We start from the raw sequence: 72,089 nt of genomic DNA, 5'->3' as shown, positions 1-72,089 counted from the left end.
AAAATTGGATATGAGGGTAGCTTAGAAACAAAAAGCTCCTTTGTTTGCCCTGTCTCCTTCCCTTTTTTCCTTCTATCTAACCTAGAAGAGAGAAGAGAGCCTAAGGCCTCTATTCTCTATGTCTGTCAGAGGTATGCAGCCAAAACCACTTCTTCCAGAGAAGAGGGAGTGGTGGTGTTTGGGGAAATTATATTATCGACCTAGAAGGGACCTTGGAGAATGTCTAGTCCAGCCTCATTTTACAGATGAAGAAAATTAGGGGCAGTGGGGTTGTAACTTGACCAAGGACCCCCACTTCCTATAGATAGCTTCTTCACCTCAGCTATCACAGCCCTATTCTCTCTTCCCAGATACCTCCAGACAAAATGTATGAAAAACACTTGATAGGCCATAGGCCTGTACCTACAGCCCTTCACATAGGCCCTTCCCCAAGCCAGCAGTAAGGGAAGGATGGGGGTGCAGAGTTTGGGCTATTGTGAGGGAATGATAACTCCTTTTCCACCTCCTCCTCATCCTCCTCCTCCTCTTCTTCCTCCTCATCTTCCTCTCACCTAACCTAGTTTCCATTCCATTTGTGGTCCTGGGAACAGACCTCCAGACTGAAGAAGGTGAGATGGCTGGTGCCCAAAGAACCCCACCCCCATTTGGCAGAACCAGCTCCTGCTCACCTCTTCTTTTTCACCCATGATTCAGGCGTCCAGTTCTGAGAGCAGGCCTCCTTTCCTCCCCTCATGTCAGTGCTCACCTTCAAGAGCCCATAGGCCTCTCTGAGCCACAAAAGGGGCAGGTCCAGCTCAAATGTCCCAGCAGAAAAAGGATGAAACTTACCATGACCCCCGGAGACACGTGATGTTTTCCAGAAAGCTTCTGTTCTAGCTTTCGCCCTTTTCTTCTAGTGTTTCATCACACACAAACACACATATGCATATATAAGCCCTACTGCTCCCCATAGGTTTAGCAAAAAATAACCAGGAGGAGACAGGCTGAGGCAGTGGGACTGGGGACCGGAATTTGTAAATCATCCAATCCCTGCCTTAATCTTTGCCTCCCTCTGGGAGAGTAGAGACAATCAGCTTTGTCTGGGTCTCAGTCTGATGTGATCTGTATTCTCTGCTGCAGTGTCTAGAAAGAGGTGGGGGATCTGGGTGTGTACAAGCCTCTGTGTGTCTGCATATAGGGACCAGATGAAAGAAGCCCTAGGAAACCTTTGGAAATCCTGTGTTAATGGCATGGGCAGTGGCCCATTAGGGATCCTCTGAATTCAGCAGAAATTCACTGGGATTTTGGAATGATCATGGAGAGACAAAGGAGAAAAGCAATTTAGAAAACTCTGCTTGCTAGGCCTATGGCCTCAAAAGAGTGTCCTTTTCCCCTAGCCCATCTTCTTTCTCTTTTAAAAAATATTTATCGTTCATTTAAAAATTTTTTTTGAGTTCCAAATTCTTTCCCTCCTACCCCTCCCTCACCCATTGTAAAGGCAAGAAAAGTGATATCAATTATACATGTGAAATCATGCAAAACCTATTTCCATATTAGCCATGTTGCAAAAAAAAAAAAAAACCAGCAAGAAAAATAAAGTGAAAAAAATTCCCATCTTCTTCCAAAAAGCTAAGGAAGGAAGAGATTGACCAGACTTAGGGTGGATCTCAGACTCCACCCATCAGGTCCTGTAGGGACTGCCTCAGAGGACAACTGATGCACGAGCCCGACTTGCTTTTCCCCTTCCATTTTTTCCATTCAAGCAGGAGGCAAGCAGCAGTGGCTTGAGTCCCTGAACACTTCAGTCTGGTATCGGGGGAACGGGCCTTCCCTCTGCACATCAGCAGGCAAGAAACGAAGGCTCTGTTTCTCATTCCCTCCACAGCCAGGGGCTCCACCTTAGGTAACCACAGCTGCATCCACGGGCTTTCTTTGCCTTGCAGCAGCTGCTCAGTCCTTGCCTAGAAATGACACTTGCCAGCGTCAACTGACATTCTTCTTCCCTTCTGTACTCGACACACCTACTAAAATTAGGTCCTGCTCCCAGCCCCCCATAATTTCACCCACTTAGCAGAACTTCCCCAACTCAGTGGGTGAATGCTGCTCATGTTTGTTCCTCTCCTCCCCTGCTTCACATTGCAAGGCACTTTTAAGGCTAGAAGAGACACCCTCTACGAAATTATAGAGGCTTGATTTAATCAGGACAGCTAGAAGAAACAGGATGCTATCTGAAGGACCCAAGGAACCCGGAAATGCTGGTATCTTGGTATAGTGGAAAGAGTATCCATTTTATTTGTTGTCAAAAGATGATTTTCAATCAGAATTCTACCACTTATTGTGACTTTGTGACAAATAATTTCACCTTTCTGGGACTCAATTTTTTCATCTGTAAAATGAGGAGTTTGGCTTAGATGAGCTGTAATGTCCTTTCCTGCACTGGATCCTATAATGCTTTGAGTCAACAAATCAACAAGCATTTATTCAGCACCTACTATGTGTCAAGTCGCTGAAGTCCTAAACAAATAATAACTCGATTGATCACCCCTATTGTATGGCTAGGGAAATGAAGGCCTAGATTATATACATGTCAGAGGTCCTGTTACCTGGGACTCAAACCTTCTTGAGTTTCACAAATTTCTCCACAGCCTCCAATCAGAACCTTCCTTCTCTCTTAAAGCCTTAAGAGAATCCAGGTGAGAATGAGTATGGAGAAAGGAAGCACATGAATTAGGAAAACTTAACAGCAAAGCAAATTTCCTTCCTTCCCTCCCTACAACCTCCTTCTTCATCCCTTGCTATCTATTTTCATTTTCTATTAGCTTTCTTTTGGGAAGACTCAATTTGCACTTATATAGAAAAATCTTCAGAATGGCTCCAATATAATGTTAAGGTGTTAATTACAAATTCATTCCTCTTTAAAAATTAACACCCTTCAGTTCATCTTGGTGGTAAGGGAGAGGCTGTAGGAATGCTCAGTATTTATAAGTTATTATTATTTAACATGGTTTACTGCAAGTCCTTACGGCAGAGGACAGAAGTGAGGTGTTTTGATGAAAATGAAAGATTTAGGAGCAGGTGACTGACTTGGAAGGCCCAGTGGTTGGTTATACACTTCCCAGAGATACAGGGATGTCATTAGAATCACAATAGTAGGACTAGTGTTATTGCTAAACTGCAGAATAATCAGAAATTGCTGAAGAAAACTCATGACAACAAAAAAGTGTTTCTTTAAAAAGTTATATTGGGGGTAACAAGTGTAAAAGAAGGGTTGGGGTGGATGGGATAATGATAACAGATGATGAAGGGGAAGCAGAGCTGCTGGACTTTTACTTTATCTTTCTCTGTAATGGAGAATGATCTTTACTAGAAAAGACGGAACAAAAATATTAACAGAGAGTTGATACCCAACATAACAAGAGAAATGAGCTTGCCCTTTAAGAATTCAAGTCAGCTAGCTCAGATGAACTAGGTACTGAAAGAATTGGCAGATGGGAGCTCCTGAGCTGCAAAGATTTCTGAGTGATCTTTAAAAGAACATGGAAAACAGAAGTGCTGCAGGATTTGGAAGGGCAAATATTATTCAGATTTTTTTAAGGGAAGACAGTGAAGTCTGCATATTGTGTGGCAGTGAGCTTAACTTCAGCTCTTAGCAAAATATTAGGACATTGTCAAAGAAATGCCCAGTGAGCATCCAGAAAAGGAAATGGTGGTCACGAGGAGCCATCAGGCTTCATGAAGACCAGGTTGTGCTTAGCTTGTCCTTTTTTGATAGAGTTACTAAGGTCAGGGGTATGCTATGGAAATCATTTACTTAAATTTTAGCCAAGTATTTCACAAAATCATGTATGTTCTTCGTGTGGAAAATATGGAGTGATATGGAGTGTATGACAGTAGAATTAGATGTATTCATAATAGGTTGAATGGCTGGACCCAAAGAATAGTTAACTGTTCCATGTCAACTTGTGGAATGCTCCAGGGATCTATCGGCGGTTGGCCCCAAGCTGTTTACAATTTTTACTGATTACTTGGCTAAGGCATAAGTGGCATGCATATCCAATTTGCAAATGACACTAAACTGATATTTCCAAATATCAAATTTCCAAATATCAAACTGATATATTTCCAAAGGGTTTGGATTTGGAAATATTTTTACAAGATAAGATTACTGAGGCAACCCTAATAAAATACAATTTAATATTTAATAGGGATAAATAGAAAATCTTCCTCTGGGTTCAAAAACTCAAGTTCACAAGTATAAGACCATGGAAGCAGTTGGAATAATCTAAAACTATATGAGGGTGTTTTAGAGGACCAAAAACTCAATGTGAGTGAAAGGTGTGATGTGGCAGTTAGAAAGCTGATGTGATGTCAGGCTGTATTAAGAGAGGCATAGCTTCCAGAATAAAGAGACAAGCATCCCATTATATTCTGCACAATCAGATCACATCTGGGTACTATACCATCATGTTGCTCTAAGTACGCCATTTTAGGACAAGCACCACTTTCTACGTGAAGTCTTTCTTGATCCCAACTGCTAATAATGCCTTCCCTCTGAAGGTACATTGGTACTACTATGTATTTATTCTCCTTTTATTTTTTTCTATACATACTTATATATGTACTTGTTAGAATGTGTTTCCTGTTCATTGAATTTATATCCCCAGTTTCTAGAAGAGTGCCTGATTCACAGTAGGGGCTTAATAAATGCTTGTCAATTGATCAACATTGATAAAATCCAAGAATATTCCAAACTGAAAATTGTACATAAAAAAATGTTAAAAATTATCTTTACATGTAATTGGAAAAAATAAAAATACTATTTAAAAGGAGGAAAAAGAATATTCCAAGAAGGGCAGCCCATTCAGTGAAGTAAGTCCATTGTCCATGTGAAAACTGAAGGAATGGAGACACTGAGCCTGGAAAAAAGTCATATCAAGGGGGGACACATTAACTGTCTTTGAATATTTGAAGGGCTGTCATGTGGAAAAATGAGGACTTCCTTGTCCTATTTGGCCCTAGAATTTAGAACTTGGAATAGTGGGTGGGACATTCAAAGAGACAAATTTAAGATTGATGTAAGAAAAGCTTCTTAACAATTAGACTGTCCAAATGGCTTTGGAAGGGGGTGGGTTCCCCTTCACTTGAGGTTTTCAGGCAAAAGCATAATGAGGATGTTAGAAAGAGTTTCTTTTTCAGGTATAGGCTGGACTACAGGACAACTGAAGTTCCTTCTGACTCTGAAATTCTATGATATGTGATGGTGTAATGTATAGATTTAGAACTGAAAGGGAAGTTAGAAGTAATTTGATCCAATCCTCCTGATTTTAAAGATAAAGTCAATTACTCAATGTCACTCAGGGAATCAGGCACAGAGCATGTTTCCTGAGGGTAGCACCTTACTTTAACAATACCTACCTCGTACAATATTACATATACAGCTGACTGCCTATTAAAATCATTCAAATGTTTCATATTTTCACAATGATTTAAACTTTTCATTTTCACACCTAATATATTATATTAGATCTCTATTATAAACATTCAAATGTTTTATATTTTCACAGTAATTTAAACTTCATTTTCACATCCAATATATAATTATCATAACTTCTTTAAAATAGATATCATCATCTACTTTGTCATGATTATAGAAAGACAGAGATAGAAGGGATCTTATGGATTACCCAGAAACCCGCTAGTTTAAAGATAAAGAAACTGAAGCTTGGAAAGACGAAATTACTTATTCAGGGTCACATTTTGCAGGAAAGAAAACTGAAACACCAAAAAGGTAAGTGACTTCCTGAGGGTCACTGTTAGTGAAAGAGAAAAAATCAGAAGGAACTAGAATTCCTGTCTCCTTATCAAGCCCTCTTTTACTGAATAAAATCCCAAATCTGTACTGATTTCCTCACTACTCACTGTGATGACCTAAACATAGAGAATTCTTGGTCCTGTCTTCAAGGGGATGATGATCTAAAATGGATGAAATAAATATAGATGATCTCAGTGCAGTTTAATCTTGTTTCTTTTCTTCTTTTTTAGTTCCCTTGGAGGCAAGAAGAAAGACCATTCCCTTGAAGCAATGATGGGACAGGGATCATTATTTTCTTTTAAAGATGGAGAAACCAAAGTGCAGAATGAGAAAGGTTCACAAGAGAAAAATATTCTGCACTGTGCCCAGCTTAAGTCATTTGTGGTGGTGGTGGTGGGTGAAACGGAAGTCTAAAGATTATTTTTAGGGCGGGAATAGGGTTGGTAGGACTGGGGCAGACAATGAGAGAGTTCCAAAAGTGCCTATTTAGAAACATCTATAGAAAAAGGGCCTTAAGAGAGCGTTCCATTCATTCAACAAACATCAAGCCCTTATTCTAAATGCTTGTTGACTGAATCTGTGCAAACCACTGGGCTAGGTGCTGAAGAAAATACAAAGAATAAATATAGAAAAGTACAGCCCCTGCCTTCACGGAGCTTATACTGTGGTGGGCATCTACCTGCTGGCCCCTCAAACTAATTCAACAGCAGCCCACCTTCTGGTTTCCAGTACCACCCCAAAATTGTCTGGCCCTACCCAAGGAGGAAACTGGGCAGAAAATACAAGGGGAAATCAGGAACAGGGAAGCATGTCCTCTTTGTTTTTTCTCCCACCAGACATTCTCACAGAGCACTTATTTAGGGCAAGCTCATGCTGTTGAATTAGCTGAGCATGTAGAATATCTGGATTACAGACAGATCTTTAATATTGACTGAGTTAAAGCCAGATGCATGGAAATCTTAAGTCCAAGGGGATGGTAGAAACAGAGATAGGCTATTACAGACCTTCTTTCTGTGTTTGGCTTGGGTTCAGATCATCATGTCTCTCTTCCAGAACAGTACCTACATTAAAACTACCCCACTATCTCCCTGCCAGGAAGGTGAATGGAGATACTAAGAATACACTCAGAGTAGATACATCAAAATAAGACTTACCTGTCTGGGAAATAAATGGAAGGAATCAGGTGATCATCTGCAAAAGACAAAGGGGAATAGAGGAGGGACAGCTGGAGAGGCCCAGAGAGAAAAGAGGCTACAATTCCATTTAGCAGGCTACATCTCTGAAACAGGTTGAAAGAAGAAGCAGGGTGATCCGGGTTGCTTTCTTCATGACAGGGGAGCCCAGATGCTGCTGCCTCTAGCTGGATGAATTGGGAAACAGCCAACCCCCTCTGAATATGGCACCTCTAGGCTAAAGTAGGTGTGACCCCTGCCCCCCCCCCCCCACTAACGGGGAGCCTCTGCTGCCATGACCAAGCCCTGATGCCTAAGCCGGTCTCTCCTTCCACCCTTAATTCAGCAGCAAGGGGCCCTCTCTGAGCAGAGAGAGGGTGAGGGGGCGGACACGCTCACACATACACACAGACAATAACTGCCATGGAAACTAACCAACAAAAAAGATTTAAGAAGCTGGACTCCACGGTCAGATGGGAAAGAGAGGAGTGAGGAGAGAAAGGGGCAATTACTTGTGAGACTGCCAGTCACGTAAAGGAGACATCTCTAACCAATAGCCCTATGTTTTGTTCTAGAGTATGTGTAAAAGGAAAATGAGTGGGTTTTTCCTTTCTGTCCTGGCAAACAGCCGCTGTTTGTTTCATGTCTCTTTTGCTTACCAACATACAAGCTCAGAGGGGTTAAGCAACTTGTAAAAAGCTCAGCACACTTATTCAGCAAAGTTATGTGCCTTTTGTAACCTTTTAAAGGGACAGGATTGGACTTATGATTTCACTGCTACAGTGAACTCCTGGGAGGAAACTCCCTTTACTAATGAAGACTAGCACTTTCTCTACAATTTATAATCAATGAGAGTGACCTAGAATGCTGAGAGTTTAAGTAATAATAATAATGGTTAGCATTTATATGGGTTTGCAAAGCATTTTACGCATTATCTTATTTGATTAAAAAAAACCCTTCAGAGGTAGGCGCTGTTATTATCCCCATTTTACAGATGAGGAAACTGAGACTGAGAAAGGTTAAATGACTCTTAATGCAGGGTCACATAGATATCATGCAAGTGCCTGAGGCAGGGTGTGAATTCCAGTGTTGCTAACTTCAATTTCATCCCTCTATCTACTGTACCATACCTAGTGATTTCCTTAGGATCACGCAGCCTATATGAACCAAAGGCTGGACTTGAACCCAGGTCTTCTCAGAGTTGAAACGACCTCTAACTGCGATCCTTGTTATACTGTATCAGGCTGCTGATTTTTTTTTTTAATTTTTAATTTTTTTTTATTTTTAGGCAATTGGAGTTAAGTGACTTGCCCAGCCACGGTCACACAGCTGGTAAGTGTCAAGTGTTTGGTCTGAGGTCATATTTGAATTCAGGTCCTTTTGACTTCAGGGCCGGTACTTTATCCACTGTGCCACCTACCTGCCCCTGTTAGGCTGCTGATTTTAAATATGTGTGTGCCCATGAGGAATTCCTTGGGTGAGCATCTACCCCTCCCCACATCCCAAACTCTCACCTCCTGTAGGCAAATCTGATACAGCAGAAAGAGCTATGGACATGCACTCAGGAGACCTACTAGCTAAGATAAAACCAGGCTGTACTTTGTGATCCCATATCTGTCACTGGGCACAGGCCAACATGCCCAGTACTGAAAAGAAACGGGATCGACTAAAACAGTGGAACTAATGTGTCTGGGTTGGTGTGAGCACATACTTCAGTTCAGCTGTTGGGGGATTTTATGGATGAAGGTAAAGGCGACTGAATGTATTTGCTACAAATAGATGCTGCTTTTCTTCCAGTTTAGTGAAACAGACAGCAACAGCTCACACCCTCTTGTGCTTTTTGTCACACATTACTCCAAGTCTGGTGCTCCTTTTGCCACACCATACACACTACCTAAGAGCTAGGAAGACTGAGAAACAAGGACAGAAAATTGCTAAGTGTGGGTGTTGGGAGTTAGAAAAAACATATCTTTTATAGATTAATGGCAACTTCTGGGGGTCCAGATGATGCCAACACCTAAGTGGTTGATTCACTTCTCTCTGTCTCCCTGTCTCTCTCTCTCTCTCTCCTCTGCTCTCCTCTTTCCCCTCTCTTGTCTCTCCTCTCTCTCTCATCCTCTCTCTCTCTCTCTCTCTCTCTCTCTCTCTCTCTCTCTCTCTCTCTCTCTCTCTCTCTCTCTCTCTCTCTCTCCTCCTCTGTAACCACGGTTCTTAATTTCTTCACCTGAAATAAGAAATTGGATTGTCCTTGAATTTAGTGTTTTGAGTCTGACAGAAAAAACATTTCATTGCCATTTCTATCCCTGTATTATGTCATTGTCTCTCAGATCCTCCCTGACAACTACAGGCTTGGCTTTCAGCTTCAGGAGCCAAGGGAGGCTGTCAGTTTCAATAGGCAACCTCTCGGTCCTGGGAGACCACTCTCCATCAGAGCAGCCCAACGATGAGCTGGTTGCAATATTAAGAATGCAAGGAGAGACAATGCTACAGCCCAACCAAAGCAGAGACGGGGGAGGGGAGAGAAGGGTGTGTAATTAAGAGGCAAGTGGAACTGATCCATGGAGAAAGATTAAAGGCCACAAACATAATAGCTTTCTAAATGATATGGGCAAAGTTGGAAATATGGCTGGAGTGACCAAAAATACTCAAACCAAAGGGTAAATTGGACCAAAAAGAAAAAAAAGAAAGAGAGAAAGAAAAAGGAGGGTATAAAGGGGGAGAGAGGCTGTGATTTGTAAGTCAAAGAGCCTTAAAATTAGTACAAATAAGCTGGACTACTGAAAAGACGTTAGCTCAAGCTGCTCCTAATTCATGTGTGATGAGAACAAATAGTCAAATTAACAAAATCAATAACAATGTAAGCAGAATTATCAGTGCTCTTGGCTTACATTTTATTTTATTTTTAAAATAACATTTTATTTCCCCCAATTACACGTTAAAACAATTTTTAACATTTTGTTTTAAAGTTTTGAGTTCCAAATTCTATCCTCTCTCTTCTTCCCTACCTCCCACTCCAACACAGTAAGCAATCTGATATTGGTTACACATGTTTGGCTCATATTTTAAGTTACACGATATAAAGGGACAATTTTTTTTTGTTGTTGTTTTACAAGCCTTGTTAAAGGTGTAAATGCTGAGATAAAGTCAGAACGAAGGAATGAAGTTTTAACCCTGCTATCCATTATTTACTGAAAAGAGGCATATCTGTATTTGGGGATAGGAAGGATGGGAATATGATGAAAAAGTTATTTTTTGAGAGAACTAAGATTGTCATTAAAGATAATGTCATAGTACAACATTAAAATTATACCCGCAATTCCTTAGAAACAGGCGGGTTCAATATTTAACCTAGAACCTTCTCAGATATAAGAGGTAACAATAAATATTTTGGCAGTGATATTTTCTGACAAGAATAAAGTTTTTTTTTTTCCATCTAATACCAACAGACTCAGGTCCAGGTTAAAAACCAAACAAAGAAAGATAGCTCAGAGTCAGCTGGGATCCTGGGAAGCAGACAAGCAGCAGAGCTGTGCTCATCTGCAGGGGTCGGGACTTATCAGTCAAGGGCATATTTCCAAGGCCCTTCACAATTTGGCAAAAAAAAAAAAAGGAGGGAGAGGCTGAAGCTAAAATACAAAAAAAGGTACTGGATGTGAGATCCTGCCTAATTTAAGCTCTCTTCACAAAGAAGGCCAGAGAGGGGATAGAGAGGTGGGAATCAAATAAGTAAATGTCAATCTTGCAGTTGAATAAGAGCCATTAGCCAGCTAGAGCATTCAATTAGAAGTCATCGAATTAGAGTTCTAAAGAAAAAATAAGGTCTGACATCATAGAGGAATAACACAAGTGGGAAAGGAGGAGCAGAGGCAGAGAGATCAATAAAGGATTATCATCAGATATGCAAATGAAAAGAGCAGACGCATTCAAAATCACAGGACAGCCAGCCTCGATGCCCTTAATACAAATTCCCACATGGTTCATTTGTACTCTCCAGAAGCCACTTTTTAGATAATCATCACGTGGCTGGCTCAGATTCTTCCCTCTCCCTGAATCAGGAGGCAAAAAGCAGGCAGCTTTCAGTCACTCTAGGATTAACTGTAACAGACAGAGAAGGGGATCAAATCCCTCAGCAAACAGTACATCTCAGGTTTCATTTTACTGCTTTCCAATACATATCTACTCAAACAGATGCTGAAAGACATCTGTCTACTTCTGCACACAAACAAACCAATGTTTGCTCCTGCAGACATTTTCATTTAGGACCTTTTTTTAAAAAAAAAATCAATGGTTAGCAATTTTTTGAAATTCCCTCTTTTCTTCTTTGGAGCAGGAAAGATTAGCGTTGCTTCCTTTTCTCCTTAGTCAAAAGATTCCATTCTATGGGTCTTACATGCCAACTTTGCCTATGGTGCCCATCTGATGTTGATCCTTTGACTTAAGTGGTTTCAGGGTGAGAAAAATTTGAAAATGTGAAGGAAATACATCTCTAATATAATGCAACCATTCATTCTGCACTCATTCATTCATTATTGTTCATCCCCTAAAGGTAAAGCATTATTCAAAATCCTTTCAGGAGTTTACAATCTAGTAAGGTTGACAAATGCCTACAATTCAAGACAATGCTACATATGTAAGACAAACTAAGTTTTATAGGTATGAAAAAGAAGAAGGATTATTTCTATCTTGGTCCATGAAAAATGGGTAAGGTTTTGTTAAGGGAAGAATTGGGGGGGGGTGGCATTACAGGTAGAGGGGATGATATGATCAAAGGTACAGAGGAAGGAAACTGAGATTCATTTTTTGGAGAACAGTGAGGTATCTAAATTGGATAGGAAACAGGACCTGTATTGGGGTAAGATGAGGCTAGACAACTGGCTAGGGTCCAATTATAATGCCTCTAAATGCCAGGTGTTTGAATTTTATCCCGAAGGAAGTGGGGAAGCTATTAAATGTTTCTGATTTAGGGAGTAAAATGAAATTTTAAAAAAATTAATCGGGCTGCATGGTTGGAGGAGGAATTCAGAGAACCCAAAGGTAAGCAAAAAATCTCAATGAGCAGACTTCACAAAAGTCCATGTGCCTTAGGACCATCTCTCAGGTCCTCATTCACTTCTAGGAGTCAGGAAACCAATTACGAAGCTATTATAAGAAAGTTAGGTATTAAGTAATAAAGACCTGAAGGGTAACAGCTATGAAAATATTAGGTGTTTTTGAAAACATTTGTCTTTTCCGTATATGCACAGCTAAACAAGTACAATCTGAATTAAGGTCAGTTGCAGAGAGAAATAAAACATAATTAAAAACCATAGAAAATACAAAACACATTTAATTATCTATTTCATCTTCTTTGCTCATTTATGTTTAATTTTTAAAAGACAGGCAGGAAGGAAAGAAACAAGCATTTTTAAAATTAATTTATTTTTAGTTTTCAACAATCACTTACATAAGCTTTTAAGTTTTAAATTTTCTCCCTCCCTCCCCAAGATGGCAAACTATCTAATATAGGCTCTACATATGCATTCCTATTAAACATATTTTCATATTAGTCATGTTGTAAAGAAGAATCAGAACCAATAGGAGGAACCACAAGAAAGAAGAAACAAAACAAAACAGAAGAAAACAAAGGGCAAATAGTATGCATTTTTATCTGAATTCAAACTCCATAGTTCTTTCTCTGGATATGGATAACATTTTCCTTCATGAGACTTTTGGAGATGTCTTAGACCCTTGCATTGCTGAGAAGGGCTAAGTATCAAAGTTAAGTCATTGCATAATGTGGCTGTTACAGTGTACAACATTCTCCTGGTTCTGCTCACTTCACTCAGCATCAGTCCATACAAATCTTTCCAGGTTTTTTCTAAAGTCTGCTTGCTCATCATTTTTTATAGCACAATAGTATTCCATTACATTCATATACCACTACTTGTTCAGCCATTCCCCAATTGATGGACATCCTTTCAATTTTGAAGTCTTTGCCACCACAGAAAGAGCAGCTATAAATATTTTTGTACATAAATATTTTGTACATTGAAACAAGAATTTATTAAGAACCTACCACGTGCCAGGTGGTCACATAATGAGAAAGCAGATCTAATTGAAAAATACACTGATGTTGGGAAAGACTGAAGGCAAAAGGAGAAGGGGACAGCAGAAGATGAGATGGATAGATAGTCTCATGGAAGCAATGAGCATGAGTTTGTACAGACTTGGGGAGATAGTGGAGGATAGAAGGGTCTGGAGTACTATGGTCCATGGGGTCACAAAGAGTTGAATACAACTGAACAACAACAACAACATGTGTGTTCTGAAGGGAAGATGGTGGAGTAAGCAGTAAATCGCTACAAGTCTCCCATATTCACCTCCAAACAACCATAAAATAGCACCCCAAAAACAAATCCTAGAACAGCAGAACCAGCAAAAGATGGGGTGAAATAATCTTTGAGACCAAGAAACTTGGAAGATTGACAGGAAAGGTCTGTCTCATTTGGGTAAAAGGGGAATATAGTCTAGGACAGAAAGCATCCCAGCAAGCCAGCAGCAAGTCCCACTTCGGCAAACCAGCAGTAAGTCCTGACACCCACTGTGGTGGAGCAGGCAAATGCTGACACCAGCACCCCCCACTTGCCTCAGCATAGTCAGGGGACCCAGCAGACTCCAACTCTGAGAACTACCAGATGCTTCAGTGTAGCCCTGGGCAAACAGGCAGTTGACAGCAGTCAGACCAGCATGTACTTTAGTGCAGCCCAGGGAAAATGCAGAAACACCCCACCAGCCAGGGCCTGCAGCCTAAGAAGCCTGGGACTGTGCCCCTTCCACCCTGGGAGCAGAGGTCAAATTTAAAAGAAAGGAAAAAGGCCAAAAAAGATGAGCAAAAAAGAACAAAAAAAGAATCTGTGCATAGAACGTTACCATGGTGACAGGAAAGACACAAACTCAGAAAAGGACAACAATGTCAAAACACCTACAGGTAAAACCCCAAAGAAAAATGGGAAGTGGTCTCAAGCCCAGAAAGAACTCATGAAAGAACTCAAAAAGGAGCTTAAAAATCATATAAGGGAGGTAGAAGAAAATTTGGGAAGAAAAATGAGAGTGATGCAAGAGAATTATGAAAAAAAAAAAGAATCAGCAGCTTGGAAAAAGAAAACAACTGCTTAAAAAGTAGAATTGGCCAAATGGAAAAGGAGATACAAAAATCCACTGAAGAAAATATCTCCCTTAAAACATACAAAAGCTAATTGAGGAAAACAACTCCTTAAAAGTTAGAATTGGGCAAATGGAAGCTAATGTCTCTATGAGACATCAAGAGTCAATCAAACAAATTCAAAAGAATGAAAAAATAGAAGAATATGTAAAATACTTCATGGGAAAAACAACTGACCTGGAAAATAGATCCAAGAGAGACAATATCAGAATCATTGAACTACCTGAAAGTCATAATCAAAAGGAGGACCTGGACAGCAACTTTTAGGAAATTATCAAGGAAAACTGCCTTGATATCCTGGAACTAGAGGGCAAAATAGACATTGAAAGAATCCACTGATCACCTCAGGAAAGAGATCCCAAAATAAAAACTCCAAGGAACATTATAGCCAAATTTCAGAACTATCAGGTCAAGAGAAAAATACTACAAGTGGCCAGAAAGAAACAATTCAAATGTTAGAGAGTCACAATCAAGATTACACAGGACTTAACAGCTACAACATTAAAAGATCAGAGGTCATGGAACATGATATTCTGGAAGGCAAAGGAGCTAGGACTACAACCAAGAATCACCTCCCAGTGAAATTAAGCATAATACAAGGGGACAAATTGTCATTCAATGAAATAGAAGGATTTCAAGCTTTTGTAAGGAGAAGACCAGAATTAAACCAAAAAAATTTGGTCTCAGTTGGAAAAACATCAGTTGCTCATGAGTAGGCTAAGCTAATATAATAAAAATGACAATTCTACCTAAGCTAATTTACTCATTCAGTGCCATAACAATCAAACTACCAAAAAATTATTTTATAGAGTTAGAAAAAATAATAACAAGATTCATTTGGTGTAACAAAAGGTCTAGAATATCAAGGGAACTAATGAAAAGAAATTTAGGGGAAAGTGGCCTAGCCATTCCAGATCTCAAATTGTGTTATAAAGCAGCAATCATCAAAACTGCTTGGTACTGGCTAAGAAATAGAGTGGTAGATCAGTGGAACAAGTTAAGTATGCAAGACACAGTAGTCAATAACTATAGTAATCTATTATTTGATAAACCCAAAGACCCCAGCTTCTGGGATAGGAACTCACTCTGACAAAAACTGCTGGGAAAACTGGAAAAGAGTATGGCAGAAACTAGGCATAGACCAAAATCTCACACCATATACCAAAATAAAGTCAAAATGGGTTCATGATTTAGATATAAAGACTGATACTGTAAGCAAACTGGGAGAGCAAGGAATAGTTTACCTATCTGATTTATGGAGAACAGAAGAATTCATGACCAAACAGGGAGATAGAGAACATTATGAAACGCAAAATGGATAACTTTGATTACATTAAATTGAAAAGCTTTTGCACAAAGTCAATGCAACCAAGATTAGAAGGAAAGTAGAAAATTGGGAAAGAATTTTTACAACCAGTCTCTCTGATAAGGGCCTCATTTCTAAAATATATAGAGAATTAAGACAAATGTATAAGAATACAAGTCATTCCTCAATTGATAAATGGTCAAAGGATATGAACAGGCAATTTTCAAATGAAATTAAAGCCATCCGTAGTCATAATGCTCTAAATCACTATTGATTAGAGAAATGCAAATCAAAACAACTTTTAGGTACCACATCACACCTATCAGATTGTCCAACATGACAAAACAGGAAAATGATACATGTTGGAGAAGATGTGGGAAATTTGGAACACTGTTGGTGGAGTTGTGAAATGATCCAACCATTTTGGAGAGCAATTTGGAACTATACCCAAAGGGCTATAAAAATGTGCATACCCTTTGACCCAGCAATATATCCCAAGGAGATCATACAAATGGGAAAAGGATTCACATCTACAAAAATATTCATAGCAGCTGTTTTTGTGGTGGCAAAGAATTGGAAATTGAGAGGATGCCCATCAACTGCAGAATGGCTGAACAAGCTGTGGTATATGAATGTAATGGAATACTATTGTGCTGTAAGAAATGATGAGCAGGCAGACTTCAGATAAATCTGGAAAGACTTGTATGGTCTGATGCTAATGAAGTGAGCAGAACCAGGAGAACGTTGTACACAGTAACAGCCACCTTATGGGATGACTGACTTTGATAGATTTAACCCTTCTCAGCAATACAAGGATCTAAGACATCTCCAGAAGCCTCACGATGGAAAATGCTATCCATATCCAAAGAAAGAACTATGGAATTTGAATGCAGATGGAAGCATAGTATTTGCTATTTTTTTTCTTCTCTTGTGTTTTGTTTCCTCTTTCTGGTGGTTCCTCCTATTGGTTCTAATTCTTACTAACAACATCACTAATATGAAAATATGTTTAATAGGAATATATATGTATAGATTGTGTGCTGTCTTGGGGAGGGAGGTGGGGAGGAAGGGGGAGAAAAATTAAGAACTTGAAAGCTTATGGAAGTGATTGTTGATAAATGAAAATTAATTAATTAAAATTAAAAAATTTGGTCTCTACTATCAAGACCCAAGAGAAGCATAAACAGGTAAAAAGGGAAAAGAAAACATAAGGCGTTCAATAGAGCTAAACTGTTTACATCCCTGCATGGGAAGATGATTGCAATTTTAAAAAATTGTATCACTAATAGTATAGCTAAAAGGAATATACATAGACAGAGGCTATGAGTATGACATCAATTTGAGGGAATGACATAAAAATAATTAAGGGAGTGAGAAAGAGGAGTACACTGGCTGAAGAAGGAAGGGAGAGGTAGAATGGGGTAAATTGTTTCCCATGAAGAGGTGTGAAAGACCTATCACAACAGAGAGGAAGATGGGAGGTTGGGCAATGGGCATTGCTTGAACATCACTCTTATCAGTATTGGCTCAAAGAGGGAATAATAAACACAATCATTTGGATACATAAATCTATTTTACCTGACAGGGAAGTAGGAAGGAGGAGATTAAATAAAGGGTGGGTGGGTGGGTGGGGACTGACCGAAGGGAGGGCAGATTGGGAGATGTGGTAGACAGAAGCAAAACACTGGTGAGGAGGGAAAGGGTGAAAGGAGAGATAGGACAAACAGGAGGAAAAATAGGATGGAGGGAAATACACAATTAGTAATCATAACTGTAAAGGTGAATGGGATGAACTCTTCTATAAAATGGAAGTGGATAGCAGAGTGTATCAAAATCCAGAATCCTACAGTATATTGTTTACAAGAAACACTTGAAGCAGAGAGACACACACAGAGTAAAGGTAAGGGGCTGGAGCAGAATCTACAGTTGAAGTAAAAAAAAAAAAAGCAGGGGAAGCAATACTGATCTCAAAGTAAAAGCAAAAATTGACCTAATTAAAAGAGATAAGGAAGGAAACTATATCTTGCTAAAATGAAGCAATATCAATACTAAACTTATATGCACCAAGTGGTATAGGATCCAAATTCTTAAAGGAGAAGTTAAGTGAGTTATAGGCATTATGAAATGTAAAATAGATAATTTTGATTATATTAAAATAAAAAGCTTTTATACAAACAAAACCAATGCAACCAAGATCAGAAGAAAAGCAGGAAGCTGGGAAACAATCTTTACAGCAAGTGTCTCTGATGAAGGCCTCATTTCTCAATTATATAGAGAACTGAGTCAGATTTATAAGAATGCAAGACATTCTCCAATTGATAGTCAAAGGATACAAACAGGCAGTTTTCAGATGAAGAAATCAAAACTATCTATAGCCACATGAAGAAGTGCCCTAAGTCAATTTTGATTAGAGAAATGCAAATTAAAACAACTCTGAAATACCACCTCATACCTATCAGATTGGTTAATATGACAAAAAAGGAAAATGATAAATGTCGGAGAGGATGTTGGAAAGTTGGGACACTAATGTACTGTTGGTGGAGCTGCGAACTGATCCAACCATTCTGGAGAGCAATTTGGTACTGTGCCCAAAGGGCAACCAAACTGTGCATACCCTTTGCTAGTTGCTAGTAGCAACACCACTACTAGCTCTGTATCCCAAAGAGATCATAAAAAAGGGGGAAAGGACCTACATGTGCAAAAATATTTATAGCAACCCTTTTTGGGGGAGCAAAATATTGGAAACTGAGGGGATGTCCATCAATTGGGGAATGGCCAAACAAGATGTGGCATATGAATGTAATGGAATACTATTGTGCAACAAGAAATGATAAACAGGCAGATTTCAGAAAAACCTGGAAAAACTTATAGGAACTGATGCAAAGTGAAGTAAGCAAAATCAGGAAAACATTGTACATATTATCAGCAACATTGTATGATAATCAACTATGAATGGCTCAGCTCTTTTCAGTGACACAATGATCCAAACAAGAAAAGTACAAAGGACTCATGAATGAAAATACTATCTACATCCAGATAAAGAATTGATGGACTCTGAATGCAGATCAAAGCGTTTTTTTTCCCACTTACTTTATTCTTTTTTCTGTTTTTTTTTCCTTTTGATATGTTTCTTCTTTCACAACTGTAACTAATATGGAAATATGTTTTACATGAAAGCATGTGTATAACCTATATCAAATTGCCTACTATTTTTAGAAGAGGAGAGGGGAGGGAAAGAGAAAAATTTAGAACTCAAAATCTTGTAAAAATGAACATTAAAAAAGCTGTAGGATATAAAATAAACCCACACAAATCACTGGCATTTCTATATATTACTAACAAAGCTCAGCAGCAAGAGATAGAAAGAGAAATTCCATTTAAAATTACTATAGAGGGGCAGCTAGGTGGCACAGTGAATTGAGCTCTGGCCTTAGAGTCAGGAGGACCTGAGTTCAAATCCAGCCTCAGACACTTAACACTTACTAGCTGTGTGACCCTCAGCAAGTCACTCAACCCTGATTGCCTCACCAAAAAGCAAATAAAAAAAAATTTACTATAGACACTATAAAATATTTTGGACGCTACCTGCCAAAACAAAACCAGGAACTATATGAACACAATTACAAAACACTTTCTACATAAAGTCAGATCTAAATAATTGGAAAAATATCAGTTGCTCATGCTTAGGCTGAGCTAATATAATAAAAATGACAATTCTACCTAAATTAATTTACTTATTCAGTGTCATACCAAATCAAACTACCAAAAAATATTTTATAGAGCTAGAAAAAAACAATGACAAAATTCATCTGGAAGAACAAAAAGTCCAGAATATCAAAGGAACTAATGAAAAGAAATGCAAGTGAAGGTGGCCTAGCTGTACCTGATCTTAAATCGTATTATAAAGCTACAATAATCATCAAAACTACTTGGTACTTGCTAAGAAATAGAGAGTTGGACAGTGGAATAGGTTAGGTACGCAAGACACGATAGTCATTGACTATACTAATCTACTATTTGATAAATCCAAAGATTCCAGCTTCTGGGATAAGAAATCACTATTTAGCAAAAATTGCTGGGAAAACTGGAAAAACGTATGGCAGAAACCATACTTACATCCTATACCAAGATGAAGTCAAAATGGATACATGATTTAGATATAAAGACTGACACTATAAGCAAACTAGAAGAGCAAGGAATAGTTTATCTTTCAGATCAATGGAGAAGGGAAGAATTTATGGCCAAACAAGAGATAGAGAATATTATGAAATACAAAATGGACAATTTTGATTACATTAAATTGAAAAGTTTTTGCAAAAATAAAGCCAATGCATCTAGGAGGGAAGCAGAAAACTGGGAAAGAATTTTTACAACCAGTGTCTCTGATAAAGGCCTCATTTCTAAAATATATAGAGAACTGAGTCAAAGTTATATATTCCCCAATTGATATATAATTGATATAATTCCCATATATATATATATGTGTGTGTGTGTGTGTGTGTATATATATACATATACGTATATATACATATACATATACATATATACATATATATACATATACATATATATTATATATATATATATACATATACGTATATATATATACATATACATATATACATATATATACATATACATATATATATATATATATATATATATATAATATATATATATATATATATATATATATATATATATATATATATTTCCCAATTGATAAATGGTCAAAGGATATGAACAGGCAGTTTTCAGAGGAAGAAACTAAAGCTCTCTATAGTCACGTGCAAAAATGTTCTACATCACTATTGATTAGAAAAATGCAAATCAAAACAACTCTGAGGTACCACATCACACCTATCAGATTAGCTAACATGAAAAAATAGGACAATAATAAATGTTGGAGAAGATGTGGGAAAATTGGAATACTAATACATTGTTGATAGAGTTGTGAACTGATCCAACCATTTTGGAGAGCAATTTGGAACTATGCCCAAAGGGCTATAAAACTGTACATACCTTTTGATCCAGCAATAGCACTTCTAGGGCTATATCCCAAACAGATCATAAAAATGGGAAAGGGACCCACATGTACAAAAATATTTATAGCAGCTCTTTTTGTAGTGGCAAAGAATTGGAAATTGAGAGGATACCCATCAACTGGGGAATGGCTGAACAAGTGGTAGTATATGAATGATGGAATACTATTGTGCTATAAGAAATGATGAGCAGGCAGACTTCAAAAAACTTGTAAAGACTTACATGAATTGTTGCAGAGTGAAATGAGTGGAGCCAGGAGAACATTGTACACAGTAACAGCCACTTTATGGGATGATCTGACTTTGATAGACTTGGCTCTTCATGGCAATGTAAGAATCCAGGACAACTCTAAAAGATTCATGACGGAAATTGCTATCCACACCCAGAAAAAGAAATATGGAGTCTGAACATAGATGGAAGCATACTATTTGCTCTCCCTTTCCTTTATTGTTTTGTTTTTTATTGCTTCATTCTCGTGGTTCCTGCCATTAGTTCTAATTGTTCTTTACATTATAACTAATGGGAAAATATGCTTAACACGAATGTAGAGCCTACATCTAAAACTCAAAATCTTATGGAAGTGAATGTTGAAAACTAAAAATAAACAAATTAAATTTAAAAAAGAAAAATAAATAAAACAAAAAAATGAATGCTAAAAATTGTCATGACATGTAATTGAGAAAAAATGAAATATTACTTAAAAAAACAACAACAGCATGTGCCAGGCAGTGTGCTAAGTACTTTATGAATATTATCTCATTTGATCCTCACAACAACCCTGGGAGGTAGGTACTACTATTATCCCCATTTTACCGATAAGGAAATTGAGGTAGGCAGAAGTTCAGTGAATGACCCAAGGTCACACAGCTGTAAGTGTCTGAAGTCAAATTTGAAATTGGATCTCTTCTGACTCGAGACCCAGGACTTTATCCACTGTGCCACCTAGCTGCCTTTAAAAAAATTAAGAATTATTAGACAAGTATAAAGGTTAACTGATTTAAATTTCATCTTCTTTCCTGACCCTTGGTAGAATCATAGATTTACAGATCAGAGGGACCTCAGAGGCCATGCAGGAGTCCATCCCTTCATTTTACAGATGAGACACTAAGGTCCAGGGAGGGGAAGTGATTTCCCCAAAGTCACACAGGTGGCTGTTCATTCCTCTACACTATGCTGCTGCCCCCAAAAACATGGCAAGGGGAAGGAAAAGAGGGCAGTTGGGAACCTGATTAATCAAGCATTGGCTGTATTACTGGCCCAGTTCACAAATTACTAAACAGAGTCAGAGCTCATAACTGGGTACTACTGGGATTCACTGACTCTTCTCCTCCATGGGTTTAATCATTTCAAATTCTCCAGCTTTCCTTTATTTGATCCTTCTTTATTCTCAGTGGAGTCACCAAGGCAACTGTCTTGAGCCTTCATGCAAAACCCAAATGTGCCCTGAAGAACTCAGAAGACTTGGCATTGTTCTTTACTTTACCCCGGCAGGTCAAGCCTTCCCTCAAGCTGCTGGGCCTTTGAGGTAAGGAAGAATAATTTTTCCCTTATAGCCTTGAAGGTGGCCAGGGCAAGGAATCTTACTTTTTAAAGCCTTGTCAAACAAAAAGGTTTATGGACTAACTGTTGGTTCCAGGCCAGTGATCTCAGGGTTACAAAGTTGTTTAACCAGTTGAGTTGGTGTGTGAACAAAATGGACTATTGCTTTAGTTTCTGGAATTTGATATCCAAGGAACCCACTCTCTGAACCAGTACTTGGTATGTAGTCTGAAAAGCAAAGATTGCTGTCTGGTATCCTTGTTCTCCTCTGGCTTGTATACTATATCCCAGGAGCTAGTTCCTGCACCCAATCTAAAAAAAAATAGACTAGAAGAATCAATTTACTTTCAGCAAATAGTAAAGTCAAAACTATAATTTAATAAGTATTTAATAAGTGCCTACTATATGTAAAATATCACACTCCAGTTGACCCAAAGATGAAATATGACACACCCTTTACTCTCAAGGAGCTTATAATGTACTATCAGGGTTATGACACCCATAAGTATATAAATTATATGATATACATAAGTATAATGAAAGATTGAATGTGATATGGGCAAAAGAGATCTAAACAAAGTATTCCAAGAAAATTTGAGGAGTGATCACATTAGGTCTGGAGGAAGGAAGAGTGAGAAACATCAAAAACAAGGACAAAGGGGGTTATTAGGAGTTACTGAGTCAACCAACTGAAATAGATTATTTCATTATGATGTTGAATTATTTTCAAACCTCACCATCTTAAAAGTAGTTATTTAATAGTTTCTTCTTAGCCTTTAGAGTAGCCATCATTTTGGGGAGGAGAACCTCAACATACATAATTACATTTATAGTGGCATCACATCTATCTGGAGGTTTCTTATGCAGAAATCTCAACTATCCAGAAAATAACAGTGAATTCAAAGGTTTGTTCTGTTTTGTTCTGTTTTTTTTAAGCAAAAAAACCAAAACATTGAGCAGAAAACTCCACAAAAAGCCCATGTACTTTAGCAGATCCTTTCAGGCCCTTACTCAGAAGTTTAACTGACATTTTAGACACAATGTTAACAAACTTGCTACCTAATTTGTCTGCCACCATTTTGGGTAGCAAAGCAAAAAAAGAGAGGTGGCTCTAAGAAGTGACAGCTAACCCATGGTAGTCTAGGGTCATTTAGTGTCAAGGGCAAACGATTCTGCACAATTCCAAAGCCCCTCTGGGCAATGTTGCAAAAGACAGTTACAACACATCATAACAACCAATGTCTATGATTGTGATCCTGAGTTACCAAGAAAAGAGTAAATTATGCTCAGTGTATTCTACATCCTGCAAAAGGGAAATGTTTTAAAATATAGTGAAAATTTTAAAAATACTATTTCTAAGATATTATAAAAATATTTCCAAAAGTGTTGGCACCAAGAGGGGGCTAAAAACAAGATATTTTTACTTTTGTAGAGCAAAGTTCATTCTCTGACTAGACTAAATGAAAGACGGACAATAGGCAAAACATATCAAACAAAAGATCCTACAGTTGTGGGATTCTGTATAACTAAAACAATGATTATATTCTTATAACATTCATATTACCCAGAAACATTTTGCTGAGGTTGCAAATCTATTGATTAAAAAATACCAGCTCATTCCCATGTTGGGAGAACATATCACAACAAAATAATTTTTATAATGGATTCATATGAGCAGGAGACATCTGTGCTGTCACTTAGAATTAATTGCAAATAAATAAATAAATAAGCTTACCTCAGCGCCTAAACTCTAGCATCTATATAACAGCTACTGCTGTGAGGAAGTTAAATCACTTTACATTGGGATTCCATTTACCTGTATATATGTATAATTATACGCCAAAGTCCAGGAAAAAATTCATGAAACTGTCTGAATTATGGACAAGGTTTTGTCCAAAGCGGAATAGCAAATGCTTTTGGAAGGTAATAATAACAACACATTTTTGTACTGCCATGAGGTTAATGAAGCACTATCCTCATAAGCTGTTAAATTGTGGTACAAATATTATTAGGCCCATTTTGCAAATGAGGGAACAGAGGAATAGAAAGGTTGTGACTTGCCCCAAGTTTCACAATTAATAAATGTCAGAATCAGATTTTGAACACAGGGCTTCTGACAAGTTCAGTGCATTTAGTATTATGCCATACTGGTTTCCAAACAGAAATCAAAACACAGTTTTACAAAGTGTGCCCAGTCTTAAGTACTCTTGACTAAGTCCCTAATAGCAAAGACACGTAAGTAATTGGGGGAATTAAAACTCACATAGAGGAAAGAGAATTTTCAGCTTTGATAATTCCCTAAACTTTCTGACTGATTTTGCCAGGAGAGTTTGCCAGTGTGGCATAGGGAATAGAATACCAGGCATGGAGTTAGAAGATCTGGGTTTGACTCCCATCTCAGACACTCATTAGGTGGTTGATCATAGGCAAAGTCTCTTCCCTCTCAGAGCCTCAGTTTTTTTCATCTGTAAAAATGAAAGAGTAATACTTACACTACCTACCTTGGGTTGCTGTGAGGAAAACATTTTGCAAAATTTAAAGTGCTTTATAAATGTGTGGTATTATCATCTCCTTCAGGAGTTCCTGCCCACACTCTCGGTATATCCACAGAAGCAATATGAAGTAGACAATTCAGGGAATTATCCAAGCATTATGATATATGCAAACTGTTCCTGAGGGAGTGACAGATTAATAACCTACATTGAACAAAACCAGTAGACAATTGCTTAGTTTTCTATATCATAGAATCATAGAATTTTAGAGCTGGAAGGGGCCTCAAGATGTCATCAAATCATTTTACACATGAGGAAACGGAGGCTCAGATTGCTTAAGAGTTTTGCCTAAAGTCATATAGACCCTGAGTAACAGATCCCAGTTCTCTTAATTCCTAGTTCAGTCCAGCGCTTTTTTTTTTATCACATCTCAATGATCCTCAGAAATTGCCTCTGTAGACAAAGGTTTAATCCCTATAGAGTTGGTAGGAATGTTAGTCTTTCTGATATTCTAAGTGGAACCATTTGTTTCCAGTAGCACAGATTTCCTTATTTAATTAATTCCTGTCTTTTGGAGAGGCAGCCTGGTGTGGTAGATAGCATGCTACACGTGGAATCAGAAAGACCTTTCGGAGCCTCAATTTCTTCAGCTTTAAAAGGGGGGGAAATACCCATAGTATATATCTCCTGGGGCAGTTATGAGACCCGAATGGGACTATATATGTAAAATCCAAGCTTCCAGTAGCCATACGAAAAATGCTCCAAATCACTAGTAGAGAAATGCAAATTAAAATAACCCTGGGGTTCTACCTTATATTCATTAGATTTGCAAAGTTGACCGAAAAGGAAAATGATAAATGTTGGAGGGAGTATATTGGAAGGCTGAGGTGTGGGGAGGAGGGGAGTGGGAGAGACAGAAACATTGATCCACTGCTGATGGAGCCGTGAATTAGGCCAGCCATTCTGGAAAGTAATTTGGAACTATGCCCCCAAAGTTACTAATCTGTATCCCTTTGACCCAGGGGTACCACTACTAGGTCTATATCCCAGAGACACCAAGAAAGAAGTAAAGGTCTCAAATGTACAAAAATATTTATAGCAGCTCTTTTTGTGGTGGCAAAGTACTGGAAACTAAGAGGGTACATATCAATGGCTGAATAAATTATGGCATATGAGTGAAATGAAATGAAATGCTGTTGTGCTGTAAGAAATAAAGAAATAAAGAAAAAGAGAAACAATTCACCAAACAGTTTTGAAAGACCTAAGAACTTTGATTAACACAATGACCAGCCATGATTTCAGAAGACTCATGATGAAACATATTACTCACCTCCTGACAGAGGTAGGTGAAGGACTAATATGCAGAATAAGACATACATTTTTGGCATGGCCAATGTGGAAATTTGTTTTGCTTGACATATTTATTACAAGGGTTTTGTTTTTCTTTTCTTTTTTTTTATTCCCTGAAAATGGGAAGGAAAAGGTGGGAGGAGGGAAAAAATAAAACATTAAAAGATAAATTCATTTTTCTCTCTCCTACCTCCCCTTCACTGAAAAAAATAAGGACAAAACCATTATAACAAATATATATTTATATACATATAATATGAAAAAGAAACTTGAGAAGACTTATATGAACAGATGCAAAGTGAAGTGAGAAGAATTAGAATAATTTACATGATAACAACATTGTAAAGACAAATAACTTTGAAAGACTTAAGAACTCTGATCAGTGCAATGACTAATCACAATTCCAGAAGACCACGAGAAATATGTTGACACAGAGAGGAAGGATTTAGGGTGTATATTTTCTTAGACATGGCCAACATGGGTATTTGTTTTGACTATACATATATTATAATGATGTCATTTTTTCTTTTCTTTTCTTTTTTCCAGTGGTAGAGGGAGGTAAGTCAGAGAGAAAATGGATTCTTGTTAATTGAAAAAAAATTTTTAAGTTAATTTAGAAAGATAGCATATGTAAAGCTTTGTAGGCAGCTAGGTATATCAGTGGATAGAGCTCTGGGCCAGGAAAACTCATCTTCCTGAGTTCAAATCCGGTCTCAGACACTTACTAGCTATGTGACCCTAGGCAAGTCATTTAACCCTGTTTACCTCAGTTTCTCATCTGTAAAATGAGCTGGAGAAGGAAATGGCAAACCACTCTAATATCTTTGCTGAAAAAAACCCCAAATAGGTCATGAAAAGTTAGATACAAGTGAAAACCGACTGAACAACAACAGCTTTATAAATTTTAAAGTGTTATATAAATATTAGCTCTTTTTTTTTTGTTTGATAGTGGACCATCCTTTATCTCCTTTATCAATCTTATGAAATAGAAACGGTCTGCTTTCTAATCAAAACTCTATCTATCTATCTATCCATCTATCTGTGTGTGTATATAAAAACATGTTTACATACATATACCTAAATAGGCCTATCTATACCTGAATATACCTATACGCTTATATATAAATCCATATTTATCTGAACAAACCTTTACCTACATTTAACACCTGAATTCAGTCAATTGAATAAGCTCTTCTTAAATGCAAGCATTCTGCTAAGCTGGAGATGCAAAAAACAAAACAGAAAACAAGAACAAAAAAAGACAGTCTCTGCCCTACAGGAGCTTACATATATTTACAGATGATCCCCAGCTCTGGAGTGAGGGAGATTTTACAATGGGATTCCTTGGAACTGCACCAAAAATGCCATTCTGTTGTTGCCTAGGAATATAGTAGTAATGTCCTCAAGCTACTTTTGCATTGTACCTAGAATAGTACCCTTCTAATTCCTCAGAGAAGGTTGCATTAGTCAGGGACTGTGTTTAGGTTACTGCCCACACAAGGAAACTGCCCACACAATGTAACTATCATTTTTCCATGAATGAGGTTGTACAACAGTAGAAAATTCACCCTATCAATATCAATTTTTCCTATAGCAACACCTACACACGTTTTTCTCTCTCTTCATTTACCTGCTTTGCTAAAAAACGAGCTAGCATGAAATGTACTCTGAAGAAAGGCAGAACTGACGGATGGCTCCTTCACCTCTTTGTAGGGTCATTTCATCCTAAGCAAGGTCAGCTCAGAACCAGATGAATTAGTATGCTAAAGCCCTTGTCTCCCACTATCCAAGGTCTTGTGGGAATTTTCTCCTCAAAATCTGCCTCTGAGCAGGTTAGTGTTTTCTTAAATTAGAGTAGGAGATAAATTATTGTTTCAGGAAAGAGTAAGTTTTAACTTTCCATGAAGGCTCAATTCTAAGACATTCTTAAATCAACAAGATTTTTTTTCTCCCATTAAATAAAGCCCAAGTATCAATAGCCTTTAGTTCTTTTGTCTGCATAAGTCCTGCTATCGGCCATAATAAACACAGTTTGGTACTTCTTCATTTACCATTAGTATTGCAGCAATGAAAATAATTTGGTACTTAACCCATTATGAGATAGTACATAGTGTTTCTGTGAATTAAGAAAAACAGAAAAAGAGTTTTTTAAATTTTCTTCAGTCTATCAACCTGAAGGTAGGCTTTGCAAAGATTTAAACATTACACACAACAGAATGTCATTCATTTCTCCATATACAAGCACAGTAAAACAAAATGCACCAAAGTAAACGTAACAGGATGGATTCTAACTACTTTGGTCTGTATAACATGTAAATATTTGACAATCAGACAGAGAAAAACTTTTAGTGAAGGATTTACTGTAAGGTAAGGAGGGATACTTACAAAGTCAATGCTGCCTGCATACCTAGAAATTACTAAGCATAAATACTTGGACAAATTTGATTGGGAATTCCATAAATAACAGTTTGCTAATTTTAGGAATTTCTGGATGGAGAAAGAGACATAAGATTCTGGGTATAGTGTTAATCATTTCAAATGTTTTTTCATGTCATAAAAGTTTCAAATCGTAAGAAGAAATTAGCAAAGACTAAATATATTGGTGATGTCTCTCTAAGGATGCTTTGTGATCACTATTGCCATGAGCAGATCAAAGTTTATTACTATTAGTTATCAAATGACTATGAATTTCACAATTCTGTGAATGGCTCTTAACAAAAGAAGTATGCATGTTTGACCAGATCATTTTAGGAATAAAGGAAATATCATGCATAGCTTATTCCCATGCTTAATAACAGCATTCTACTTTTCATAAACCTACAAAATCCAGAAGTATATTAATAAGTAGGTGCAGTAAAGAATATAGAGCGATTTCTTAATTTTGTTCTCCATCCTGAAAAGGTTACTCTGTGCCATTTGCTTTCCTGTATCCTGACATAGGCATATGGATAAATTACCTAGCAGTGTATTTTTTTCCCTTCCTTTTTTTTAAAGCAGTACACTTTCAAAGGAAGACCACATAGTCACTGGATTTGGCTTTTTACTTGAGTGTTCTAATTCCAAAGTTGCTCTGAGTCCTTTTACTGAAGAAAGAGAGAATGGTACACTGCTCACTCAGGAGCCCACTGGTTGTTGTCTTCACACTTGTCTTACTGGACGGAACTAAACTGTGATTACCTTCTTTTCCATGATTAAGTAGACAAAAAGTATCACGGTGAAAATGAACAATACAGCAATTATAAAGGCGACCGAAATCACGCCTATTTTCTTTTCTACAATTTTCACATCTTCCAACATTGTTCGTGAATCCTCTCTTTTAGTTTTTAATGGTCTTCTTATGGTAATCCTGTGAAAATGTTGGTGGATCTCTGTGACATGTGTCTATCATCTATCTATCTATCTATCTATCTATCTATCTATCTATCTATCTATCTGTCTATCTACATGGCTACTACACAAACACCCTTTGCAAAGCTTTGGGACTAGACATTGAAGGGTCCTTCACACCTACAACTGTGGGTCCTTCAGTGGTTTTTCTACTTAAGATTTCTGCTCATTCAAGGGTGTTATCAGAGATGGCTAATATTCCCTAAAACATATCATCTGCACACAGTGCTCACCTGAACTAAATTCTCCAAACTAGTATCTATAGATGTTGATAATCTGTCACTCAGTGTGTTGACAATTTATTATTTAGGGGGCTCTGTTCCCCATGGGAAAATTACAAAAGCCAGTGGAATATCTCTGCAAGGGAGGCCCTTCATTTTCTCTTTAATTGGCAAAAAATGAAATAAAACAAATCTGTCCAAATAACCTCCTGCATTGCAATTAGGAATGGGTTGGGGACTTTGTGCCTGTTTATTTTACAGTTTACTAAGGGCTGGTACTCTTTTCTAAACATTTTCCTTAGGGTTCTATATTTTTAGTTATATTAGTGCCTACCTCCAGTATGGGCATGTGCTGGTAAAAATCCAATGCATAGGTTTTCTTGGCCAAAGAATTCATCTTCTATTGATAATCTTCCACTGCTTAGCATCTTTGTATTTAGGTAGGCCAATCCTTAGCAGATAAACCCTTTAGTGAAGGGATACTAAAAGCTTTTAAAGCTTTATGGACCCTACCAGACACTGTACTCTGCTGGGATAGCCTCTGAGTACCTATGATGATCTGCGTCATTCCACAGTGAGACACAGGAGACATAGGGCTATATACATCCAAGATGCCTTACATATTTTGTTCAGAAACCAAGGAACTATAAAATTTTGCTCTACATAAGACTCAAGGATGGAAAAATGAGTGAAGCTGAGCTTTCTCTTAAGTTAACCACTTCTATTTTCCCTTCTTCAAGGACAGGAAGAAGAATATGCAGTAATTCAAAAGTACTGGGTTCTAGTCTCAGCTCTACTATTTATTAACTAACGATCTTAGGGCAAATCATTTTTAATTAATTCAGTTTTAAAAATTATAAATTCATCAGCCCTTGGGGACTCTGTCCCAAAAAAGGATGCTCCATTGTCTCAGGCTATTTCCTTAATAACAGAGTAGGATGAAAGGACAGAAGAGGAAATAAAGACTTGATTATTATATTAGTTGGGGTTCAGGAGTCCAGGTCGGGGTATGGTTGTATCTGGAATACTATGAATATATGAATTTAAGGACCAAAATTCTGAACATCTGGGCTGTCTTCCTTCGCTAGTTCTGTTTTAGGGAGGCACCTTTAGCATCTCAGATTGAAATCGGAGGTGCTAACAGTAAGTGACACTTATCTCCCCTTCCAACTTCTCTTTAATGGATCCAAGGATCTGATTAACTCTGGGGACATTAGAAACTGGCAATAAGAGGGACATGACAGAAAAAATTAGTTCATTCTGTATTTCCTGCATATAGTTCTTTCCTACATTTCAAAAAAGTACCTTATTCCTCTGTGAGTGCTGGGATCAGGATAATAGATGTCAATATCACCATCCACAGAATGAACTGAAGATAACTAAAAGAGAGAGAGTTTTATGAGGTCTATGGTTTTCTTTTTACGTCCTCTAAATAGCACCTTATTTTCCTTTCCAAAAACTGTAATTCTTCAACCTTCCAAAAACTGCTGCCATTTGTCACAAGCTCCCTTTTCTCTCCTTATCATGTCAGTTTCCCCTGACATCACCTCTCACTGTCTCATCCTAAGTTCCAGTCTTCAGGAAAGAGGAAGTCTTTCTCTTTGCCAAGGTCAACCACTTTCCCTAGACTCTTTGTCCTGTCCCTTCTCATCTTTTCCATCAGATTGCCCCCACCATCAACCTTGACCCTAATCTTCAATCTCTCTTTAACTATACAGTCCTTCCCTGCTGCCTTTACACATGTCCAAGTCTCCCCCAACCTTAAAAAAGCCCTCTTGAGAACTTACCATCTCTCTTCTTCTAAGTTAAACTCTTTGAAAAAGCCATTTACACTCAGTGCCTCTACTTTCTATTCTTTCACTCTCTTCAAAACCCTCTGCACTTCTGCTTCTGACCTCATCAACTAACTGAAAATGCTCTCTCCAAAGCTACCAAAGGCCTTTAAATGGACATGGCCTAATGGACCTTTCTCAGTCCTCTCCTATCATTTGACACTGTGGACCACCTTCTCTTGGATACTCCCTCCCCTCTGGGCTCTCATGCCACTGCTCTCTCTTCATTTTCTTTTGGCCTGCTGACCCTGCTTTTTGTTTGCTGGCTTTTCATCCATGTCATACCTGCTGACTAAGGATGTCCTGTAAAGCTCTGTCTTCTTCTCTTTCCTCTCTATACTCTTCCACTTTGTGATTACCAGCTATATACTGGACATTACGAACTGGATGTCCTATAAGCATCTCAAACTCAGTTATTTCCAGAACAAAACTCATTATCTTTACCTCAAAACCCATTCCTCTTTCAAACTTCCCAATTATTATTGATAGCTCCATCATACCTGTAGTCACCTAAGTTCACAATCTTGATGTTATCCTCAATATCTCACTCTCATTCACCCTATAGCTAATCACAGTTGCTAAATTTTGTAGTAGTTTCAATCTCCACAATATCTTTCTCTATGTCCCTTTCTACCACTATTTAGTTCAGGCTTTTTAATCTCTAAACTATTGTAATACCCTCCTAATTATTTTCCAAACTCCAAGGGTCTCCCCTACTCCAGTCTATCAACCATATAGCTGCCAAAGTGATTGCCCTAAAATACAGATCTCACCATGCCACCCTCCCTACTTAATAAACTCCAGTGGTTCCCAATTTCCTCTAGGATCAAATATAAACTCTGGCATTTAAAGCTCTCCAGAACTTAGCCCCTCCCTAACTTTCCAGTTTCTTTAAATTACTCCCTTCCATGCCCTCTGTGGTCCAAATAGCCAATATTTTGTTCCTGACCCAAAATAACTCCCTCCCACCTTTGTGTCTTCATATCAGCTGTCTCCTATACATGGTAAGCTCTCCCTTCTCATCTTCACTTCTTAGAATCCCTGGCTTCCTCCGAGACTCAGCTTAAACAGTTTCCTTTAGAGGGAGATCTTTTCCAGTCCACCCCGCCCCCACCCCCAGCTGCTGGTGCCTTTTCCTATAATATTACCTTGTATCTATCCTGCATATATCTTGTATATACCTATTTATGCACACATATCTCCCTTTAGAATGTACTGTCTTCCCCTTTTCTTTGGCTCTCCAACACTTAGCACAGGAGCTAATACACAGTAAGTGTTTAATAAATTAATGCCCGTTGTTATAGATAAATCAATAAGAGTAAATTCTATGCTGGTTCTGATTTTCAGTAACAGAGGGGAACGGATTGCTGGGATGGAGCTAAGGGGAATTTTGGGGAGAAATGACCACTCTCTAATAGAGTTTATGTATGATGAAGGAGTGGAAAAAATAAGCACCCATAGGCACCTCACATGTGCCCGAAACTGTGGGAAAGGAGATTTCAGTGGGTTCAGAGAAAGGATTGGTAGGATGCTAAGGACTAAAATTATATAGGGGAAATCTGTTCACAAATACAGATCTCTACCAATCTATAACATAAGAGGAATATGATAGCCATGTTTATATATTTGAAAGCTTGTCAATGTGGAAGAGAGATTAGATTTGTTGTCTTTAGAGGACAGTAGAAGTTATAAAGAAGCAAATTTAAGCTTGATGAACAATTAGAGCTATCCACAAATGGAATGACCTGCCTTGGGAGGTAGTGAGTTCTATGTAAATAGACATCTTTAAGCAAAGGATGAATGACTGCTTATTGGGTATGCTACAATGAGGAGTACTTTTCACTTCTTGTTTGAACTCTTCCAATTCCTTCTGTAAATAACCTAAGAACTGACAGAATTTTTGGAGGTGATGTAGCGCCTCCCCCTTCCCATCCTTTCCTCTTGCTTTCTGGCAAGACAACACCTACCTCAAATTAGAAAATATGGTGGCTCAATATTTTTAAGTCTCCAAGGAAAACAATTCAATAAAATAGCTTTAAAAGACTAATTTAGCATCTCATAATCCCCACTGTAAGAAAGTTTTTCTGTTTAATAGTCTACAAAACATTCAAGTTTAACATCATTATACTTATCATCATAAGATCAATAAACCAGTGAACAGGATGATGAAATATAGCCTATTCTTAAATATTCTATCCAAAAAGAAACCTGGATGATCTAAAGGTCACCTTATAGGACTAGATATTCCTTGAATTTTGTACCCTTTACCTTCAATGGAGGAGCTAAAGCCCTGGCAAGGCTTCCTGAGGGTGCCTTAGACCAAAGGTATCAAACACGCTGCCTGTGGGCTCCATGGGGTCCACAACACTCCCAAGTGCCAGGGTACCAGATTAAAATGGATTTATGTGGTTTTAACGTGTTGACACATTAACAAAAAAAAATCTATAAACATAAGTTAAAAATGCCACAGGGATCCTCATATATGGTTTAGTGTCCTTATTTCTATTTGAATTTGACACCACTGCTTTTGCCCACTGGCAAGCCTGGAACTATATTTGATTTTCCCATATAAAACTGATCCAGATAGGAAGAGAAATATAGGCCACTGAACTTGATTGAAGAGGCCTGGGTTCTTGTGCAAAAGTAGTTAAGTTGTATAAAATATTCTTTCACATGGTACAGAGAAGATCTGTCTATATAAATCCTATATTGGCATGCTGTTGGCACACTACAGGAAGAGTACTAAAATAGTATAGAAACTAGGTCAGAATTTTGTTTTTCTTTATTGTGTATTGTTTTTCAGGGTGCTCTCTCAATCAACAAATATTTATAAGCACTTATTCTGTACTAGGCCTTGTGCCAGGCACTATGGGGCATACAAAGAAATTTAAGACCTGTTCTTTGCCCTCAAAGGAGTTTATAATATAGTTTGGGAAGGTATAGACTTGAAAAAGTAACATAAAATACATAGATCATTACAATACAAGTATTATGACAAAGCAATACATAACTAACAGAGGCCCTCAAGAATATGCCTTTGTTTCCTAAAGTCCAACAGGTCTTTCCATCGGGCCTGTCACTATGCTCTTCTGACATCCAGGTATTGCCATCTGACTTGCCATTATACCCCAAGGATCCCTGAGTTTTTTCATCTGGCCTGTCTCTGCACCCTAAGATTGACTGGGTCTTTCTATTTGCCTGGCAGTTGAACCCTCCTAATATGTATTAGCTCCCCTAGTTAGAATGTGAGCTCCCTGAGAGTAGGGATTGTCTTGTTTTTTTCTGCTTGTATCCCCAGTACTTAACATAGTTTGTAGCCGATAGTAAGCACTTTATAAATGCTTTTCCATTTCACATTCTAACTGCAAGGCCCTGTAGAGGACAGAGATGAATAAAGCAAGGTCCTCAAGGAATATAGTAGAGGAGATAAGACTGATAACTATCATTCAAGGGAGGTATCACTTAGCAGAGTGCCTGACACATAGGAGACTTAATGAAAGCTTGTTGACTGACTAAGTGACTTGAGTTTATATTTCATTCATTTGCTGTTCTTGAGATATTGCTGTGTAAGCATACTTCAATAGTTTCTTATATGTGGATTCTATTTCTTCCACTACATTGTGATTTCCCCAAGAGCATGCTTTAAACAATTCCACGGCATTTAACGAGCAATGTCATTCCTGTGGAACTAGTTCACTGCTCTCCCTTCTCAGGTATAAATCACAATCTACATAAACAGTTCACTTTTATTTTTTTTCTATAGTGATTCCCAAGAGAAGCGATCCACTTGCTTTTTGATATAAATAAAGGATTTTACTTTTGGTGAAGTGTATTGGAAAATCAAAGGACAGTATGTTCCAACCCTGTGCCCCTCACCACTCCATTCAAAGGAGGGAAAATCACTACTCTACAGCAACTCAAGGAATAATATACACACTACAATTTACCTTTTTATGAAGAGGTACAAGATTGTTACTCTCTTCTATTTCATAATTCATTCGTTTTGTTGATTTTTGAACTGAAGACTTCTCCTATCAGGATATAAAAGATGGATATTAATTGGAGATAGAAAGATCCACAAATCCACATATCTGAAAGGAGAAATACAAATTGGGTCATGTCTATGACAGCAAATGGAATATTTCAGAGTTGTACGATGAAATTCAAAATCAGGAACATGTGATTATCAAAATGTTTGTATTACCTTGATAGCCAAAATAGTCATTCAGAAAAATATTTGCATTATGTAACACTCATTACTGAAAATATCAGAGGGAAATACTTCAAAAAAACATTTCACTAATTCCACAGTCTAAAACAATTCCACCTACCCTCCTCCCCACCAATGATGATAACAATAATTATGATAATTTGTTCACTTCCCTAGACATTTTGGGTGCACACGAATATAGTCCATTAAAATACAATGGAGAATAATATTTTGAAAATAAAAATAATAAAATATTTTCTTAAGATAATCATTGCCCATATATATATATATATATATATATATATATATATATATATATATATATATATGTAGGCTATCTACATTAATACTAATATAGAATTTTGTGTGCTTTTGTACATGTGTGTATAACTGTAGAAATTGTCCAGAACTGTGATTTCATAAATGCAGCAAATTCCCAAAGTGGAAACTTCCTCCATTAATTAGGCTGGGCAACCTGGAGTATTAGAGAGTTGCGCAGGATGCTGAAAAGTTAAGTGACTTGCTCATGGTCAGACAACTAGTTGGTCACAGAGAGGAAGCTCTTGAACCCAGACTTCAAAGCTGGTCCTCCATTCACTATGAAACAATGCTTCTCTTACATTACATTGTGCCATATCACATATTAAGAAAGGTAGCATGATACAGCTAGGAAATCTGAGTTCCAATCCCACTTCTGACATGTACTGACTTTGGGCAAGCCACTTGATGTTTCAGATGACTCTCCTAGACACTATGTCACAGAAAAAGTGCCTGGAAGTCCACATGGGTATTTGGGAACGGAAGAATGTAACCGTAGGGCTGATATCAGTTATTAGGTGGTTAAAAGACAAACCTTAGAGTAATTAACCAGTTAGTGGGTGTGTGACAGATTGGAGAGTGAAAAGGTTTGGGGAGTGAATTTTATGTGAGAAGGAAAGTTTTTATCTGTCCATGGTATTTAGCAGTGAGTGGGTTTCAGAGCATATATTACATCTTGAAGACCTGGCTTTGAACTTGGACTAGGTATAAGAAAGATTGTGTCTAAGGGTTGTGCTGTGTCCTGGCTAATAGTGTATTCCATCATCCCCCTCCCATCTCCGCCCCCAGATACTAGGAGGATATGAGCAACGATGAAAAGGCTGAGATTAGATTCAATTTCCTATAAGGTATCTATGTAAACTGTGGGCTTCTGAACTCCCCCTAATTTCTTTTTGGGAAGATTATCCAGGGGAACACAAGGTGACCTAGGGCACTGAGCATTGTGACAGTTTATAATAGAATACAACAGATCATAATGTAACATAACATATAAGCAGACACCAACTTACCCATAGGCAATATTTCCAAAGTTTGTAAGCCAGTTGTTTGGAACTTGGAACGCATTTTCCCCATAGAAACAATGTCATAAAAAAAGAGGAGCTGACCTAATAACAGCAATGACCTCATTGGGAAAACAGGGATCATAATAACTTTAACACTTACTTCAAAGGATTATTGTTAGGACCAAATGAAATAATGTGTGTAAAGTACTATATAAAACTTTAAAGTGCTATATAAATATATCAGTTGTTATTATTTATAAATTACTTTAAGGTCTGCAGGGCACTTTACATATATTAGCTCATTTGATCCTCACAACAAACCCTAAAGGATAGGTAGCGAAAGTATTATCTGTTTTCTCCTTCTAGTCCACAAAAGCATAGTTAACTGAGGATGTACCTGAACTATTGTATTAATTGTATTTATAGAGCCCAATTCCCATTTATAATAATGTTTCCATGCCTCCCAGTTATTTTCTTGCTCCTGTTCTCATCAATACTTTTATTAACGACTCATAGGATGGCTTAGATGGAAGCTTGTAAAACTGCAGGTGATACAAAGCTGGGAAGGAGAGTTAACCTATGGGACAACAGGGCAGGATACAGAAAGATCTTGGTAGACTAGAAAGATGAGTGGAAACTAATCAAACCAAAAATAGTGACAAATGCAAAGACCTCAACTTGGGTTTTAAAAAGTCAACAAGCTAAGGATGAGGAAAGCATGGTCAGAGGGCAATCCCTACGGAGTGGTGCTCTTAGGCTGGTAAGTAAGAGTGCCTGATATGTAGAGGCCATGAAAAGATGTATGTGGGAATGAATTGGAAGTGACATGATACTGTTCTCTGGGCAGACCATGTTTGGAGTATTTTTTTTTTCAGTTCTGGAATACTATTTTCAGAAAGACACCGACAAATTTGAGTGAATCCAAAGGAGGTGACCAGGGGATGGCTTGGGAACTGAAGACCACTGTGCCGTATGAGGAATAGTTGAAGAAACTGGGGATTTTTATCTGACAAAAGGGAAAACTTGATTGAGAAGGGATAACTGCCTTCAAGTACTTCAATTGCATCCAATTCCACAGATCCTTTATGAAGGACCTACTATGTGCAAGACATTTGGGGATGTAAAGATTAAAAAAATAAAACTGGCTAAGGAGCTTATGTAGTCTATATACTAATGAATATAGTACAAGGAAAACTGAGGAAGGACAGACCACTAACAAGTGGAGAGCTTAGGAAAGGTATCCACAAGAAGATGCCTCTGAGCTGAGCCTTGAAGGATTCAGAGGTGGAGATGAGAGGGGAGAGTGTTCCAGATGTGGAAAGGGGGTGTGTGTATGTGTGGTGGGGGGAGCGGTCTGCATGAATTCATGGGGGCAGATAGAGTTTAAATTTTAGACAACAGCTAGCAATACAGTTCATCTGGAATGTAGCTTGTGAAAGCAAATAGTATAGAAATAAGGCAAATAGGAACTGAGAAGCTTGTATTTTACCCTATAGACCAACAATTTCCAAAATTTTAAAAATCTTGTACCTCTACTAGTAAAAAATTTTTAAAGTTGTTCAGTATGCATCCTCAATATGTACTTATTTATTTATAAACTACACATATGTACCACTATACTAGCAAATCATATATATGACAAACATGTAAAATATAAATTTCATATGAATAGTACAAAACCCTCTTTGCTCTCACCAAAATATTAGATGTAATATGATTGAATATGTTTCATTATATTACAAAAATCTTATTTATGTCCCTGGGGGCTAGGGCAGAGTTGTAAATATTGTGTTACTCTTTGTAACCCCATCTGGAGGTTTTTTGTTTGTTTTTTTGTCTAGGCAATGGGGTTAAGTGACTTGCCCAAGGTCACACAGCTAGTAAGTGTTATGTGTCTGAGGCTGGATTTGAACTCAGGTCCTCCTGAATCCAGGGCCAGTGCTCTATCCACTGCGCCACCTAGCTGCCCCATCTGGGGTTTTCTTGACAAAGATACTGGAGTGGTTTGCCATTTCCTTCTCCAGCTCCTGTTGTAGTTGAGGAACTAAGGCAAATAGGGTTAAGTGACTTGCCTAGGGTCACACAGCTAGTAAGTGTCTGAGGGCAGATTTGAACTCAGGAAGATGAGTCTTCCTGACATCGGGCCCAGCACTGTATCCACTGAGATGCCCATTGGTAGTCTAGGGGATGCAATTTTAAGGTTCAGGCTAGACTTCTGATTGCTGTTTCATTAGCGGGAGTAGTAGAGCCTCAAGCTTTACATTCACAGCTTGACCCTTTTATCACCAAATTTCAGCTCCCAAATGAACAAACATAACACTTAGCCAAGAAGCCCATTTATACAAATTGGTAGCCAAATGGAAGTCAGAGAAAGTATACATATGGAAATATATGCCGGACAATACAGAGTGAAGGAGTTATCCCATTGGGTCAAGGTAACTCAGCTTAACAGAGAGAGAGTCACCTAGATCTCATGCAAGAAGTTCCCCTTAATCTCTAGAGTCTGCCAGCTCCTCTTATATCTTTTCCTTCAGCAACCCAAAGTAGGGTTGAAATCTTCCATTGTTTCTCTCAAAGCTGGAAGCCAGAAGTGTCCAAAGTGACTACAAAGACTGAAGAGAGCTGAAGAAGACCCTCTGGAGCATGCAAAGAGGGAATCTCTCTCTCTCTCTCTCTCTCTCTCTCTCTCTCTCTCTCTCTCTCTCTCTCTCTCTCTCTCTCTCTCTCTCTCTCTCTCTCTCTCTCCCCAACTCTACCTCTCATGTAGGTACAGGGCATTGCTTTCCATCAATGAGGACAGTCCCATACCAATGGGCTTTGGGACTGGGGTTACATTCATACACACATATACCTATATATTAATGCATGTATGAATGTATATTATATATGTGTATGTGTGAATGTATGAATATATGCATACACATCCATATCTCATTTTTATAATATATATCTTATATGTACATATGTATTTCATATATCATATCTATCCCATATAAACTGTGTTTCTATTGCCCTGACACATCTCCCTTTAACCCACCAATCCCCACCCTCTAACACACACAGTGTAAGATTCTTTTTTTTTCATGCTTCCAAGCACATCAATTTATTAAACAACATATACCAATTGCATAACAAATTGGGACCAGGCCTCCTCAGCTTAGTGCTTTGTATACATTAAAAGGATACAATTAACATAATATAAACCAGGATACAAAACCAAGTAGTCTAATTTCTTTTTTTGAGTCTTAAATAGATTAAACCTTTATTTCTTTATCTTCATGCTATGATTTTTACTTTTAGTTATACCTAAGGTAAGATAATCAACAATAATAATAATAGTAATAATAATGATAATAACAGGTACATTGTGTTAAGTGTTTTAAAAGTAAACTTTAGCTCTTCATATAATATATTCCTTTTACTAATTCTTTTTTAAATTAATTTATTTTTAGTTTTCAACATTCACTTCCATAAACTTTTGAGTTTCAAATTTTCTCCCCCTCCCTCCCTACTTCCCTCCCCAAGACGGCATGCAATCTGATATAGGATCTACACATACATTCCTATTAACATATTTTCACATTAGTCATGTTATAAAGAAGAATTAGAACCAATAGGAGGAACCACAAGAAAGAAGAAACAAAACAGAAGGGAAAAAGGGCAAATAGTATGCTTCAATCTGCATTAAAACTCCATAGCTCTTTCTCTGGATGTGAATAGCATTTTCTATCATGAGACTTTTGGAGATGTCTTAGATCCTTGCATTGCTGAGAAGAACTAAGTCCACAGTGTAAGATTCTTGAGGGTAGGGACTGTTTTCCTTTTTGTCTCTGCATTTCCCCAGTGCTTAGCACAGTGCATAGCATATAGTATCAGACAACAGACTGAAATCACACATCACTACCAATTAGTAGTTACACCCCCAAATGGTTGGGAATGAGGCACACCATGAAGATATCTCACATATCACGTTTACTCTGGCTGTCAGGCCAGTGTCAGAGACCCTGGTCCTTTTGGCATTCAAGTTCAGTCTTGCGTCTGCAGTTTCCTGTTGCTGGGGATGGGGGGGTGACATATTCTCTTTTGGCTTTTTTGACAAAGTTTTTTTGGTTCCAGGTGAAGGGTCTGAGGCTTGACCCTAGGGCAGCACCAGATTTTTGTCTAAGGTCCTACCCTTTTTGGGTTCAGGTATGTGTTCAACTTGGATTTATGGAGGAAAACTTGGAATCATGGATAGAGATTGCAGAAAAATAGATCATTTCAATGTTAGGAAAATATTTCTTACAGAGCTGTCCAAAAGTGGAGAGGACTACCTTAGGAATTAATGGGTTCTCCATCATATTGGGGATCTTCAAGGACAGATTGTATAATCACATTGTTAGGGTTACTAAAATAAAAGGAAAAAAAATATGGATTCCTCTTCAGGAAGGATTAGGTTAGACTTCTGAGGTCTTGTGCAATTGTGAGATTCTGTTACATGTAAAGCCCATAAATAACATAAATAGCCCATAAATAGCAAATGTGAGCTATGTAAATGTGGAAGAATCTTTTGACTGAGGGCTTTTAAGATTAAAAAAAAATAAGTAAAAAGCTGTCATTGATTTCAAGAGTTTAAAAGTATTCTTGTTTTTTTTTAAAAAACTATTTAAAATACTTCTAATTCATTTAATTGTTTTTAAACTAAACTATCTAAGATATCTTTCCAGTTCTAAAATTCCTTGATCTTTTCTAAAAAGGTGTCTAGGCTCATTAGTTCAGAGGATTGGAGCATAATGCTAATGGGATCAAGATTGCTTGTTAGAGCGGTTGGCTTTATGCAGAGGAAAAACTTCCATGGTGACAGAATTCACCAACTGCCCTGTTGAGCGGTTGTACAGATGTGTGTTAATGGATGAGAAAACATGGAAGGCTCAGTCCATACTTTTATGCCACCTCACACTTTTGTGTTCTTAGAAAATAATACAAAAGTGTATTTAATACTGATAGTGGGTAAGCAACCTTCTCTTTCTCAAGAAGATGTACACTAATAAATAGCATATCAATTTATCAGCATTATATTATAATTAGGATGAATATGAGAATGGGTATTGAGGCTATGCTCTTAAATGGTAGAGAAGGAAATGTGAATTCCTAAAGAAACTAATAATATCTTACAGGTCTAAATATTTATGCTTACATTTCAAATTTGAGACCTAATAAATAATTTATCATTAACTCAAAAATGTAGTAACTTCTCATTCTGATATTTGTATGCCAGATTTTTATTTCACTGACAAGATATTTATCAAGAAATAAATCAATGTAAAATTAATATGATGCAGACAGCTTGAGTAAATTCAACATTTTTCTCAGGAAGAATTTAGAGTTATGTCCCCGTCTAGCGGAGGTCTAGGCAGAGCAGTGTATAAAATACCTGGCCTGGAATCGGGAAGACTTAGGTTTAAATTCAGCCTCAGATACTTCCTAGGTGCATGACCCCTGGACAAGTCATTTCACCTCTATTTGCCTCTGTCTCCTCAACTGTAAAAAGGGGATAATGGCATCTTCCTTGCAGGGTTGTTGTGAGGATCAAATGAGATAATATTTGTAGAAAGTGCTTAGCACAGTGCTTGGCACAGTCTTTTATCTTTTGGTTCGTGAGTAAATTGGATTTAAGTGAGGCAGAGTTGCAGGAAGTCATTGCCCTCACTCTCCTCCAAAATCATCACAGCCCAGTGGCAGGACAGAATCAAGACAATGGGCTCGAGATGCAGTGGATGACCCTGTCATCTTCGATGTCTAACCAAGCTCTAAGCATTCCACAGCGCCTTCTTTAGTTGCCTTCGTGGCCGTTGGAACAGGTTGTTCTCATCTGCCCATTCCACCAGGGGAAGTCTTCACATGTTTAGGGTAGATTCCCCCCCACCCCCAACTCACCAACAGGTTTGAGACTCCTCAGTTACCCTCAGCCTGGTTTAGCCTGTCTACCAAAATGGTTCACTGGGGTGTGGCTGCTGTACATGCTATAGCTTCTTGGAACCACAGGTGAGAGTTAGGTGGAACAGGTGGACATCCGAGGTGGAAAGCAGCCCTGAAAGGGGCTCGGCAGCCTTAGTGTGTCCAGGAAAGATGAGTACCTTTGGCACATAGGAGGCACTGTATAAATATTTACTATTCACTTGCCCTTTTCATTCACCTAGTAAAAATGACATCTAACACCCATTAGCACATGACAAAAGTAAGAAAACAGGGTTTTCCTAAGTATTATCAGAATATGTAATTTACTCTTCTTTGACACAAATGGAATGAAAAGCTACCATTGGGAATTAGAGTGTTTTTTTAATTAAGTAAAATATTTTAAGCTGTTTTATATTATCTCCTAAAACTACTGAAATCACAGACTTAATTGCAATGATGACAACGTATATTCCCTTGATGACTTAGTTCATTTGATTTTTCACAGTTATGCCAGTAGCCAAAGTACTCTATGGTGTGTCCCACCCTCAGGAAAAAGATGCAAGTCAGTGAAATGCCTCAGACGTGTAGCACACATCTGAGTCTGAGGGCACTTTTCTGCTCCAAACCCACATGACCATCTCAGATTATCATGTCAAATGCTCCCAACTTTTCACTCACGACTCAGTGTTGCTGTATTAATTGATTAATCAATCATCAATAAGCATTAAGTAACAACTTTGTGCCAGGTACTGTGTTGGGCACTAGGGTTACAACGAAATAATCCCTACTCTCAAGGAGCTTACATTTTAATGAGACAGACAACAAGTACATATGTAAGTATAGACAGCATAAATATAAAGTGAGTGAAAAGAAATACATTCACAAAGTAGAGGGAGAGGACACCAGCAGTTGGGAGGATCAGGAAAGGCTCCATATAGAAGATGGTGTTTTAGATACACCTTAAAGGAAGAGGGAGACTCTGAGGCAAAGGGAAGGAATGGTTTAATGACAGAGAGGAAGAGGGAGAGGAACAGGGAGAGGAACATCCCATCAGACTGAAAAGAAGTCCAGTTTGTAGAGGGCTTTAAAAGCTAAACAGAGGAGTTTATATTTTATCCTAGAGGAAAGAAAAGCTAGCAGAGTGGTTCTGCAATGGTGTTGTCTAATTTTCTGTCATTAGTGATTTTCCCCAATAAAATTATTAAGCTAAACATCACCAAGCTTGAGGGAATTCCTGCTCTAGGAGCTGAATATCAAATATCTAATTGCTGGCTGTATTTCTCTTGCCTGCCTCCCCCCCCCAATCAGGCTCTTCCTCTTCCTGTGTTCTTTATGAGACTCGGTGGACAGGGCCTTTCCAAATGCCCTTGGTGGGAGTAATTCCCCAGCATGGCATGTGGCCATCCTTCATTCCTCAGGTCTGAACTTCCAGGTTGTGTTTCTTTCTAGAAGATGAGTCAAAACCACTTCTACCTCTTACAATGTTCACCTATACATGCACCATGATGGTTGTTCATACTGTTTGTTTGTTTTGTTTTGTTTTTTTAGAAACTCCACTGGCATAAGGGCTTGATATACATATGGAAAACTAGGTAAATCCTCCATGTCTTGGAGTCTTAACTTCTTAATCTAGTTGTCTAATTTCTTGGTGGGCTTGAATATTGGCAAATGCATGGACAATCTTATCAGAGTTGGTTTGATTACAACTGTATGTGGAGGTCTCCTTGTTATTTCCTTCAATCTTGTTCTATAAGGACAACTTTATAGGCAATACGCAGAAGTGGAAGCTATCCATTTTCTGTAAACCTTTCTGTAATTGAGCTGTGAATTTCAGACCCCATACAGAAATTATCTGAGCCAGAAACCTGCCTCCTTTAAAAAGCATCAAGGTGTCTGTGGAATGGATAGCAGTTTCTGGAAGAGGAAAAAGTAGAAACAAAAATCCTCAGTTTATATGTCTCCAATATCAATAAAATGTAACTTTGAGCTCTATCATTACTACATTGACGTGCTAACCAGATTAAAGAAGATAAAGAGTCATAAGTACACAAATGTTTAAGCATCTCTATTATAGCAGAGAAATGGAAACTGATGGGGGTATCTATACACTGCAGAATAACTGAACAAATTATGAGACATTATTGTGCTATAAGATAAAATGATGAGAGGTGCAGTTTGAGAAATCTGGGAAAATTTATATGGAACTGATACAGAATAAAGTAAGCAGAACCAGGAGAATAATTCATATAATAACAATAACATTATAAGAGAAAACAACTTTGAAAGATTTAAGAACTCTGATAAATGACCAACCACAATTCTAGAGGGCCAATGATTAAGCAAGTTGCCTGACAAAGAGGTGATGGCTCAAGATGGAGAATAAGATAGGCATTTTCAGATATGACTAATGTGGGAATTTGTTAAGCTTGACTATGCATACTTGTTATTAGGCCCTGTTTTTTTCCCCATAGGGGTAAAAGGAAGTGGTAGAAAGGAGAGGTGGCATAGAGCTACCAAAAAAAAGAGGTCACCAAAGCATTTTTTTTAAATGTACAGAGAAGATAGACCAGAAGGAATCACAGACAAGGATGTTGAAAGTTACATGTTGAACTTATTATATGCTTCAAAAGAAAAGCAAGCTATTTTCCCAGGAGACCTTCACAGTTTTCCTGTATAATCCTCTTTTTATATTCTGCTACATATAGGAAATGCTAATTTTATTTGGTGTAAAGTTCAGGAAAAAATTAGGTTGGAGAGGAGCCATACACAGAAAATAATCCTCTTAGGGCAGATGTGAGACAGCCTGGGTTGACAGTGGACAAGGGCCTACCTTATGTGGACAGTATGTTTTTGGCGACGGGCATGTGTAATATGAGCAGAAAGAAATGGGACAGCAACAAAGCCCATCATGCACGGACACTCTAAGATTTTGGCCTCTGAAGTGTAAAAGATCCTTACAGTCCATTATGACTGTAACTGTACTCCCTTGAAGTGATACTTTCAGGTCTCCATAAAGTAGTCTTAATTGCCAATTAAATTTTTATTTATCTATTGGCATCACTTGATAAGAGTAGCCATCCATTAGTTCATCTCAGATGAAGAGGTGACTCTTCTCTTTTTAAGGCAAACCCTTCCAAATAGACTTGATCTTATTTCGCTCCTGTCTCTTCTAACAGATCGCCCCAACAATCACCCCCTTCCTCCAAATCTTCAATTTCTCTTTATCTACTGATTCTTTCTCTGTTACATTTCATAGCCAAAGTCCTAGAAAAAGTCTACCATATGCACAAAAATATTTATAGCAGCAATTTTCTGTTGTAGGAAAAAGCTAGAAACAAAGTGGGTGCCTATCAATCAGCAAATGACTAAACAAATTGCAGTATGTAAATGTAAGGGAATATTACTGCTCTTTAAGAATCACTAATGAAGGCCTCAGACAAAATTGGGAAGACTTGAATAAACTGATACAGAGTGAAATGAATTGAACCAGTGGAACAAGTTGGAGGATGATACAATTATGTAAAGGAAAACAACTTGGAAAGATTTCAGAACTCCAATCGATGCAATGGCCAATCATGACTTTAGAAGACTTATGATGAAGCATGTCTCCTGCCTCTTTGCAGAGAGGTTATGGATTAATCAGAAAGATATACATAACAGGATGTTGCCATGAACAAGGTGCTCCAGAATCTGCCAGCAATGAAACTTTGTAAGTAGGATTCCTGGGAATGTCTGGTGAAGGTTTCTAGGACCGTTTTCATAGACTTCTAGGAGAGAGGCTGGAAAAAGAAGGAATGAGGAGGTAGCATTCAGAATTCAAGATTCTACATCTTTGTGCCATGTGAGGAGATGCTATGTACCCGCAGGTATTCTGCATCCCTACTTCTTCCCTGCAAAGGCCATGATGAGCTACTGCTGAGGCCAATAACAGTATTTCTTTCTATTGATGAGGATGATGATTGATGAGCTAATTCAAACATCCTTTTCTCTCGCCTCTGAGGAGGGGGAAAGACTCTACCCTACTAATGAAGCAAATCCTCTAGGTCTTGTTCTCTCTCCTTCCCATAAGGGGGTTAGAAGTCCAGGTGGTTGAAGGCGAGAAAATAAGTCCACTATGTGTCAGGCATTGTGCTAAGTACTTTACAAATATTATCTTATTTAATCCTCACAACAACTCTGGGAGGTAGGTGCTGTTATTATCCCCATTTTACAGTTGGGGAAATTGAGGAAACAGAGGTTAATTGACTTGCCCCGGGTCACAAAACTTATATCTGAGGTTAGATTTGAACTCAGTTCTTCCTGATTCCAGGCCCAGTGCTCTATCCACGGCACCCCCTAGCTGCAGGAAAAAAAGAAAAGCCACTTTGTGTTCCTCTTGCGATTAAGAAGCATCTGTTGCTGGTCTCTGTTATACGCAACAAAAGGTACCCTTCTGTCTTTTTGCTCTTTTCCCTGATGACTGTACTGTCTATTCCCTCCATATAAAATGACTAGTGGCCATTCATCTTTGCTGTGACATTGATGCTTGCATTACTGATATAGGACTGGGGAAACTGGTTGGTCTGAGAAAAACAGGAGATACATCTACTTATTTGTATGAGGCACAGGGAGACAAGGAAGTAATGATTTCTACCCTGAGAATCACAAACCTTTCATGTAACCCTGAGTATCCCTTAGCCAGTTTGAGGCTGATTTATAGGAGAGGGAGAGAAAGAGAGAGAGAGAGAGAGAAGAGAGAGAGAGAGAGAGAGAGAGGGAGAGGGAGAGGGAGAGGGAGAGGGAGAGGGAGAGGGAGAGGGAGAGGGAGAGGGAGAGGGAGAGGGAGAGGGAGAGGGAGAGGGAGAGGGAGAGGAGAGGGAGAGAGAGAGGGAGAGAGAGAGAGAGAGAGAGAGAGAGAGAGAGAGAGAGAGAGAGAGAGAGAGAGAGAGAGAGAGAGATGAATAACTTGAATTGAATCAAAACCTTCCCCAGCCAGGGGTGGGGAACCTGCAGCCTCGAGGCCATGTGTGGCCCTCTTGGTCCTCCAGTGCGGCCCTCTGACTGAATCCAAACTTCACAGAACAAATCTCCTTAATAAAAGGCCTCACCTGAGGACCTATAAGGCCACATGTGGCCTCGAGGCTGCATGTTCCCCACCCCTACACCAAGCAGAAAATCATTCTCTTGGGGCAGAAGTGAGGCAGTCTGGGCTGAATGTGGACAAGGGGCTGCCTTATGGAGGCAGTGTGACTTTCATTTTGGATCCCTCTGTCACTATACATATTATGGCTTCCTTATACCTACTCCCCCTTTAATTAGCTTACTGGTGAGTGAGGATATTTACAGATGAGGACTATCCTCAGCTCTCACATGCATCACTGATATCTACAATTCATATACATTTTCAGACATGACAAATGTGTTGATTTGTTGGTTTGATACTTGTTACAAGGGGGTGAGTTAGGAGATAAAGTGATGTGTTGGGATAGAAATGTAAGAGAGAGACACACAGAGACAGAGACTGAGAGAGAGAACCAATAAAACATTAACAAACACAGAAAAAAATTAAGCTCAGAAAGGAACAAAACCAGGGCAATTTTATTACTTCCTTGTTAAATTTCATATACACTTAAAAACAAGCTGTATGCAAGAAAAGTTCAAAGATTCATATACCATCTATTTTTCTCCTGTTTTGTTTCGGGTTTTTTTGTTTGTTTGTTTTTGCAGAGGCAATTGGGGCTAAGTGACTTGCCCAGAGTCACACAGCTAGTAAGTGTTATGTGTCTGAAGCCACATTTGAACTCAGGTCCTTCTGACTCCAGGGCCAGTACACTGTGCCACCTAGCTGCCCCTTTTCTTCTGTTTTTGTACACTAAAATGTTTGTTGATGATTAAATTCATAATAGGAAAAAATTTTAAGCTATCTACTTATTTTCACTTTCTCCCCTCTCACTCCATCCCAAACCCTTGAAATCTGACTCTGACCACCTAATTCACTTGAAACTGCCCTCTCTAGAGTTTCCAATTCTCTCCTAATTGCTGAATCTGATTGCCTTTTCTCAACCCTCATCTTTATAGATCTCCCGACAGCATGTGACACTGCTGGCCACTCTCTGTCCTGCTGCAAAATCTCCTCTCTCTGGGACTTTGTGACATTGCTCTATTGATTCTTCTTCCCCATCTGCTCCATCTCAGTTTCTTTTGCTGGATCACCATCTTCTACCACACCTCTGTCGGTGTACCCAAAGGGTCTGTTCCGGTCCCTCTTTCTATACACTTTTTTCTTGGTGACTTCACCAGCTTCTATGGGCTTCATTATTATCGCTACATAAGTGACTTTAAATCTCTGCCTTCAGTCCTAATCTCTTTTTTGAGCTCAGGTCTGGCATGACCAGGTCCTACTGGATATTTCAAATTGGATGTTTTAGGGACATCGAAAACTCAATGTGTCCAAAACAGAACTCAGTATCTTTCCCTTTAAACCCTCTTCTCATCCAGAGCTCCTTATTTCTGCCAAAAGCACTACCATCCGTCTAGCACTCTAGGTCGTTCAGTCATCCCTATCTAATCATTCACAGGATGGGAGGAGTTTAGTTTAGCAACAAAGCTAACCGCTTCTTCTTAGATGGCTCTCATGTGGGTGAAGCTACTCTTTCCCAGATCCTCTATTAGGTGTCATGGGCATGACTTGCCCCTCTGGGGCAGATGGGACCCCTAGGAGGAGAGTGGCCCAAGGCCAACTGCCTCTGAGGAGCTCAGGGAAAACTTCTTACCATGCCTCTTTTCTCCTATTGACAAGTTTTAGTACAACAGTCCCCAGGAAAACTCAGAACAATTCAAATTTACATGATTTAATCTTAATTCCAAGATTATCAGGAACTATAATAATGCTCATCAATAAAAATCTTTCTGATTCTCCTTAGTGCCCATCAGAGAAGAAACTGGCAATTTAGACAAAAGAGTCTCTCCTTCTGCATAGCGGACTCTTACCTTCTCCGCATAGCCCCTGAATAAATGAAATACACACAGACTACTGATGCTTTAGTTTATCCAGTTTTATCTCAATACCAGTGAATAACAAATATAAATGATAAACTGTAAAAAAAACCCCAAACAAACAAAGAAAAGAGCTGGAGTGGGTATTTGCCCTCCCTAGAAGAGAAAAGAGGTGGTGAAGGGGAGAGGAGAAGCATTACCATTACTATCTTCTTAGCAAATAAAAATAGCTAGTCTTTCCCATTGGCTCTGCATAGTTAGTCCTCTAAGCTAGTCATGTCCTACCCCATTGCTCAATTCTTCCCCTTGCAGGATTTTCAGTTACTGTCCCCCTCCTTCAGCACGAGAGAAGGTTGTCTTTTTCCAGAGCTCCCAACGATCCTTGAATCAGAATATATTGGTGACTGACAATTCATCCTGTAGGCTTCCATTCTGGCTTCTTTAAAGGTAGGAGACTACACTTACTCCTCCCTCTCTCTCTCACCTCACATATCCCATTAGCTGCCAAGTCTTACTGCTTCTATCTCTACAATGCCGCTTGCATTAACCTCCATCTCTTTAGGTAGTCCTTAGTGTAGGCCTAGTTCAGTTGATTACCACTTGCTTGGCCTATTGAAATAGCTTAACTGATACAATTCAAGACTCTCTCCTCTCCAATTCATCTTTTTACAACAAGCACAAAAGGGATTTTCTTAAAGCACTCAACTGCTTCTACTCAATCAACTCCCTTTACTTCTGGGATCAAATACAAACTTCAATGTTTGGCACTGAAAACCCTTCACAGCCTGACGCTAACTTATCTTTCCAGTCTTATTCTATATTATTCCCTTTCACGCACTTGCTGTTCCTCACATAGGACTCTCCATCTCCCACCTGCACACCTCTTGGAATCTCTGGTTTCTCTTTTACAGACCATAACAAAATAAAAATAATAATCAGTTTAAGGAAGACAAACAAAGCACACAGACCCAAATGGAGACTTAACAATGAGATTCTAAATAATAAGGAGGTCAAAGGACAGATTATAGAAATAATCAATAATGGTGTGAAAAAAATAATGATGATGAAACATACCAAAATTTCTAGGATGCAGCCAAAACAATCTTTGGGGGGGAATGATATCCCTACAAACATACATTAACAAAACAAAAAAGAAGATTAATGAACTGAATATGTATTTTAAAAGTAGAAAGTTAAATATAACTAAAATAAACATAAGAGAAGATATTAAAAATTAGAAGAGAAACAAACTAGAAAATAAAATGATTACTATAACTAAAATCTGGTTCTTTGAAAAGACTAATAAAATTGATAAACTTTTAGCCCATCAGGTTAAAGAGAAGTCAGAAAATCAAATCAGCAAAATAACAAATGACCAAAGTGAAATCACCACAAAATCAGAACAAAAAGAATTAGCAGAATTTCCATTGTACAGCTAGATGCTATCAAAAGTGAGAATACAAAAGAAACAGAGGAATGCTTTAAACAATATAAAATGTCCAAACTTACAGAAAACCAAATGGAGATTCTAAATAATCCAGTCTCAGAAAAAAAGAAGCAAAACTAGCTGTAAAGAAAATTTTTTAAAAGTACTTCTTGGACCTGATGATTTCACAGGAGCATTCTATCAGACTTTGAAAGAACAATTATTACCAGTACTACACAAATTATTCTACACTACCAAATTCCCTTTATGAGATAAATATAATCCTAATACCTAAACAAGGGAAGAATAAAGCACTCAAAAGAGAATTGTAGACTAATATCATTGATAAATATTGGGGAATGGCTAAACAAATTGTAGTGCATGAATATAATGGAATATTACTGCACTGAAAGAAATGACAGCATGAAGAACACACAGACGCATGGAACCATCTACATGAACTGGTGTAGAGGGAAGTAAGCAGAACCAAGAAAACAACTTATACAATGGCTACAACAATGTAAATGGAAAGAACTACAAAAAAAAAAGTGAATGTTGAGAAATTACAGAGAACAAGAATGGCTTCAAAGAGGTATGGGGTATCCCTGCTTCAGCCCTTTGAAGAGGTGAAAAGTCAATGAGTATGGCAGGTTGCACATATTTTTCCAATGTACTGACCAGTTATACCAACTGTTCCCCTCTTCTCTTTCATTTTTTTCCTTAAGAAATTTTATTTATTGTATGAGATGAACTGTCGAAGGAAAAGATACTGGGGGAAATTATGGCGACATAAAAATAACCAAAACTGGTTTCCTTCAAAGCTCAGCACTAGCCCTACCGCCTGTCTGGCATTTTTCTCACACCCTTCTCTGCTAGGGCCTTCTCTCACAAATTACTTTGTATTTATGACATGTGTATGTTCTCTCCTGATAAGATTTAAGTGTCTTGAGGGCAGAGACGACTTCATTTTTGTCTTGTATTCCTAGTGGCTCAGGATGAAAAGCCTAGAATACAGTAGGCGTTAATAAACATTGGCTGACTGATTAATCAGTAAGCAATTTCAGGTTTAAGTCCCCCCTTCCTCTCCTGACATTATTTCAATTCGGAAGTTGTTTCAGGTGTATCTGACTCTTTGTTACCCTTTTGAGGTTTTCTTGGGCAAAGATACTGGAATAGTTTGAAATTTCCTTCTCCAGCTCATTTTATAGATGAGGAAACTGAGGCAAACAGTGACTTGCCCAGGGTCACACAGCTAGTAACTGTGTCTGAGGCCATACTTGAACTCAGGAAGATGAGTCTCAAGTCCAGTGCTCTATCCACTGTGCCCCCTAGCTGCCCCTTAACAGGATGGTTAGTGAACAACTAAAAATGGAACTAGTGTTCACAAAACCAGCAAGGCTTCATCAAGAAGGGGTCATGCCTGACCAACTTCATTTTCTTTTTTGACAATGCTACATTGGTTAAAGGGAGGGAAATGGTTTACTCAGATGTCAGCCAATCAGTTGACAAAGTCTCTCGTGACATCTTGTGTACTAGATATGTGGCCTAAACAATACACATGGGTGGATTTAGAAATGGTTGAAAAACATCAAAGAGTAGTAATTACTGGCTTGAGATCAACTTGAAAGGAGGTCTCTAGTAGAGAGGCCCGGAGATCTATATTCTTTTGCATTTTTATCAATGATTTGAATGTTAGAAAAGATGACGTGCTTATGAAGTTTTCAGATTACACAAAATGTGGGTGGGATAGTTAATGCTGAATGTGAGATCAAGGATACAAACAATTCCAACAGACAAGACTGTTGGACTAAATATAAAAATAATGACATTTAGTAGTGTAGCTTCTGCATATGTCTTCCTTTTTTTCTTTTCTTTTTTTGCAAGGCAATAGGGGTTAAATGACTTGCCCAGGATCACACAGCTAGTGAGTGTCATGTGTCTGAGGTCAAATTTGAACTCAGGTCCTCCTGACTCCAAGGCTGGAGCTCTATCTACTGTGCCACCTAGCTGCCCCTTTGCTTGCTTCTGCATAGCCTTTTCATCTTTGGGAAGACTGAAGGGACCAAATTTTTCTATAGAGGGAAAGAGGCAGAATAGAATTTGTGAGACATATTAACAGAACTGATATACCTTGTACTTCCTCTCTATGATAAAGGAAAATGTACTGCCCTGAGTCCCTACTGAAGTAAGCAGCTGTTACATAGGATCGAGATAAATGGGTGCTCTAACTTACAGCTCAGGGTTGGCTTCCTCTCTTCCTCTGCTGCCTTTAGGACTTCCATATTTTCATCTGGGAGATGGAAGTGGCAATGAGATAAATGGCCAGATCTTAGCACTGTAGGAAACACTGATATCCTAGAGCCAAGATGTAGTCACCTGTGGAGATGCTTGTCCTGGAAATATATGAGTGTATGAGTTGAGTTTTGTTTTGTTGTGTTTTAAGCCAAAAGATATTCTTTTCCTAGTTATTTTTTATTTTTAATGAAAAAATAAATTTTCTTTATACTGTAATTCTTCATGTTTCATCATGACTTTTTTTTTCTAGTATTGAGCAATAATTAAAAATTTTTTTTGTTCTCTGGGATTGTACTCTCTCATGATTTACTCAGTTTTCATTGGATGCCAAATACATCGTACATGTGAATGCTATTGACTATTAATGAATCATGCCCGTTACATAAAGGGGTATTGTCTGCTTATAATCTACACTATTTAAAATTATGTACTATTAATAATATTGTTGCCTATTTGTATGTAGCACTGATTTCACTGACACTGCTTACTTTTTCGTGTGCTAATTGTTGGTTATGGCCTCTATGTTGCTCCATAGCAGCATCGTATGTTATTGGTTGCATTAGCATATTTCTTTACTGATTTGTTATGGTATGGCACTTCACATTGGGTTGTTTTCTTTAGTACTATTGATTTACTGGATACAATTTTAACTAATATTTGAACAAAACTGAGGCCAAAATTTTTTTTAAGTGATATGAAACAATAGTTATAAAAAACACAGAGGCAATTATAGGAGTAGATCCTGAATGTAAAAAAAAAAAGAAGAAAGAAAACAAGGACATTATAAAAATATTGAAAAGACCTAATAAGATTTGGGGAGATATGTGGTGATTAACATAAATTTCAGTCTATTTTGTAATTTTTTGTGGTATAACAGATATAGATGATGAATCAAAAATTCCTGATTCAGTGATTATAGGGAAATTGATCACTATTTCTCCCTCTAAAGGGAAGCAGAATTAAAAAGTGAAAGCTCTAATACAGAGAAAGCTTACCAGTTTATAAATCAGTGACAAACTTAATTAAGTCAGGAAAAGATGTTTTACCTACAGATAATATTGAGTGTAGACCTCTCACTTTATAGGAAAGTCACAGGCCCAAGTCAGAAATATTCTCAGGAAAGGCAGAGTTTACCTCTGAATCAGTCAAGTGACTAATTACTATGGTGTTAAGAACCTAGAACAAAATGAATGATTTGATTTTTTAAAAATGAAGAGTCTACTGTTGCATATGTATAATCTCAAGATAACAGATCCTAAAATCATATGCAGACTATTGGTCATTAGTATCATCACAGAATCCAGCAGTCCATAGGTATCACCTGTGATGGTAGTACAGAAAAAGAAGAGTAAAATATGAATATGTGTAGAGTAGGCTAACAGAATTTTAACAAGAGAACCAAGGTGGATCACCATTCTAAGACTGGAAGATGTCCTGGATTGTCTGCTATGAAGCCAGTAGTTTTCATTATTAGATTTGCACAGTAGATATTACTAGATCTCTAAGGCAGAGGAAGATAGAGGACAGTTTTCATCTACTCAGTTTTTACCAGTTTTAGTGTAATCCGTCAACCATGTTGGTGACATGACTTTTTTTAATGGTTTATGGAGAAATTAATTGTATGGACATGTTGGTATGTCTAGATGACCTCACTGTCTTTGGAAAGATACTAGAAGAATATGGGGAAAGATAGATAAACATTTTAGATCACCTGGAGTTTGCTGGTTTGAAGTTGGCAGTCAAGAAGTACCAGCTTTACAGAATTCCAGTCAAGTATTTGGGTCATATAGTATCTCATCAAGGAGTGAGCTCTGACTCAGAGAAGACAGGATGATTCTCAACTGCTCATGTCCAAAGAACCTTAGAGACTTAATAGTTTTTCTAGGATTTTTGAGCCATTATTGCAAATTTGGAAAGAACTATGCTGCTATTCTTCATCTTATGAATGATCTCATTTGTGAATACAAGACTAAAGAGAATTAGAAACAGAAGGGAATTGAAGATCAGTTTGTCCTGAACTCTCTAAAACCATACGGAGACCACTGAATTGAAAAACATGAGCATGAAGAGGCAGCTAGACGGCACAGTGAATAGAGTACCGGCCCTAGAGTCAGGAGGATCCAGGTTCAAATCTGGCCTCAGACACTTACTAGCTGTGTGACCCTGGGCAAGTTACTTACTCCCAATTGCCTCCAAAAAGAAAAATGTGAGCATGATACATATTATATATTAGTCCCTCTCCTCCAACTCTAAAGACAACTAGTAATTATGACGGGATTTTACTTACCAGATACTTTACTTACCAATACCAATGAAATCACAGATTTAGTTGGAAAAAAAAAAACTTATTTCCTATGACACCACTTGTGCAGGTTTCAAAGTATAGATCTGTATTGGTAGAAAAAAGTATTCACCAGGAGTTCTTTACACTGCTGAAATCACAGGTGTGGTTCAAACAAAACAAACACTTTCCACATAAGATTATTATAATCCATTTTAATGTCATTTCTGTTGTCCATCTATTTTTTTTTGTCAATTAGTTGTTTAGTTCAGGATTGAATTGTTTCCATTGCATTCCATATCCTTGTTATTATTCTTTCTTGATTTTTTCCTCATTTTGATCTTTACTTCAACAAAGAGATACACAGAGAGCTGATTCAGGAATAACTCTCACATCAATAATAAGTCTCTCTGCTTTTAAAATGAAATCTATTTAACTTCTTTTTGGTAATTTTATTTGATGTTCCCATGTCTTGTGCCTACCATTCTTTAGAGAAATATTCATGAGATTTCTGTGTAGCCTACAAGTTTTTGTCTTTTCATTCTTCTTCCTGAGCCATGATTTCCTATATATTTTTTGGCATCTTCCCCCTGTAAGTCACCAAGTATCAGAGTGTGTATTGATTGACTCTGTAAGATCTTAATGAATTTGTCACAGAATTTCTCTTATTTAGTCTCAATAACTGACACTGTGCATAAACTGTATTTATTTTTATGGGGTTTTTTGCATTATAGTTATCAGTGATACTGTGATAACCAAATATCCTATGAATTAACGTTTCCCATTGCTTTTGGGTATATAATAAAATTAACTCCACCAACTCTTTTCTTTCCAAGGAGCACCTGTGAGCCATCATTCCATTTGGTTGCAACTTTCTTTTTCCTTCTGCTTTCATTTATAGTGAGAATGTCAACACTGGCACCTCCTTTAGCCACATGCCTATCTATACTGGTCATTGGATAAATTATGGTACATCTAGAGTAGCAACTGTGAAGTTAAAGTTTATCAGCCATCTAAAAACCAGTATTCTCAGCATCTCTGTATGCATTCCTGCCCTTCTGCCACCATGACTGTGGTGACACAAGGAGACAGCACCAGCCTAAGGACCATTTTGCACTTTTCTTTTTTTAATGGGAATTTCAAAAAAGAATTCATCTTGTGAATGATCTCATTTGTGAATATAAGACTAAGGAGCATTAGAAACAGAAGGGAATTGAAGATCAGTTTGTCAAAGAAAAAAATGTATGATAGGAAGAGAAGATGGACTGGTCACATGGAGAAGGCAAAAGATGATACATGGACAGCCAAAACATTTCATTACCATTCCCTTCTGACTTGGCTCCCCTGTGGCAAACCTATGTGAGGACACAGACAAGAGTTACACAGGATGGCAAGTGTCAGTGGGTTGGAATTGGAATTATGTAGACAGATAATGCCTTCCACAATGGTTTCCATGGTAACGTCCACATTATACTCATTCCTACAAAAAGATAAATGGTGAATATGGATGCACAAATTCACACTGCCCCTAAAATGCCAATAATATGCCAATAATTCCCTTTGGAAACTAGAAGAGGAAAGAAACAATTGAGTATTATTGCTGCTATTGTTGGGGGTGAGGAGTCATGGTGACATGAATAAAACTGCACATGCCAGTACTTCCACAATTACTTGAAATGCCTTCCCCAATTGGGTTGCCTGGACTGGAAGGCTTAGCAGAGACGCTCACTCCATGGGATGCTGTGAAGAGTTCTCATACTGACCTCTAGTTTTCAACACTCTCTCTCTCTTAAAATTCACACACACACACACACACACACACACACACACACACTTTTATGTGCAGATATTATATTCACCATTATTATATTGAATTATATTGCATTATATTACATTGTGTAGTTTTATTAATTATATTATATTATGCTATATTATATTACATTGTTGTTGACTCTTCCTGACCCCATTTGGGATTTTCTTGGCAAAGATACTGGGAGAGTTTGCCATTTCCTTCTCCAGCTCATTTTACAGATGAGGAACTTAGACAAACAGGGTTAAGTGACTTGCCCAGGGTGCCACAGCTAGTAAGTGTCTGAAGCCAGATTTTACCTCAGCAAGATGAATTCTCCCTATTCTAGACCGGCACTCTATTCACTATGCCACCTAGCTGCCCACTTATATTAAGTTACATTATTTTATATTGTGTTATATCATATTTTATTGTCTTGTATTATATTCAAAGGTCTTCATAGAGGTGGACTTTGAACATGTGTGATATTTGGATAGGTGGATAGGAACAGGGAAAGCATTCTAAGCTAAAAGAATAAAATAGCAAAGACATAGAGGTTAGAAAGAACAAGGCAATGTTTAGGAAACATGAGGATCCCAGCCTGGATGGAGGAGATAACTTGTCACTCAAGGACCCAACCCACCTTCCTTGGTCTTTGAGCATAGCTGATGCAGCAGTCAATGTGCATTAATTACACCATAAATTTCCCAGGGTTGGCATTTCAAGCAGTAGATGCTGCTGTCTCTCTGACTCAGTGGACATTTACAGACATGATCCTAATCTCAAAGTCATTTCAATTCCATTATATAATTACTGAAATAAGAAAATAATGTTCACTGGTGCCCTGATCAGAGAAATGCAAATACTTCTCTAGGTACTATTAAGTATTATTCCATTTCTCACTCAGTAAGCATTTAGTAAACACCTACTATGTGTCAGGTACTGTGTGCTAAGAACTGGGGCAACAGAAAAAAAGCAAGAGTCTGCTCTTAAAGAGCTCACAGTCTAATGGGGGAGACAACACGCAACACGCAAACTAGGTACAAAGAAGCTACAGACAGGATAAATAGAAGACTAATCAGCACAGAGATGGCACTAGCATTAAGGCAGATCAGAAATGGCTTCCTGCAGAAGGTGAGGTCAGCTGAGACTTGAAGGAAGACAGGGAAGCCAGGAAGCAGAGATGAGGAGGGAGAGCATTCCAGGCTTGGAGGACAGTCAGTAAAAAGGCATGAAATCAGGAGTTGGAGTGTGTGGTTCAACAAAGAACAAAGAGCCAGTGAAACTTGAACAGAGGGTACCTGGGCATGAATAGGTTAAAAGAAGACAGGAAAGGTAGGAGAGGGGCAGATTATGAAGGACTTTGGATGCCAAATACGATTTTTTATTTGATCTTGGAGGTCATAGGGAGCCAACAGAGTTTACTGAATGGGAGTTTACTTGAAGGGAGACTGGAATTTAGGAACATCAACTTTATTGCTGAAAGGAGCATAGACTGGTGTGGGGAGAGACTTGTGGCAGGCAGACTAACCAGGAGGCTACTGCAACAGTCCTGGCACTAGGTGATAAAGGCCCAAACCTGGGTGTCGACAGTATCAGAGGAGAGAACAGGGCTAAGTACATGAGACATGTTGCAAAGATAAAACTGATAGGCCTTGGTAATAGACTGGATATAGAAGTGAGAGAAAGTGCAGAGCTGAAGATGAGGCTGTGAGCCTGGGTAACTGAGAGAATAGCATTACCTTCGATAGTAATAGGGAAATCTGGAAGTGGGGAGGGTTTTGAAGGAAAGATTATGAATTCAGTTCTGGATCTGCTGAGTCTAAGATGTCTACATAATATCCAATTCAAGACATCTAATAAGCAGCCGGAGATATAAGAGTGGAGATTAGCAGAGAGGTCAGATCTGGATAAGTAGATTTGAGAATCATCAGCATAGAGATGACAGTTGAATCCATAGGGTCTGATGAGATCACCAAGAGAAATAGTACAAAGGGAGAAGAGAAGAGGGCCCAGGACACAGCACATAGGGCGCCCATGATTAATGGGAAGATCTAGATGAAGATCCAGCTAAGGAGACAGAGGAATGGTCAGACACATAGCAGAACCAGGATAGAGCAGCATCATGGAAACCTAGAGAGAAGACAGCATCAAGAAGGGCATGACTGACGGAGTTAAAGCCTACAAAGAGGTCAAGAAAATGAGGACTGAGAAAAGATGATTGGATTTGGCAGTTAAGAGATCATTGGTAACTTTGGAGCAAACAGTTTGGGTGGAATGATGAGGTCAGAAGCTAGATTGTAGAGAGTTAAAAAAAGAGTATGAGGAAAGGAAGTGTAGGCATTGATTGTTAGAAGGCCTTCTCTAGGAGGTTAGCCACAAAAAAGAGGCTAGATACTGGACAATAGCTAGTGTGGATGGATGGATTAAGTGAGATTTTTTTGAGAAGTTGAAGTATATAGCATTAGATAAGTATATTAATAAATGCATTTGTCTATCACTTTTAAAATAACACCTTAGAGTAAGTGGTAGCTACTTTTGAATTTAAAGTTTAACATATCTTAAGGTCCCTTATAATTTTTTTAAATGTGTTGCTATATTATTTTTCACATAACCTTCATTTCTGAATGTATCCCTCCTTATCCAGAGAGCCACGTCTTACAACAAAGAGAAGACAACTGTAGTTCAGAAAAAATATGTTACACGCCAACAGAATCTGACAGTATCTGCAATGTTCTACACCCACATTCCTCCACTTCTGCAAAGAAGAGTGAGGTGCTTTTTCCCATCTCTTCTCAAGCCTGAAGGTCCTTGATTAAATCAGAATGGCTTATATAAGACCTTTGGATTCAAAACCTGTTAACCAATCATACCTTTCAGGTTGCCTTCTTCTTTAGATTACTGATTTAAATAGATTATTCAAAAGATATTTAAATTGAAAGATGAAAGGCATCTTTGTCACCTGACATATTTTTACAATAGATTGCCAGTTTCTCCTGCAAATATCTTTAGATGAATTATATGAAAAATATTTTCTGAAAAGCAGAACAGGGACTAAATAAACAGAAAAAAAATGTTTAATGAGCCCCTTCAAATCATTGGTAAAATATCTTTTAAATTAATTTATTAAGATATCAGAATTATTTCAAAAAGTCTGAATTATGTTTAAATATGAACCTATTATTATAATGTACAGAAAGTATTGTCCATTGTTTGAAAAAAGCCAGAGATGACATATTTATTAAGTGTGTGAGTGATATAAAGCCAGGAGTGGCTACTAATACACTGGATAAAACAAATAGTCCAAAAACATCTTGGCAGCAAAGAATGGTGGGCTAAAGCTAACAGCATGAAATTTAAAAGGGATAAAATTTAGTTTTCCACTTGGTTTAAAAAAACCAACTGCCCAAGTATTGAGTAGGGTAGATGTAGTTAGATAATTAATATTTTTTAAAAGGCTTGCGAGCTTAAACTGGAAATATGATGTGGACCCCAAACTAACATGACTTATAACTACATTAACATAAGTATATAATGTCCAGAATGGGAACTGTACCCTGATCATCTGGAATATTAAGTTTGGTTGGGGCAGCTAGGTGGTGCAGTGGATAGAGCACCGGCCCTGAAGTCAGGAGTACCTGAGTTCAAATACGGCCTCAGACCAAACACTTGACACTTACTAGCTGTGTGACCCTGGGCAAGTCATACCCCCAATTGCCTAAAAACAAATAATAATATTATGTTTGGTTCAGGGTGGGGGAGGGGGGCTTTTAGTAAAGGCCACTAATAAACTATAGCCTCTCCAGAGAAGGGCAGCCAGGATGGGGGTCGTGGGAAGTGGGGGGGCACCTAGAAACCATGCCAAAGAGGACAAGGTGAAAGAACTGGGGATGTTTGGTTTGGAGAAGCAAAAACTCAAGATCTTAAATATTCAAAGGGCTGGCACATAGAAGAGATTACTTACTCTATATATTCCAGTTCCATATATATGGTAGGTATTTTAAAAATGTTGAACTGAATTCTACTTGGCTTCAGAATACAGAATTAGGCCCAAAGGGTGGAAGCTACAGGATAGATTTCAGTAAAACATCAGGGAAAATACCCTAACAATTATATATGTCCCAAAATGGAATGAGTTTCATCAAAAGATGACATAATCCACAACACTAGAGGTTTTCTAGCTCTCAAGGCTAGGGATGTTATAGAGAATATTTATGATTTGAGTAAGGGTTGAATCTGAAATCTCTTCCATCTCTAAGATTGTGGTTAAGTAGTTTTTTAAAAAAGAAAGAAAGTAGTTGTAACTTCCATTAAAATTCCATTTTGGTGCCTCATGGTGGTATGGAGGTGATCTGTTTTTCAAAAGTTATGCCAGCAGATGTAGGTTCTGGAAAGTCTTATATCAAGCTGGAAGGATCTCTGGTACGAACTTGGCAAAGGACCAGCATTTGAGGCAGGCTAGAAGAGATACTAGTCCCCAGAAGACTGACCATCAGGTAAATTTTTCCAGTTATAGCAAATCAGGAAGAATACCCAAGCATGAAAAGGCTGTGATCAGCACTGGTATAGAGAATGCTCACACTGACGAAATCACAGATCCTCTGCAATGCTGAAGAACTACTTTAGGTGACACATAAAACCATTGGGAACAATGACAACTTTTTTTGGCAGGGGGACATTAGTAAGTTTGTATGGATTCTTTAGGATATGGAGCTCAGAGTCTCTGGCTTATGGAGAATCAGGAATAAGTGAACGCAGTAGTAGCTGGAAGGATAAATGCAGTTCTATCTATATTTGTGACTTCTAATATTCCAATCTCTTGAACTTCCTTCTCTCCACTGCCACATTTTATATTTTCTAGATTTGCTAAATGCCTGCCCTTTTATTCTGCTTTTCATGAATCTACTCGCCCCTTTGCTGTCCTACTACCTTCTATCTAGCTCCATCTCTCCTCTTCATTTGCCTGCTACTTGCCTCCATCTCCCTTGAATCCGCAGTCACCTGAAACCTTTGCAAGTATAGTTTAAGTGGAAAAGCTGAATGGTGAACCCAAACATTTCCATTAAACAGCATGACTGCTCTATAGATATGAACTTGTGACTACATTTGTTCTATAGGAGTTTGCTTAATAAATTTTGGGTGGGGAAAGAGACTGGGTCTCTTTAACTCTTGCAGGCTGGACATGCAACGACCATTTCCAGGCCAATCCTACTACTGGTGAGCATAGGTGCTCTGACCTGCTCCAGGGAGGTGGTTACACCACACTCATATTGGACTTAGCACAGTACTAGTGGGCTAGGATCTGCCTAGCCCACTGCAGCTCTGTACTCCTGAGCTGAAGAGATTCACCAGCCTTAGCCTCCTGGTAGCAGGCAGGCACCACCAAACCCAGCTTAGAGTTTATTTAAATACAATAAGAATGGCACTTTCACTATGAATATTCTGCCAGAGCATGGAAATAGCTTTGTATAACAGAACTCTACATCAAAACAGCATTTTTAACACATAATTTTTCTTCCTGATCATTTGTAAAATGACTTGTAATTAATCATTCTTAATTATTTGTAAAATATTCATACATCGGGAAGCTACATACTTTTTTGGGTCGTTTAGTTTTTCTTGGTGAGATTTTGATCTTTTTTTCCAAAACGACATCAACATCCTCTAAATCATAGGAAATACAATGAAAATTGAGATGAGAACATGAAAGCTATCAAAGGAATGGGACATTAATTACCAAATCCAATTTCTTCACACATAAGTTTAAAAAAATGAGATTGCTATTATTTTTTAAAGGGTCAATGGTCCTAGTTATAGTTTATTCTTTTCACTGATTGCCATGGAGCAACAAATACAAGCTTTCCTGTGCCTGCTGGTGGGGAAGGGGTCCCAAAAGCCCATCACTGCTCTCTCTTAGGTACTATGCCAAACTGATTGATTATCTATACAGCTTCTCTTTACAGGAGAACAGTTGCCTAATGGTCATTGATAACAAGTAGCTTGCTTGGGCTGCTATCTGCAGGAAATGGAAATTTTGAGGTCCCATTATCTGTTGTGGAAAGTTGTTAGAGGGGCTGTCATTTTCCTGAGGTATTTTTATGAATAATAATAGGTAACATTTATATAGCACTTTAAGGTTTCCAAAAAATGCCAGGACTGTGACAAAACACCAAACCCTTTGCCATCATAGGACAACTGAAGTATCTCACATTAATCGCACTTGTTGGAGGTGGGAAGGACAACCATGTGTTACATGTAATTTAGGGGATTTTCTAGCACCCAGTGCCACAACCTGAGACAGAAGAGAACAGTAGACCTTAAGGTAGCTCAAAGCATTCTCATTATTTGCTAAACTAGAAAGAAATAAGGAATTTTGTGTGATCCTCTCTTCCCACACATTTGCCTATCATAGCTCCTAATTTTGATTTCTTTGAAAGGTATGCTTTGGGACCCCTGGATTTATCTGCTAAGGACTTTGAAACTGGGGGGTTCTACCAGGGAACTCTGGAGCTTCTGAAGGGGTGTGCCATTATAAGTGTACATCAAGGAATTCCAAAGAGTGTCCATAATCCCCAAATTCCAGGATTCCCAAAAAGACTACCTAGCAGCTCTTGTTTGGGACAGTGAGACAACATGTATGAGAGTCTAGATAAAGGAAGGTAAATTGAATTCATCTGGCTCTCTTATGTGCTTTTTATCAGATAATCTGGATATCTTAAAGGACTCTAAAATTTTCCTGTAATAGATTTTGACTTTAGGAATCAATTACCAATTTTGGTATTATTATTAGGATGATATGCAGTTTATAAGCAAATAAAAAACTTTTTTCAGGTATTTGAATGCTGTCAAGTGGTTACAGTTGCATAATTCTCCCTTGTAGGACCAAATCCTTGAACAACAAATGGTCCCTGAGTTTCATGACCTGTTGGAGGACCTAAGTGAAAACTGGCAGGAAAAAAAATGGTATTTAGGAGCTCCGTTTGCATAACATTTTAAGATATATGAACTGCTCTGGACAAATCCATTAAACACAAGAGTTTTTAGCCATATGAATTTTGGATTAACCATAGTACCTTCCTCTTCCTCTCCTTCCAGATGCTGAGGTGGCTCTTTAGTTTTCTTCTTAACCTTACGCTCTGTGGATGGGTTTGAAGTGGTCAATAACTGTAGCAGTTTATCCTCATAAACCCGTCTGGTGGAAGCTGAGAAAATTGAGAAGAGTTTAAGTTATCCCTTATCAACTTACTATCCCACTGGCCACAGCAGCTCTTCTAAACCTTTTCAAACCTCCTCAAACCTTCCATGGCTTCCCCCTTTTGTCACACTCTCAGCTGAGAACCTTGCTTCATATTTTACAGAAAAAAAGAGCCCATTCATCATGAGTTCCCTCTTCACCCCTCTTCCTTCACCCCATCACTCAAGTGCCTTCTGCCACTGTATCCTTTTTCATCCCTGTCTCACATGATGAATCCTTACTTCTTACCAAGGATAACCGCTCTACTTGTTCAAGTCATCCCGTTCCATCCCATCACTTCCAACACATTGTCCCTTCTGTCATTCCTACTCTCTCACTTATTTTCAATTCCTTCCTGTCTACTAGTTCATTCTCTACTCCTACAAACATGCCCTAGTCTCCCTTTACCCTGAAAAAACCCTCACTTGACCCTTCCAACCCCATCATTGTTCTCTATCTATTCTGCCCTTTGTAGCTAAACTCCTCAAAAAGACCATCTCCAGCAGGTGCCTCCATTTTCTCTCCTCTCACTCTCTTCTTATTACAATCTGACTTCTAACTTTATCATTCCACTGAAACTGCTCCCTCCAAAGTTACTAATGATCTCTTACCTGCTAAATCCATTAGCCTTTTCTCAATCCTCATTCTCCTTGACTTCTCTGCAGCCTCTGACACTGCTGACCACTCTCTCCTCCTTGATACTCTCTCTTCTCTCTAGGTTTCTGGGATAGCAATTCTCTCCTGGTTCTCCTCCTACCTATCTGACCAATCCTCCCCTGTCTTCCAGATCATACACTTTAACAGTAGGTGTCCCACAAGATCCTGTCCTGGGCCGCCTTCTCTTCTCCCTCTATACTACCTCACTTGGTGATCTCATCAATTCACATGGATTTAATCACCATCACTATGTAGATGATTCTCAAATCTACCTATCCTGCCCCAGTCTGCTGATCTCTTATCTTGGATCTCCAGCTGCCCTGCAGGTATTTTGAACTGGAAGTCCAGTAGACATCTAAAACTCAACATATCCAAAACAGAACTCATTATCTTTCCCTCGAAACCTTCCTCTACCTCCTACCTTCCCTACTACTGCAGAGGGCAACACCATCCTCCCAGTCCTTTAGGCTCCCAACCCAGGAGTCATCCTCGATTCCTTACTATCTCATAGTCTGCCTGCCTCAAGTCTCCCCCCACGCCAATCCATCCTCCATTCAGCCACTAAAGTGATTTTCCTAAAGCACAAGTCCAATCATGTTACTCCTCTACTCAATAAACTACAGTGGTTCCCTACTGCCTACAGGAGCAAATACAAAATGTTCTGTTTGACTTTCAAAGCCAAATATAAACTATATCCCCTTCCTACCTTTCCAGTCTTCTTACACTTTACTACCCAACATATACTCTTCATTCAAGGGACACTGGCCTCCTGGCTGTCCCACTCACTCTATTTCTTGGCTTCAGGAATTTCTCTGGCTGTTCCTAATGCCTGGAATACTCCTCTGCTCAGACTGACTTGTCTGGCTTCCTTTAAGTTCTTACTAAAATCCCGTCTTACAGGAAGCCTTCCCTATCCCCTATTAATTCTAGTGCCTTCCCTCTGTTAATTATTTCCTATTTATCCTGTATATAGCTTGCTTTGTATATATTTGTTTGTATATTGTCTCCCTCATTACAGTGTAAGCTCCTTGAGGGCAGGAACTGTCTTTTGCCTCTTTTTGTATCTCTAGAGCTTAGCTGTATCTCGCACATAGTAGGCACTAATTAAATATTTATTGATTGATTTACTGAAATTATTAAAACAAGTTTTACTATCTAATGAAATATTAGATAATAAAATTTTTTGATTCAGTTTCTTATATCATGTTATATATATATATATATATATATATATATATATATATATATTTTTAAATGCAATTGGTCCCATAGCTATATAATCCTTTTCTGTATATTGATTCTGTTATTGAAGAAATTAAATCTCCCTCTCTGACATAAAACTTTTCACTAGTGCCTAATTTCTGTTTTTGTTTATTGTATGCATACGTATTATTGTCCCCGAATTATATCCATGGTTCATAAGCTGTTCCTGCAATTCACTGTCTGTCAGATTTTTAATATCCTCCATGCTAATGGGAATTTCATCTTCTTCTTTAGCCATTGAACCTTTGAAATAATAAAACATTCAATTAAGTAAGAGAGTCTTACAAATAAGTACCAAAAATTTATCAACCCACAAGCATGTTTAATTTGTCTATCCTACCCCAACAAGAATATAGGCAGCAAATGAAATGGCCATTCTTTCTGTCTTACTATAAAAAAATTATTACTCACCATGAGGGAGTGGCCAATCACTGTTTACAAAGATACACTAAAATCATCTTATCTTTGCTACTTCTATTACAAAACCTATCAGCTGACAATGACAAAGAGCTTGAAGTGACACTCTTTCCAATATTATATTATTCAATTACTTCTAACTTTTCTAACAAATTAGAATAAGAAAGATCTTCCTCAGAAATTATCTAAATTACTAACACCTCAATATTTCCATAACTGCCTAAAGACCTCAAGTAAGATTCAAGCTTTGAAAAGAGACATAAGAAACTAATTAAACATGAAAGAGAAAGAAATTTCAGTTAGTTGAATGAAAGTTATTTATTTCTGACCTTCTAAAGAAAGTATAGGACAGTAAGTTATTCTGAACAGTAGTGTTTTTCACACTTGTAATTTACCTCTGAATATAATGAGATGGTAGTTTTTAATTAACTGCCAGCAGACTTTGTAATTGCTGAATTGGCATTTGAATGAAGTTGGCTATTCATTCCCTGGCACAGAAATTGATTTATATAGATTTATACAAGTCATGATCCAGTGTTCCAAACTCCTCGGCCTCAGGTTCAATCAGTTTTATTCAGATAATCCTTTCATCAGAGAACTAAAATCTCTACCCATTTAACAAAAACCTGAAGAAAAAAAAAAGCAAAAGCCATTAGCAATACTTTAAAAAAGAAAGAAAATCCACCTTGAGTTTATTTATTGTATGCATTCATTTAATTCTTTTTTATCAGATTACAAAGCATTTTAACATTGTAGTGAAAATCACTGCAAGACAATTTACACACCATAAAAGGATTTGCCTTCATAAGTAATCAATCATTGTCCAATTAGGAGGAACAGCAGAAAGGAAAAAAAAATCTTACGAGCTATTTTGCATAATGAGCCGGTAGTTCAGAACAAGTCGTCTATCACTTCTCTTTTTTGAAGTCAGGTGGGGTTTGGTTTTGTTTTTTTTAAATTTCACTTCAACATCGTTATTCTTGAGAAGCAGCATGGTGAAATAAAGTTGATGTTGGAGCCAGTCAGACCTAGGTTCAAGTCTCGTCTCTGATTATATGACTTCTTAGTGCTCCAAACAACTGTCTGAGACTCTTCAGGTGCAAAGAAAGTACCAATCTACACTGGTAAAGGGCATTTTGTCACCTGTGAGTTCCCTGAATCAGTGAAATCCCAAGTCCAGCCCTATTTTATCTCATTCCCTGTCAGAATATAAAACAGCTGGGCATAAGAACTGTTTCATTTTTGTTTCTAAACCCTCTAAGACTTGCACATGGTAAAGGTTTAAAAATAAATAAGACATTTGATCAATGTTCATTGTTGAGGCAGTCAAGGAAAGAGTGCTGGATTTGGAATCAGGAAGGCCTACTTGAAGATTTGGAATCAAAGCCTCTCTGAAGCTGACTACCTCAATGACCCAAGAGCAAGTCGCTTAATCTTTCTGAGCCTCAGTAATTCAAAGAGTATAAGTGACATAAGATGCAACTAGTAATCAATGGTTGGAGTTCTTATCAGAAAGAAATCACTAGTCCTTGAGTTCTTGACATGTATTTTTGTGGAATTATTACAATGAACCTGTGCTTAATTTGTACTGTAGAGAAGCCAAATTAAATGCTTTGAACTTATGGGTCAAAGGACCTTGCTTGAGATGTGGGTCTACTGTCCCTAGCACAATCTTGGGCAAATCACAAACATCTCTTGAGCCCAAGATTCCTCAGCTATAGAATGAGTGTAATGATACTTGTACTATCACCCCACAGTTGTTAGAAAAGAATGTAAAATGTCCACTCCTATTTAATTGTGAGCTATTAGGGTCATGGAGGTGCCCTGAAGAAAAAGTAAAGTAAGATGCTGATGATCTTTTCAGTTTATATAAAACTAGCTCAAGCACATTTGGGGACATCTGTCCTTGCTAAGCAGTTTCTGCTGTTTTACCTGCTCTCCCCAAACAGACTCTAAATGAGATCTCATCAGTTTAAAGCAACACTTGACAATTGCCTAGAGGAAATAATGAAAAATATGAAAAAAATATTAAAATGGAATCCAATCAGATGATTAATCCACTTACCCGTTCATAAAGCCTAAAAGTCCCCAAAGCTATGTGACTTTTGCCTTGGATTTCTATTAGCAACCAGGTCTTCTGCCTATTTAGACATTATGATAGTCATAATACTTACAGTGTGACATCAGTAACTTCCATAGCAACAGACTGATATGAAAACAAGTTTATAATTTCATTCCAAGTTCCAATTGAAGGAGAAATTAGTTTCTTTGAATTATATCTTATGGCAAAGAGGCAGAAGATTTAGAAAAATCATCATTACTTATCAATCAATCTCCAAACATTTAATTGTTCATACTACATATAGGCATTGGGTATGCTAGACCCTGGGGATACAAAGACAAAAATAAAATAGCCCTTGCACTCAAGAAGCTTACATTCTATCATGGGAAACAAACAAAGTGCACATATATACATATATAAAAAATAAATATCACTCATAGAAAATAGGGAAACACTAGCTAAAATGAGTCCAAAAAATAAATTTAAAAAAAAACAGAAGAAATGATCAAACAAGCCTAAAGGGCTGGACAATCAATAAGGGATTTCAATGGATGAGTAATTTGGCTATGTGGTATAGAAGTAGAGGAAGGAAGAAAAGGAAAATGTTTTAAACATAAGTATTCATGCTGGTATGAGAATTAACCAATATGGTATTTGTACCAAGGGACTGGCCAAGGACAGACTAGTGTAGGGAGCAGGTTTGCCAAATTCCCCACATGGTTTGGAGGTTGGCAAAGTCTGTAGACTGGTCACTTGTTGGCTGGTCTCTGGTTACAATGGAAAAAAATTAAGGAGAATACTTTGCATTTGTACAGTGAAAGACAGACAAGCACGGACTGTATAGCTGCTCAAATGCTGGAATGACAATCAGGAAGACATAAATTCAAATCTTATCTCAAGTGCTTACTAGCTCCATAATCCAGAGCAAGTCACTGAACCTCAGAGGATGTAACTCAAAGGTCTATCTACTGCATCACCAGCTATAGCTGAGAAAGAGTACTTTAAGGTTTGCAGAACTCTTTACCTATATTACTGCATTGTTCCTCAAAACAGAACTTAGGAAGATGTGAATTCAAATGTGACTTGAAGTTACTTAACTTCTGTTTGCCTCAGTTTCCTCAACTGTAAAATGGGGATAATAATAGCACCTACCTCACAGTGTTGTTGTGAGGATCAAGTGAGATTTTTGTGAAAAGTGCTCAGCACAGTGGCTGGCAGGTGCTAATTCCTTTCCCTTTATTATAATGCTTTCCGGTTGATAATAAGAGTATTATTATTTATTATTAATTAATGCCATTTTAAGGATGAGGAAAATGAGGCTCCACAATGTTGAGCCATTGCTTAACTGCTTAACTGTTGGAGACACTATTCAAATTCAGTTGTTTCCTGATTAGAAGTTCACATCTGTGATCTCTCATCCATATCCCTACAAATGGGTAGGATAAGTATTATTAGTTTTCACATTTATGATCTCTTAACCATATCCCTACAGATAGGTATGATTAGTTTTACTGTATAGACTAGTTAAAAAAAGCCAAAGATAAGACCATTAGATTGAGGTCTCTTTTAAGAAAAGCTGATGAGCTAAAAGTAAATCACAAGGCAAAAACCAAACCAAAACAAACAAAACAAACAAAAAAACCCAGCATAGGAAAAATACAGAAAGTTATAGATCAAATACAAATGTTAGTAGAGAGCCAGCAAAGCAGTTATGTTTTCACTTATCTTATCCACACTAGGATAGAATCTATACTATTTTAGTAGACACCCTCCTCTACATGATAAATTTCTACCAACTCATTTGGTCATTTACTCCATAGGACCAAAAGAACTAATAGTCTTCAGCTCTCCATCAGTGATGTTCACAGGGTGATTCTGATCATGATTTCAGGGCTATGGTTAAGGATGTTTCTAAATAAAGTGTTTGTTTACAAACAAATTCTTTGTGTGAACACTTGATAACAGTCAAACATTGATTTCCACCAGACAAAGACTTCCAAAATTATCACATTTGTTTCAATAAAAGCAAATAAATGATAGGTTTGAGCTATTAGGATGCATGAGCAATTTGTTTACATTTCCAGGCAGTGCTCCCAACAAAAAGCTACTTGCCAGGTGGAAATGCTTTCATTAAATACTTGGGCTGTTGAGATGATGCAAACATTTTCAAGATATTTTCTTGGCAGAAATATCTGAAGCATGACACATCAAGCAAGGAGACAAAGGGCTAAACTATAGATGATTTTAGCCAAAAGAATATCTCCTGGGCACCCCTGGACATAGAAGGCACTGTACCAGGCACTGATCTCTTGAAGTTCTTTCCAGCTCTACAATGCTAAGATATTTCACTGGAAGATTTTGTATTGAAGGATGCTGAATTATCTGGATTGTGTCTCTATTTTCTCCACATTTACCACGTAAATGGCTCTTTCTTCCACTTAGGTTTGGCTGTGTCTACATGAGCCTTAGGTTGCTTTTTATTTTTCCCAGGGCTCATAAAGGCATTTTATTCACTTTATTCCCTGGAAAGTAGTACTTCAAATGCCAATCTACAAGGAATTCAACATGATAAGGTATCCAAACACAGAGAGCTTCCTCCTTTCATTAAAATGTAGAGAAAAATTTTCCTCCCTTAATGCCAAATGGTGTTATTAAACCTAAATAACTGAAATAGTAAAAGCCAGATGTCACTTCAGTTATAGGTTTGGTGCCACACAATTTTCACTACTAAAGTTTAATCTGCAGTTATTTACTTACCCCATCCTTTGGAAGAATGCACAATTTAAATGTAAATGCAATTTACATAGGGGAGCCAACAGTAGATACGCAGTTTCAACTGCCAATAACCATCTGCAAAGGGAAATCAACTGAACCAAAGATCAGCAGC

General features: G+C 37.9%; 1 protein-coding gene across 2 annotated transcripts; it reads right to left on the bottom strand.

Annotated features, from left to right (window-relative positions):
• Positions 1-28,868: 28,868 nt before the first annotated feature.
• LEMD1 (LEM domain containing 1) lies at positions 28,869-69,335 on the bottom strand. 2 transcript variants are annotated; one of them, XM_021002905.2, is made up of 8 exons: positions 69,206-69,335; positions 67,536-67,766; positions 66,847-66,966; positions 64,643-64,771; positions 63,166-63,233; positions 35,282-35,365; positions 30,808-30,881; positions 28,869-29,240 (listed from the first exon to the last, which is right to left on the bottom strand). In XM_021002905.2, the coding sequence occupies exons 3-8, from the start codon at positions 66,959-66,961 to the stop codon at positions 29,057-29,059; spliced, it is 654 nt and encodes a 217-aa protein (XP_020858564.1). In that variant the 5' UTR covers positions 66,962-66,966; positions 67,536-67,766; positions 69,206-69,335; the 3' UTR covers positions 28,869-29,056. The 2 variants fall into 2 exon arrangements, with proteins under 2 accessions (XP_020858564.1, XP_020858568.1); XM_021002909.2 differs by lacking the exon at positions 69,206-69,335 and adding an exon at positions 69,073-69,162.
• Positions 69,336-72,089: the final 2,754 nt, after the last annotated feature.

This window comes from Phascolarctos cinereus, unplaced genomic scaffold (genome assembly GCF_003287225.1).
Source record: "Phascolarctos cinereus isolate Bilbo 61053 unplaced genomic scaffold, phaCin_HiC Scaffold_5;HRSCAF=322, whole genome shotgun sequence".
In the NCBI taxonomy this organism is placed as follows: Eukaryota; Metazoa; Chordata; class Mammalia; order Diprotodontia; family Phascolarctidae; genus Phascolarctos; species Phascolarctos cinereus.
This window is presented reverse-complemented; position numbering and strand designations above follow the sequence as displayed.

Coding starts and splice junctions, on each gene's coding strand:
- LEMD1 (XM_021002905.2), bottom strand. CDS start 66,961: ATGGCTAAAGAAGAAGATGAAATTCCCATTAGCATGGAGGATATTAAA. Junction 64,772..66,846: donor TAATTCGGGGACAATAATAC/GTATGCATACAA, acceptor CAATTTTCTCAG/CTTCCACCAGACGGGTTTAT. Junction 35,366..63,165: donor AAACTAAACGACCCAAAAAA/GTATGTAGCTTC, acceptor ATATCCTGATAG/GAGAAGTCTTCAGTTCAAAA.